Consider the following 52,769-nt stretch of genomic DNA (forward strand, 5'->3'; position numbering starts at 1 on the left):
TTCCACAATACTTGTTACTCCCGTAGTGGTATTAATTCAATGTGGATCATGCAAAATTCGAAAGATCTTTTGGAGACAATCAGTTCAAGACTATTATCTGAATATAATAGCATTAAAACCTATGATTTTTCAACACTGTATACATCTATTCCCCATACTCAGTTAAAATCCAGAATTAAAAAAAAAACATCCTACATCGTTGTTTTTCCAAAAACGATGGTACACCTAGATACAAATATATAGGTCTTGGTAGAGATTCCTCATACTTTGTAAGAGATAATTCCAAATCATCTTCAAATATACAGAGGAAGATGTTTACAAAATGCTGGAATTTTTAATCGACAACATATTTGTCCAGTGTGGTGGACGTGTTTTTCAACAAACTGTCGGCATTCCAATGGGAAAAAATTGTGGTCCTTTACTTGCTGACCTTTTCCTTCACTCCTATGAGACTGACTTTATAGCTGGTCTGATCCGGATAAAAGAATATCGTTTAGCTAGATCCTTTAACCTCAGTTTCCGCTATATAGATGACGTATTATCTATAATCAATCCTAATTTCGGAGATTTGATACATCGCATCTAGCCCAAAGAACTTGAGATAAAGGATACTACAGACACTGTTAAGTCAGTATCATATCTTGACCTACACTTAGAAATCAATGGTAAAGGAAAACTATTGACCACACTTTACGACAAACGTGATGACATTTCATTCAAAATTCAAACTTTCCTTTCATCTGTGGCAACATCCCTTCAGTACCTGCGTATGGAGTGTTCATATCACAACTCATACGTTATGCCAGAGCTTGCTGAGACTACGCGGACTTTTTGTATCGTGCAAGAACTCTTACAAATAGGTTTCTGGAACAGGGTTATGTTGCTACAATATTGAAATCATTACTATAGAAATTTCATGGTCGTCATCATGAACTCGTGGATCGTTATGGTGTATCCATCTGCACCATGAAAACTGATTTATTCAACGGGTCATAGTTCTCCTTTTCTCGTTTGAATGCTCCGGACTTGACTTGTTATGAGCAACTCGGCAGGTGTTTCTAGAAAAGCAGAGGACGCCTATCCTACCGGTGCACCTGGTCCATGCTCCCAGTTTTTAATTGAGTCCGATTTGCTCATTTGCTTTTGTTACTTTGTATGTATGATTTTAGTTGCTTTATATTCTTTGTTGTGTATGTCTGTTTTCCATGTCTGGTCTTTGTCTCTGGATTACATTATTTTGATTACCGCTATAACCTTGGTTCCCTTGATTACTCTCTCAATCTCTTTAAGATAGCAGGTTAAAACTGGTACTGCTAAAAAATCAATCGAACATAACAAAGCAAGATTTTGAACTTCAAGGTCAAGTTTTTCCATTTCAAGGTCTTTTAAAAGATAATCTTCATAATTTTTGATTTTACAAACATGCATTTTTCTCGTGACATTTACCTTTATTTTTATCACAAATATATTTTATATTTTTATAGGTACATACTGACTATATACTAATAGTAACATTTAGTAACATTATCAGACGGGTCGATTTATCTGTACAACAATGTTATATCATGATAACAGGCTTTAGACATCATTGTACGTGTTCACTTTTGCTCCCAGTTCGTTATTTAAATTAAAAGTTTAATTTGGCAATTAGAGAAAAGGTATCGTGCAATGTAAGACATGCGTGAAAATTACATTAACTATTTACCAAAACTATAAATAAATAGTAGGACATCAATGCGGGAAAATCCATAGGAAAGAGTAATCAAGGGAACCAAGGTTATAGCGGTAATCAAAAGAATGCAATCCAGGGACAAAGACCAGACATGGAAAACAGACATACACAACAAAGAACATAAAGTAACTAAAATCATACAAAGTAATACAAGCAAATGAGCAACTCGGACTCCACTAAAAACTGGGAGCATGGACCAGGTGCACCGGTAGGGTAAGCGTCCTCTACTTTTCTAGAAACTCCCATAAAGTTGCTCAAATAAAGTCAAGTCCGGGGTAGACAAACGAGGAAAGGAAAGCTATGACCCGTTGAATAAATCAGTTTTCATGGTGCAGATGGATACACCATAACGATCCACGAGTTCATGATGACGACCATAGAACTTCTGTAGTGATGACTTCAATATTGTAGCAATATAACCCAGAAAACACGTTTGGAGAATCATAATTTGTTAAATGTTTAAAGACTTTTGTTTCTGCAAGACAAGTATTCTCCACTTAAAACAGATAGCTAGATATGATTAATATGGGCATCTTCAATATTTATAGTACTTGTATCAGGTAAATATTCCATTCTATGGTACTTGTATATAGAGGATGGGACGTGGAAATTTTGAATAGGGAATGGGGAAATTAGAAATCAGTTAAACATATCTATACGACTGTATCAAATTATATCCTATTCAATCAAAATAATATTTAAATGTTGAAAAATAATTAAATAAATAAAAAGTAAAATAAACTAAAAACAAGAAATCAAAAACTAAATATATAAATTACTAGTTATTTGATAATGTAACAATTGCATGGAGAAACACACAATGGCAATGTATGAGGAATGGGAATTTTGTACGGGGAATTGGTATAGGGATGGGGACGATGGAGCTATGGAAGAATGGGGGATAGTGTTATGGTGTAAATGGGAGCTGTAGAATTTAAATACTTCAAGGAATATAGAATAGGGATAACTTAGCTAACCAAATAGCCAGAGAAAAACAAAACTTGAAATGTGTTATTTCATTTTGGCAACAGATCTTGCAATTTTTAATAAATTTCCTAAATTGGATAATTATTCTGATGTGGAGCCTAACGGAAAAATAAACAAATCGACAACAAAATGTTTTATTGTACAACATGTATAAAGTCGTATTATATCCACTTTCATTTTAACACCCGATTGCCCTGAATCACAAATGGTTTCAGAGGCGGATCCAGACATTTATAAAAGGGGGTTCCGAACTAGAAGCTTCTAAAATGAATGTAAAATTATTTTCTTTTTTTTTACCCAAATTTCGCACAAAATGTAAAAAATGTTCACATTTTTTTTCGCCAAAATATGGGGGGGGTGTCAATCCCCGGAATCCTTTTTTTCTGGGTCCACCGCTGTTTAATACAACTTATTTGAATTCAGACGTCTGATTCCACTTATTTTATGTACAACATAGTAGTCATAAATTTATGTTATTTGGCAAATACCTTAAATGCACTGAGATGTGCTCTCCAGGATGGCATGTTATATGGTATTTCTTATCATGAAACACAGTGACATCTGACTAAACCAAATTTCTTGAACAGCACGCTTCAGTTTATGCAGATGTTCACTTTAATAATTTAAGAAAATAAATTTGAAACTAGAATTCTAGAAATGAAGTTAATCATGTTTTGATTTCAAAAAACTTATTTCTCATTTTATGATAATAATAGTGGGGATACTAAGCAATCAACATCACTGTTAAAAGCATTTGTGCGAGGTTTCTCAACCAGGAGATTTCTCTGAATTCTCACATGGTGAAAGAATTCATTTTCAATGGTTCTCTAAATCCTCAAAAAGTGAAGGAACTCACTTGTTGTTACATGTAAATAGCATGTAAATGTATTTTCATGTGTTGTTTGGATTTCACTGGCATACTGATTTCATCAAAAGTTGTTTAAAAACATGTACTTTTTCGGAGGAATTCTAATTAATGGTTTAGGGACAGAAAAATGGACGCAGGAACGGCAGTAAAACCAGCACCCATTGAACATATTCCTCCTTTAGTATACTCATAAAATAGAGGCATTTTTTTCTTCTCTTAAGAAAATGCATCCAGACTTTGTTTTTCACCAGATTTAAAAAAAAATAATCCAAGACTTTAGTTCATAAATAGGCCATTTGAGCCAAAACATTTGACAGTGCTCAGAGATGACTAGATTAAATTTTATCTAAAAAATATCGAATTTAAACAAAAATAAGATTGCATTCAGTTTGACACAAAAAAAACTGATCTAATTACGTACATTATTTATATATAATAACGAAGCACTCAAAAATGCATCAAAAATAACAAAATCACAGAAAAATACACACAATTTCTTGACAAATTGTAATATAAACATAGATCGATTCTACACCATTATACAGTATTAGTTGATACCACGTGTTTGTGGTATTAATATTAATACTACTTGATTGGCGATATACGTTGTGTTGAAATTTACGTAATCATAAATATATCTTTAATAGTTCATGTGGATGGAGGGCTACATTATCGTATCTATTTCATCTTTAACTCTATGTCCTTATATAATCATATTAAATATTATGAAATTCCAACTTCTCCATGTAACTTTCTTGACCAGAAATACTGGTATTTTTTACTTTCTTTCAAAAAATACACTCATAAGCAATGGATGATTACTCTGTAAATTGCATTTGGCCGTACTTATATTTGCTTTTATCGAATATCAGACCTCAGCACCTCATAATTTATGTTTGTTTGTTTGTTTGGGTTTAACGTCCAAGCAGCAATATTTCAGCTATATTCAGACGATGAACATGAAATGGATGATTGCCACTGGAAATAGGGAGAGGTGGGTAGGGTCGGGCAATTTGACCTCCTGTGGCGGAGCCCTATGGTTCCTACTCCGGGAGAATACCACACGGTGCACAACTATGGTTTGCAGTCAGGTTTTCCGTATTATAGCCTGACAACCTCAGTATGTAACACGCCAGGGGTACCCCATTCCACCACCTGGGGCACACATCCCAGTTGCTCTGTGGGCAGAGCGCCTAGCCCCCGGCTAGGGTTCTGAGCACTATTTAGTCGCCTTTTACGACAAGCTTAGCGCTGCTGCAGGCCTATTCGTTTAACACATGGACCTGCACGGGGTCCTCATAATTTAAAAAACAAAATTCAAAATATATTCTTTAACCAATCGTAACGTCAATCAACGTCTTAAGATTTTATGACGTCGCAAACAGTGGAGAAAATACTTTCACTTATGTATGTTTTTTAAGTTTGTGGCCCATGGCATAGCACCTGGTATAGTACATGTAGGTAGGGTTCAGACAGTACCTTTTGAAACCCATACAATAATCTATGTATCTTAAACTACATCAGTTTATCAAGGATAATATCTTACTGTCAAATAAAACTAATATGATTGCATCTCTCCTTTTTAAAAGTGATATATCTACGAAATAAACAGAAACCAAAACCAAACCATAATATCACATAAACACACACAAATAGCAACGTAGTTTAAACAAAACCAAGTTGATAAATTGCACTAGCATATTTCTTATCAGCATTAAAACATGAAATGTATGCATGAGCTATAAAATTGCATAATTCGTGAATTTTCACACAGGCTAGAAACTATGAAATGTTTGTCTTGCGGATGTTCGCTGCTCTATTTGCGAATAAAAAGAATTTCTAAGGGTTGTGAAATGTTTTATCTTTCATACTAGAACAATATAAGAAGAAATATTTGACGGGTGAGTGTGCTGGTTTTTGAGATATAAGCAATCGAAATTTGGCCGGAAAATGATTTTTTTAATTTTCCATAGGTTTTGTGATAGTAGGTTTTATCTAGTAAAAACCATCAAACATTTGAAGGTGTGTTCAATGAAATTATGAACAGAAAAGTGGGGTAGCCAGGCAAAAAAGAATATTTAGGTTAAAAATTGGATAAAACTAAAAATAGGATTCCGAATATCTGACACAAATGGTTGAACACGAGCAGCGAACATCATCAACAAAACAATATAATGATTAAAATGACATAAATAGCAGAACTGACAATCTAGTATAAAATTCATATCACCCTGTATTGAATTTTGTCTTTTCGTCGACGAACATACTTTTCTAAAGGGCACAAAGAAAGTGAATTAAAGCCTAGAGAAGTTAGCCTAGAGATTAAGGACCACAATTCCTTAACTTTGGGGAAAATACTATTTGCACTACTCCTCAAATGCAATAATTCTACTATATATTATTTATTATCTTCATTTGGCCTTCAATTCTATTTATGCCCCCACCATTTCCAGTACTATGGATACACCTTGTTCGAAAAATCAACATAAAAATGGCATACATGATAAAAATCACTACATACCATAACTCGTGGAGCAACAATATTAATTATGTTCCAAAAAAACTAAACATACAAAAATCAAAGATACATGTAATACTAAACAGAAACTCTTGAAAAAATCTGTACTTAATTTACTTCAAAATGATACATCATCGCACGCATTATCCTAATGGTTGTAGCACCAAAATCACTTTAAAATGTATACCCATCTATTCTAAGTTACATACCAAATTTAAAATATATCCACCAATTAGGAACCTACATAACTGCGACGGAACTCGAACGGATAGATCATGTATTATTCTCAATGTATAACTAGAATATTTTACAGCAATCCAATTTTCTAAAAACAAAATCACTTACGACTGCCTAAATGTATACATAGCTTTATCTTATGTAGCTTAAAGTTAATGAGTATCCCAAGAATCACTATAGAATACAATTTTATTTAGCAAAAAATAGTTTATACATTAATAATATCAAATGTACAACAATTATCAGTTATCTGCTATGTATAAAATTGAAGATTTTTTTTTTTTACTTTTGATGACTTTTTTCAGAAGTTATTTTCCCATGGCAATATTTTCTTGAAGTGAATTTTCATGGTTATCAGATACATTCATTATAACAAATTCGTTTGAGGTAAAAAATTCGGATACCATCCCTGACTAAAAAGGATGAGAAGAATTTTTCAAGAATTTTTAAAAACTTCACTTCACAATCCGTAGAACTGGAACAGCAAGTAGATCTGCTTTTTATCTTTTAGTGAAATATAGTATTAAAATGCGCTTTGGAACAACTACCTTGAAAATACTATTTTATAATAAAAACATTACAGAACGCAATGCAGCCTTCTACATTGATCAAGACTTGCAAGCAATGAAGATACCTCTTTGCTCGAATGTCAAAAGTTTGAAATAAAAGGGTTTACCAAATCACAGTCTCCTGGACAGTTCAATCACTTATTTCTGTGCATAGAGACGACTACAGTACCAAACTTAAAACAAAACATTGGATGGATTCAACAGTTGCTACTTTTATCAAAATGACCCAAAAAAGCAAAGAAAAAAAAACTAATGGGGACATTTCTCGCATGCACATTACTAAACATGGTTTAAAACAAGTATTGTATGATATAACAATACTTTAGTAAATTACTGGCAAGAAAAATAAGGATTTTGTATTCGAGATACAAGGTCATACTAAAAAAATCAACATGAAATAATGCTCACTAATATATGTCGAAGGTAGCTGTTTAATATCATTGAATTGATTATGACAGTTAAGTGCACATTACTGAAGTCCAAACTGTACTGGAAGCCTGTATTGGATTCTTATATTTTCCTGTATTGTACACTAAAATGTATCATAACCTTTTAGTATTCAATAGGTAGATTACGGACTTATGAAACATTTTTAAATTAACAAGTTTTAATGTTATTTTCTCAATTTAACTCTAGGACTTCGACGCAAAAAACATCATAAAACTTTGCTATGGTAACTCACATGTAGTTAGATGTCACTGCTAGTTATGTACATGTAGTTCAGTAAATATATATTCCATTTGGAAAATTAAGAAAATTCCCTTCACTACAAAATGAAATTTACATTACAAAAAAAGGATATATAATCAAAGTGTATTCTCAAGCTGAAAAACAGCAGAGACTTGAACATGGAGCAAGGTCTCTCCCTTCTTATATACTTGCATTTCTCGGGACGCATTATCATTAAATTTGTAATTCCCTTTTCAGTATACTATCCTATAAAAATCTACATGGATAGAACATTAAAATGATGATGATAACTAACAATTATGATCAATATGATTAGAGTCTGAAGCAATGATAAATTAAACAAAGGTGGATTACTGGTATGGTATCCCAAATTGAAAATGTTTCTATTCAACCTTGTGCAATGTACAAACCTATTAAAAAAAAAGCTGACGTAAGGAGGTAGACCTAGGGTAAGGGACACAACTCTTAGAAATCATTGGAATGTTTCATTCAGCATTTTACATCAATCTCATGTAAGCATCAAAGTAACTGATTTCATTTTGTTATGTCTACCTCCTTCATGCATGATTAAAACAAAAGATACTTAAAAGACCTTTATGGACATATTTAAAATGTAATGAAGACGTATAGGTATATTTCAGCTATATCCATGAAACATGATGAACATGAAAATATGATTAAATGACAATGAGGACCACAAATTTTGATTGCCATATGGTTTTCGGTCAGGTTTTCCGTATTATAGCATGCAACATGTCAGGGGTACCCCATTCAACCGACAGCATGCCCTAGCCAGCAGTGCTACAGGCCTATTCTTTTGACACACGGATCATAAAACAATACAATCTTTATAACCAATAGCTGTTCCATGACTGCACCTTTCTGGCACTTAAGGTATGCCATTGTTATTCTTATAAAAACTGACAGAAAGTATCATCAGTCGATAATGTATTTTTTTTTAATTTGACCTCCACTAAACATGAAAATGAAAGAAATCATGTTTGGATCATGTTTATTAACAAAACAAGATAAAATGAATTGACAATTGTCTATGTTGTTTGATATGAAGTGCAGTTTGCAGACAAAGTGGAGATAATTATGTTATCAGATACACATAAAATAGGAGATAAACAAGTCACTCAAGAAAAACTAAATGTATGTTGGCAAGCTGTTTACTGACTTAGTGTAATTTGATTATGAAGGAACTAAATTCCAATATCTTAACTTGTAACAAATGTATGCATAGGGATGATTTTGGATGGGATTATGTGTTAAATGGCTAAATTAAACTATTAAAATATAGCTGGCCATACAAATCATAAATGAATTGGATGAGTCATAACTGCATAAATGATCTAAAATAACCTATTAAAAGAAAAGGTAGTAATCAAATTATTAAACTGATAAAAACTAGGCAGTAGTCAAAAGTCTGTATAACAAACGGCAAAAACCGGAAACCACTGCAATGGTCCTTACGTGGTACAGGCACTTTAAAATTAAAATCAGTGGTGAACACTACAGTTTAAGTAGTAGTTTTTGTAAGAATCGTGCACATTTAGTAACATGTGATATGCCACAAAAAAGGCTGCACATTATTTTTTGTTATAAAGTTGCTTTACAGGTCTATATGATGAAATGTATAATTATTCATTCTAATCTGTCTCTTCCTAGAAGTTAATTCACATTGAAAATCCAATAGTTTCTATTGTTTTTAAGTGTCATTTATGAGTTATACCCATTAAATTTAAATTCAACAGTGCATTCTATTTAATTTTTATTTCTTATGAAGATGGTTTCTATGAAAAGCCACATGTAATTTCATGTTTACTTAAGCACTTTTAACAAAATATCCAAAATAAAAACATGCAGGCTTTCCAACCATGAATCACATTTTGCATGATTCATATCTGGAGTGCTACTTAAGTGTTCCTCATCACCCTCTTTTCTCCTTCAGCAAGCAATGATTACTGGAAACCAATTCATTTTGGTGAATACTTATTTACACAATTAAATTGTCAATCCAATTTTGCAGTTGTTTGGTTTTGCTACTACCATTCTTTCACAAATATATTCTATCAAAAAGATACTTAATTACAGCAATTATTTTTCAGATTTTTCCTTGCTGGCCAAAATAACACAAAATAATTGCTTGCAATAATAAGTGCTTACAGTAAATTGGAATGCTGTTTACCAATGGAATCATGATCTCAGAAGATAACTGCATTTCACATACACTGTGGTATGTATAGCTGTCATCCTCTTATCGCCAGTACACATGTACCAATGTATCTAAATCTGTATTTGCACCTGAGTCTATTTATTGAATGGTCTTCGAATGTTCTATCTCTGTAGTATTATCAATGCATACACCTAGAACCTGACAAAAGTTGACTTTTAATGAAATCAACAGGCCAAATAAAAACCTATGTAAGTCAGAAATGAATCATATCATCCGTGTGCAATGCTGACACCCATTGTGCTGAGGTCAATACATCTGAAAATGGTATATAATTTTGAAAGATGAACCAGAGATCCATTGTTATCCTGAGGAATTGACTTTTTCCTTGATCATATATTAAAGCAAAAACCTGCTAAAAAAAGAGTGAGCGGAAAAACATGCACACCAACGAAAATTCTACTCTGTAAACAAGTAATTCTATGGTCTACATATTCATGATGTATCTTACATATGTACATGTAGACAAAAGAAAAGAACATGTGAAATTAATTTTTAACACTTCCAACTGCCAAGTAATTTAAAAGCTGTGAAATTTTATACCTGCAAAATATGTTCCCTTGAGAGATCTGCCAAAATTAGCAGCTGTGAAAATAGATACGTTTAAAGTATTATTTGAAGGGCATAAATTTAAAAATATATACCAAGTGGAGTTACACGTATATTGAATATTAAAAAGTAAAATTTTTCAAGATTCTTCCAAGATGCTGCTTCTTAAATATGTTTTTTGTACTCTATAATATATTCAGGGTATACCTGATCAAAAGTAAAAATCACATGAATTATGGGATTCTGTAAGTTATCAACACATGAATCATATAGCTCAAATGGATCACTGGGATTTCTAGGGGGAGGTCTGACAAAGGAACTGCTCCCAAGCGCAAAGTCACCAGGTAGGACGCGAACAACAAACATATGCTTTTGATCACCATAATCTGTATAGCTGTCTGCAGTCTTGGCATATTTAGCAAAGTAGCTACCTTTACCATATTTGGCTCCAACTTTCTTTCCGCTGAATCTGAAGTCAAAACCTTGGTGACTAATGGCATCAATAAATTGTTCATTTGTTCCATGGAACAGTTGTAATTCTGACATTTCTTCTACTTTCTTCTTTCTTTTCATTTTTTCTTTCTTGCTGTAAATTAAAGGCAACAAATATCATAAAAAGAACAGATCTGATTTTAAGAAACCAAAACAAAAAAAAGGAAGAATTGGCAAAGTACTATGAAAGCGAAAATAAGAATGGTAATAGTCAATCTAAATATGAACAAGAGGCTCACTGGAGCCTGAATCACTCACCTGATTACCCCGGATTTAACTTTTTGTGAGCAACTTAGCAGGTTTTCTGTAAAAGCAGAGGACGCATACCCTACCGGTGCACCTGGTCCATGCTCCCAGTTGTTACAGGAGTCTGAGTTGGTCATTTAATTATATTACTTTGTATGTATTTTTTGTCATTTTATGTACATCATTCTACTTATCTTAACCTAATAACAGACTAAAAGTGCATAAAAATCATTACAAAATGCAATCAACAATTTTTCCCCAAGTTTGCAACAATCATACATCTTTACACACTAGATTTTTTTTTAATTTAAAAAATCTGCTACTGTTTTATTACCAACAGACAAAGACTGGGAAAATGGTCAAAATGACACTTTCTGGGGCCATAATTCATATTTTACAAAAAACTGGACCATAAATAGAAACTGAAAAAGGCATAAAAAATATCAGTATATTTAATTTTGTCATCCTACAGGTTAAATCTGCCTCATAATATCTAGTTTATTCTCATTTTATTTTTTATGTATACTGAACATTTCATCAAATTACATTAATCATCGATCTGCTTTCGTTCTTTAAATGATAGGCAAAAACTAATAAAAATGTAAAAAATGACACTTCCATAACTCCAAGGAGTGTCCGCAAACTTTTTTCTGAAATTTGTGCGGAAGAAAGATATTGAAATACTGAACGTTTTATCACTTTACATTTATCATCAATCTGCTTTCCTTTTCCAAATGATAAACAAAAACTGCCAAAAAAAAGTTAAATCGGTAACAAAAGTATAAAAACTCTAAAATCAGTATATCGATTATCTTGAAATATTCATGATAGATCTCTTCGAACCAAGGAGCCTAGTATGTCTCTGACTTCATCCACCTGTTATGATTTTTGAGATGTAAACAGAACTATACGTTCTATTTTTAGTAACAGGGGCCATGTTTGTTTGGTGAGGAATAATAACACAATTTAGGGAGTAGAAGGATGATTGTCACTTACTTTTATCAAATTCTGTTCAGTGGTTTCAAAGGAGATTTTTAAAGAAAAGTTAACAACAGACAGCAGAAGACAACAACAACAATGGATGCCAAGTGATGACAGATCTCACATGGCCTTAGTGAGCTAAAGCAGACTTAATTTATATGTAGAAAAAAATTAACATAAAATCTGGTCAGCACTTATGTAGCTAATAGCATTTTACATGTAAATCAATATTTCAACTGGTGTTGTATAATAATAAAATCTCATTTATGCGAGTTTTTTTTTTTCAAATATTGAATTGTCAAAATCTAATCCCTAAAAAATTCACATCATGATAAAGTTCAGTACAATACTGTTGTTAAACAAGAGCAGTGCTCCAGGTCCCCTAATCGTGCAACAAAAGAGATATTTCATGGAATAAAAACAAAAGTTATGCCCAATAAACCAATTTCAGAAGAATGGACAGATAGAGGGACAGATGAAAGTCTATGACGGCTTTTAAAAGATATGCCCCAAAAATTTTATTACATTAAGTATGGTTGACCGCAACCTTTGATACACTAACCCCAAAACTGATAGGTGTCTTCCTTACCTCATAAACCTTTGCCTGTGTATGTTTGAGGAACAATTATGTCTATGAAATCAATTTTGGCCTAAAAATTATATTTAATTAAGTAAGTATGACCTTGACCTTTGACCTTCTTACCCAAAAATCAATAGGTCTCTTCCTTACCTCATAAGCATCAAAGTGTGTAAGTCTATGAAGGCATTCAAAAGTTATGCCCAGGAAACCAAATTTTCAGACGAAAAAATGGACAAATGGACGAAGGGAAAACCCTCTTATACTCCCCCAACTTTCACATAAGGCATGGAAAAAACCCTAAAAATTTATTGAAAAATAAACAAACTAAGGCATGCATTTTGAATTGCAGTCTTTCCGAAGGTTTGTCAGACCATAGGATATCACCAGTAAAAATGTGACAGGACCAGTAAAAAAATCCAGAATGCCAGACCGGAAGTGTGGAAAATTTCTGATATTAGTCATTCTTGATTCAGGTCAAAATGGACAGTAAAACTTGGTTTGGTACTGAAAATAGTGCAGGTCCGGGTGTTAAAAGAATAGGCCTGCAGCAGCTCTAAGCTTGTCGTATAAGGCGACTAAATAGTGCTCAGAAACCTAGCCGGGGGCTAGGCGCTCTGCCCACAGAGCAACTGGGATGTGTGCCTCAGGTGGTGGAATGGGGTACCCCTGGCGTGTTTCATGCTGGGGTTGTCAGGCTATAATACGGAAAACCTGACCGCAAACCATAGTGGTGCACCGTGTTGGGAAAGATGCCACGTTCCTCGCACGTTAAAGAACCCTGCTGTGGTATTCGATAGGAATAGGAACCTTTGCGCTCCGCCACAGGAGGCTAAATTGCCCGACCTTACCCATCTCCCCCTTTTTCCAGTGGTAATCAAAATTTGTCGACCCTATTATCCTTGTGACCCATCCTTTCTTTTTTTCATTTTATGTTCATTTTATCATCCATTTCATGTTCATTGTCTGAATATAGCTGAAATATTGCTGCTCGGACGTTAAACCCCAACAAACAAACAAACAAACTGAAAATAGTATATCATCATAGGACCAAATGTCCAGAAAAAAAAACTGAACCTTTGGAAAGACTGGAATTGCAGATCATTGGGCTTTTTTCCCTTCTCTATCTATACCTGACAAAATTCATCCAGAGTTCTCCATTCTCTATGCGTTTTATCTGCTTTATTACAGATGAAGTGGGCATAGTTTCATAAAACTTTTTCTTTAATGTTTTGTACTCACTACTGGAAGATGAGCAGGTCACCTAAAAAAAATTTTTAGAAAGTCAAGGTGCAGGCATTAATAAGAATCAAATCACTTGATCTTGTTACATCACTGGTTTCAACATGCCTGGCAGGTATCATCATAGGGATTAAAAATTTACTTTTTCAAATTTTCATTTGAAAAACAAATGAAAAAAGACATTTTTTTATTTGTTTTTCATGCTAACACGGAATTTATATAAATATAAAGAGTTAATTAATAACTGCTATACATTTTTCAGACTATGAAGAAGTAACGTGAATCATGTGGTGCACACAAAATTATTTTTTCAAATAAAAACAAACATTGAAAATGATTACAACTCAAACATGTCAAATAACAAGATATCCATATGTCCCCTGCTGCCATAAGAAAGTTGAAGAGTCCTATAACTCCTGTAAAATTTCTTAAATGAAAATGGCAGCGCAATATGATCAAAACTGCCAATACAATACAAAATACAAAAGTGCGCCAAGACGGAATCTAGCCATCCAATACGTGATTTAGCCGTCCAATACGGCTTTTACCCATCCACTACGTCATACTGGACTGGTTAAAATCCATATTTGCCTAGCGTATTGGACTAGTTAGTCAATAAAAGTATTATTAACTAACGTTCGAATATTGGCCTAAATATGATCAAAACTGCCAATACAATTAAAAATACTAAGCCGATATTGAAGACCTTATGCAACTGTATTATACTACAAACTGTGGCAAACAATGCGACAAAATTCAAACAAAATCCATGGAGCAGTATCCCAGAAGTTGTGTCCACTAAGTGTTCTTATAGTCATGATAGTGTAGCATGTACATGTTCCAATTCAACAAAGTCCAATAACTCCTGAAAATTTTGTCTAATCAAAATGGCAATGACTGGACACACAGACACCAGTATTTCTATGACCCTTCAGCATTGCAGCTGGAGACAGCAAGATTTTGTCACAGAGATAATAAACAAAATTTGTTATCATGCATTTTCAAACCATATTACAAGCAAAAATCTGGATATTTTGGTACCTTACAGACAAACATTTCAGTGGATTCAACATACCAGTATATAGTTTTTATGGTTTAGACTACTGAAAATATTTAAAATCCATTTGATAATAGATAAAAAGAAAGAGCTCATTATTTGCCGATCGCCTTAAATTCTGGGTTTAATGTCCTATATATCTGAAATGAAATGAAAAAAACAAAAAACAAATAAAAAAATAAATTGGAGTTCTACAACAACCAAAATTAATTAGTAAAAATCTAATGAAGTAATATTGTATGAAGACTGATTGACATCTGCTGTGAAAGTACTTTTGTTCGTGGGGTACATATTTTCATGGTTTTCGTGGGTCAAACCACGAAATTTTGTTCCCAACAAATGGTAGATTCCCATTGATGTGTCTACTGAAAATTTCAAAACCACAAATTCAAGAATCCAGGAACTTGTTTTTCTTCCCTGATCCACGAATATTGGTATCCATGAATTAAAGCATGTTGGCAGTATATACAATAATACATGGTTCTGTCAACAAAGTTTTAAAACTTTTGATATATTTATACCAATTGGAAATGATCACTGATTTCATCAGGTCTCTTCATGGTGCCAAAGGACCAATTTTTTGGAATATAAGACAGTGGGTTATTTTTTAGTGGTGCTGGTACAACCATAGAGGTCGCTGTTGTCTTGGCATTGCCAGTATCTGCTGATCTGTAAGGAAAAAAAAAAACACTGTCTGGTGATACAGTAACTGTGGTAAGGTAAACCTAAATTACTAACCAGATATTATCATTGAGTTTTATTGAGTGTTATTGCTTATCGTGTTGCTGGTATCTGTTAAATGTAGGGCAGGGGGAATTTTTGGTCTAATATTTTTTTTGGCCTGTCCCGAAGTCAGAAACCTCTAGCTTCTGTTAATTTTGTGTGGCTATTCTTATTTCAGAAATGACACAGGTGTAACCAGTAAGAGGACGAAGTGGAATATATTGATATTTTCTCATATAATAATGCCTTTTAAAGTTTTACATCAACTAGGATTCATTTTGTTTTCTTATATAATTGAACTTTACTAAACATTTCATTTTTTTGTTAAAGATACAAAACAATTAAAGATTTCACTCAATATAACCTAGTGTATTATATGTTACCTGTTTACTCCCCGTCATACTGAAATTAAACTCTCGGTGTTTCTAAGGTCAAAGGTTAAATTTGTATTGCCTTCATCCTCTCTATAAGTTGGGGGTATAGTGTAATGCCTATTCTGAACTAGCAAATTTGTCATTGGCCTTACCCTTTAGCCATGGCAACATGAATAATCCTTCTCAGAAGAATTAATTTTACAAATTATTTTTTTCTAATCATTCTCCAAATTTCCTTAATAATTCAAAATTAAATTTGTGTCTACATTTTGACAGGTCTAAATTCACCATAAATCAAATTTTGTTTAAATTTCCTTTGATCTTGCTATATGATAATTTTCAATCTCATGCCAATCAAATGTGAATGAAAATCATCATACAGCTCCACAACAAACTTGATGTCATTTAGCACTCCAGTGAAAAATAACCCGGAAAGGAAACTTTGCACTGCTTATAAAACTTACATATTTAGGTTAGGAAAACTGAAAATAAAAGAAAAACTAATACCTTACAAAACAGTGATGAACAGACAATTTAATATTTTTTCAACTCGCAGGATTTTCTCATGCTCATCTCGACTCACGGCAAAGCTGCTCAACAACATGAGCATGAGAAACTCCCTAACGTGGTAAAAATACTAAATAATCTAATAGTTTCAGGACTTCTAATAAGACATAATATGAAGTGAAGAAGATCACACAAAAATTTAGATGCTGTCCCAACTCTTGAAATTACAAACTCACCGTTTCTTTCTTCTCTCCACTTCAGCAGGGTCTATGAGAGTGGGTCTCCGACGGACTTTCCTTTCAGTCTTATGAACAATATTTTTCTGGAACATCCTCTGAAAGTCCATTATATACTCATGTCCCATTGTAGCAAATTTCATTTGCCCGATTGGGTTCTCTTGGTAGTTCTGTTCAAAGCTTTCACTATCCACCATAGCCTTATACCCAGTCTGGTTCTAGGGAAAAAAGGACACATTAACACAGAACAAATTGCACCATGGCAGAACTAGAGGAGGGTGCAGGGGGTAATACCCCCTTTTTATTGGAAAATTTGTCATTTTCATTTGTAAAATTGAAAGGAAAAAAAATGGAAAATACTGTACTAGCATCTCCCCTCCCATTTCTGAGTAATCCTGATTGGCACCCCTCCTTTTCAAAGTGTCAATCATCTATTTTAGTCTATACAAGCCCAATCTCCTCTGCAGACTAAGGCCTATAAAATAATAAGTCTGTTTCCTGTTACTCTACCTAATCTAGTTTTTTTTTATGCCTACCCAAAACATTTTATGGCCATTTCAGCTCAAGTGCTGTTTAAGTCTAGTTTGCTTCCCCAATAACTCTATGTAATGTGTTTTTGAAATATAAAATAAGTTTCCCTACCCTCCAACCCTATTTTTTTCTTGCTGGTGGCAGGAAACAAGACTATTAATTTTTTGGCCTTATAACAATTTCTTGATTGGCTATGTATGACCCTGCTGGCTTAAGGAGGTGGATCTAGGGTAAGGGACACAACTCATACAAACAATTGGAATGTTTGTAATCAGCATTTTACATTAATCTCATTTAATAACCAAAGTAACTTGAACTGACTTCATTCTCTTTCAAGTAAAAGCTTGATATGCTTTGGTGAAATGGAATATGATACAAACATATCACTGATTTCAAGAGTTAAAGGCTCTACTATCCACCAGGGTGTGAAAAAATACACAGGTCATGAGCAATACTCAGGGCTGTTCCATTGAAAGATAATAGGTACATGGGGAAGGCATCTTTTTCACCAGGGAAGCCACCCTTAGATGTTCTATTGATGTTTTGTTTTAAACTTTATACTTTGTCAAGAGACCTGAACAACTACCCAAATGCAAAAAATAAAAGTGCCTAAGGTCATTTTACATGACCACATGTGAGGGCATTTTTTTTTCTTTCTATTTTCCCAAAAAAGGGAAAAGAGTGCTTTCAAATTATAACTAATACATTGTTTACAAACAGAAACAAGCATTTTCAGATGTTGACACAGACAATAACAATACAGATGAGGACTAAGACAATGCCATACCATAACATGTTGTGGTTGGTGAGTAGTGCTTTTGTTTTTTCATTTGTATAGCCATAAAAAATGGGTAAGAAGGCACTCTACAAAGAAGTTATTTTTAGTTGGCATTACAATTACTGCAAATTAAAAATTTGTGCCATACTTGTATTATTGCCAATAATGTAACAGGGTTGTTATTACAATATTTCCAACACTCATTTTGGAATTTTAAACTATGAATGAAAAAGAATTCTTCTCAAATTCACAACACAAAAATCAAAATTTGGTCTAAATGACAAAATTGCCATAAAAATGCACATTATTTCTGAGTTTACATTTTTTGGGGGAGAGGGGCATTCAAAAAAGGATGAAGTATGCAAAAACATATAATCAGAGGTGTTCGAGGTTACATGCTTTGAAAATCAAGGTGGTTAAGTAGGCAGACAGGAGACCTTTTTTTTCATACAATATTAAGAGGTTGTCCATGTAAAAAACAGGCAGACCCTTAATTTTTTGCTTCAATATAATGTATATAATATATATATATATGTCAAATAGTATAAAGTTTTTTTGTAAATCAATGGATGGCTCAGAAAATAATTTAAAGTTCTTAACAATGTAACCAAATTTTGTTCAAATTAAAGAGTTATCTCCCTTTATTCAAAGAATATCAATGATTTCTATGTAATTTATTTTTCTTTAATTATTAAAGTTAATCAAAAACCAACTTTCATCTTTGAGAAAAAATACCTTTGTGGTATGAAAAAAGTGAAAAGTTTTGGAAATCCAAATTTGTCATGTGTCACCCTCTGCCAGGTTTTTACATGTACCCCCTCTTAAATTAATCTTGCAACTGAGAAAATCATTTGGTTTTAATTAAAGTAGCATTAAAGAATTCAGGTTGTAACAGGGTAGGTACAGAAACCTGAAACACACATTTTTTACATTGACCTAATATACCAGTTCTCCGTATAGAATCCAATCATTGGATTGGTCTTTCCAATACCACTTCCACTGAGTTGCTAAAGGTTGAAATTTCTGTACCGCTGACGATTCTGTTGTCAAACGTCGGATTTCTAATGTCCCCATTTTCTCCTTGGACTTAATATTCTTTAGTTCACCATTCATTTTCTCGAAGTCAGCTGCCAAAACAATTTCTACACTGTAAAATGTAAACAAAAAGAACAGATTTATAGAAGAATCGATCATACACCTGCATATTGTTAATTTGTTGCAGTAATACATTGTTTTTGTCAATTATTAAGTATCAGTCTTTGTAAAAATCATGCAAATTCTTTGATATTTGACACACCCAAACAAGAGGCTTCCAGGAGCCTGAATTGCTCACCTGGTTAAAGTTTGTCTTTCAAGGGAAATAAATTTAACAAGGAATCGTCCAACAATTTTGACCCAAGAAGACTATCATAAGAATCATTTTAGTGATTGAAAGTTTTTTTCTATCTATTATAGTTTTCAAGATATTGGCTGAAAACTGTCAAAAAAAAAAAATGTCATTTTTCATCTTTCAAGGGCAATAACTCTTACAAGGAGTTGCCTGACAATCCTTGAAGACTTTTGAAGGCCTTATAATAAGGGTCATTTTAGCAATTGAAATAATTTTGCTAAACCTAATGAAGATATATGCAAAAAACTACTGTCTGACCCCTATGTTCTATTTTCTATTAAAAAAAGTCAATTCTATGCAAGATACCTTTTATTTTTGTTAATAAGTTATTTTATAGGTCTATTAGAAATGTATACACTCCTTGAGACGTTAGGGTTTCTCACACGCACAATACCAAACCACACGCTAAACACTCACCAAACGCATGATAAACGTATGAATGTTTCAAGAAGTGTAATTATTCATTCCAATCTGTCTGCTCTTAGGAGATAATTCGCAATGGTTTCTACTGTATTTTAGTGTCCTTTACAGAGTTGATTCCCCTAATTTGAATTCCACGGTGCATTGTATATAATTCATATCTCTTATGAAAGTCTACATGTTAATTTCTGTTTACTTAAGCATTTTGAACAAAATATAAAAAATAAAAATATGTAGGTTTTTCAACCACATATCATGGTTTGCATGATTCTTAGCTTGAGTGTCATTTATGTATTTGCCTGGTATTAACCATAATATTTTTAGAATTGATGGATTTGTTTTATTGTATTAAAATTTACTTTTTAGTACTTTTTATCCATTTCTAAGTTTTTTTCATCTGTATTGAAAAAAGGAGTACAAGACCTGCAAAGAAACTTTTGAAGCATACTTGAAATAATGAAAGATGAAAATCTGATAAAAATTAGAGTTTCCAAATCATTATCACTATACCTAAATTCAACATAGCATTTATCAGATTTTACATCACAATAATTCAGCTCAATCTCAAAATTGGCTGAATGTCGAAAGTCTGTCCATGCATCATCTGCCGTGTCGCCTTGTTTCTTAAACTGCCACTGGTACATGGAATCCTTATGATGTCTCCGACAACTCTTGCCAAAGCCACACCTCCCTCGTAGATGATAGATACAAATCTCTGAAGCCATCAACTGGGAAGTTGGGTCAATATTGTCTGTTCTACTATACAAGGTAAGGGTTTCAAAGTCAGCTCGTAAGTTAGGATTTGATTTGTGCCTACAATGACAAGAAAACGAGGAGATTTAGAACCAAAACATATAATGAGAATAGGTATGGTGAGTATGTCAAAGTGACAACAACCTCACTGGGATGACAATGTAGCCCAAGGCCAGCCATTGGTCTCCAACAAACGAAGAGGAAACCCTCACACCACAGGGCAGGCTGCAGCTGGCCTCAAAACTCATCATACACAGGTGCAGCAAAAGAGTACATGATATGAAACGAGAGAGACAAATAATAATTGGATCTAAATCGAAGTCCATGAAGTCATGGATCTCAATTCAGTATTCTGGAAATGGTCACTAATCATACTTTATTGTTATCTACTTATCAAGACATGGTACATAATACAGCAAAAAGCAAACAAAAAATAAATAGCCTCCATATCAGGCTTAATGATCAATCTACTCTGTTGATCCTATACTTTATTATCCTCTAAATGATACATATAAAGCCTTTATTTATTTCTTAACCACCTCCCCTTATCAGAAATCTACCCCTTGCCGCCATGTTTTGCTTCCCTCATGATTATTCTAGATCTACAATCATGAACCCACCTTGCCATACCTCCACAATAATGATAATTCTACTCACTTGTTGCAATTACTATATTCCCATCTCTTTTCAAAAATTGACCCCATTTTTGCATTCCACTCGCTATACAGGGATAAAAATAATGCTGGGACTTTAAATATCATACACAGGGGCAGTTAAATCATCATTACCAGGGTCAAATTTTTGCTTTGACATTCTAACCACTGGGCGAATCTCATTATGATATGACACTGGTATATGACTGGTGAATATAAAAATTAAGGATCAAACACCTGTACATGAGCAAGATAGGGAAATCTCAGACAACCCAGAGTAAGTTTTAATTATTCTTTACCAAAGCTCGACCAATGGTTTCTGAGATTTCTCAATCTTGCACAAGAAAAACTGGTGTTAGATTCTTTTTTCTCACTTCAAGCCTGTTTTCAAGTAAATGTTGGAACTGAAAATACCTCCACTGATACATCACGGTTATGACCAGTGTAAGTCACTTCAAAACAGATCCTAGATATTTATAAACAAGAGGCTCCCAGGAGCCTGAATTGCTCACCTGGTTCAAGTTTGTATTCCAAGGATAATAAATTTAACAAGGAGTTGTCTAACAATTTTGACTCAAGAAGACTTTGGTAGGACTATCATAAGGATCATTTCAGTGATAGAAAGTGTCTTTCTTTTATAGTTTTATAGATATTGGCTGAAAACTGTAAAAAAAAACCTGTCATTTTTTATCTTTCAAGGGCAATAACTCTTACAGGAGTCACCTGACAACTTTGATCCCTTAACACTTTTGAAGGCCTTATAATAAGGGTCATTTCAGCTATAGAAATAATTTTGCTAAACCTAACAATTTTGGAGATACTTGTGAAAAACTATTGTCTGACCCCTTTGTTCTATTTTTAGTAACAGCAGCCATGTTTTTCAACAGATCAAAAATCCCCATATCAGTTCTATGCAAGATAACCCAAGGAACATTCATACCAAGTTTGGTTCCAATTGGTCAGGTGGTGTCAAGATTTTTGAAAGAAATAACATTCAAAATAGCAAAAGAAAAACGTCAAAAAAGGGCAATAACTCCAACATGGCTTAATATATCAAAATGAAAATTTGACCACAGATAGACATTTTCATGCTGAATACTTTTAACAACGTGTCAGAATTTGGCTAAACTTAATGGTTTTGGAGATGCCAATAACTACTGTCTGACCCCTATGATCTATTTTTAGTAATGGCAGCCATGTTTTTCAACAGATCAAAAATCCCCATAACAGTTCTATGCAGGATACCCCAAGGAACATTCATACCAAGTTTGGTTTCAATTGGTCAAGTGGTGTCACAGGAGAAGAGTTTTGAAAAATTGTTAATGACGATGACAACGACGACGAGGATGGACGCAAAGTGATGGCAATAGCTCACATGGTCTTTGGCCAGGTGAGCTAAAAAGCTGCATGAAATAATCAATATTCTCAATATTCTTGATAAAATTGTCAATTCAAATGAATTTTTCAACATATATTGGAGAGATCGTTCACTAACTTCTAATTAAATTGTGCACATTTTTATGGGAAACCGCACACGTTCTGTCTTACGGAAATCTTGCACAGCTAAAAATAGAAATTTTCTTTTCTCTTTACAGAGAAAGCTACATTATGAGGTGTACAAAAAATATGAACAAGATTTTAAGATACTTTTTATTTTACAATAATCTCAATTTTATTTTGTTTTAAACAAAAACTTGTAACTGTGTGTAATGATGTTTTGGGGCCAGCTGCAGCCTGCCCTATGGTATGAGGGTTTCCTCATTGTTCTTTGAAGGCCAATGGGTTGTTTTGGGTTGACATTTTCTTCCTTGTGGGGATGTTGTCTCTTTAAAATCTACATCATACATATTCTTGTTATATTATGTCCCTCTTGGTCACATTCAGTGGAAAACATAATAGCATTTCCAAATGACTGTATCATTAAGAATAGAACAATGTGACATCATCAGTTTAAAGAAAGGAAAAAATATGAAGATATTGTGGTGGTAAATGTTTTCATTGGTACGTCTAAAAAAAAAGACATAGAGTATATAGACTATACCGATGTCTACAGGGGGGTATGCAGGTTTCCAGGTTGAAAGGGGGGGTAATATTCCAGGTTAATATTCTATTAACAGAATAAAATGTCTAGTGAAGCAAGGAAAACATATTTCAGATGTAGAATTTGTAAAAGATCAGGAATTTTTCTTCCAAATAAAGTTATGGGTAGGAGGGGGTTGATGGGTGGTCACCCCTGAATTTCCACCTCATTTTACCTTTTCATGTTGTTAAATCTTGATGTAGTTTGGCGGTGACTAGGTGAAAATGATTGAACACTCCCAGAATCACTACCATCACCTTGGTATACACCACAACTCTGAAGATCTGCTAGAACTTCTTTAGGGCTTCTTCTGGTGCTGATTCCATATCTCTCTAATAATGCTAGTAAATATAAAAATCATATTCATAAAAAAATTCTTCATGGTATGCAACTTAATACAACCACAGAAGTTGAACAATACATATACATATAAATGTTGAATACAAGTAAAAAAAAGGATATATTTGCTTTTACCAATTACTGGCCTTGTTATATAATCAAGTGAAAATATTGGCTTAACCACTGAAATGTCTTTCTGAAATATCTTGATTTTATAAGATTACATAACCCAAACAACAACAAAAATTGATCAGCAGTTACATTAATATAAAATGCCAAAATGACATCACAACTTATTGTGAATTTCAACTATACTGGAATAAGCTAGGAGGTTTGACGGTAGTTTTTTTAGTAGGAAATAATTTGCTCAAATAATAATGCTTTGACAAACTAGATATTTAGTGAAAAAGTAATCAAGGGAACCAAGGTTATAGCGGTAATCAAAAAAAATATAATCCAGTGACAAAGACCAGACATACATTATAAAGAACATAGAGTAACTAAAATCATACATAAAAAGTAACAAAAGCAAATGAGCAACTCGGACTCCACTAAAAACTGGGAGCATGGACCAGGTGCATCGGCAAGGTAAGTGAAAAGTTGTTTTGATACTATAGAAGTTCACATATGCAAAGTGGCAAATATTTCATGATTCTAAATATGTCATGAAATTAAGTGATGATCTCCAGTTTGGTTTAGTTTACACATTTTATGTGCATTTTGCACATCAGTTTTCATGTAAGGCATGCATTGGCTATAAAATAAGAGGTGAACACTTAGGGTGTATACAATAACGATTCTGTGTGAATTTCATAAAATTTCATTCAGTGGTAAAGGAGGAGTAATGGATGACATTGTATTCTATAACATTCTATAACAATCTATAACATTCTACAACATTCTATAACATTCCACAACATTCTATAATATTCTACAACATTCTATAACATTGTATAATATAACAGAAGATAGTAAGTACAGGCAGAAGGATGTAAGTAAAAGTCCATGGACCCATCAGCACAATTGTTTGATGGATTAATGGCAAATAATTGAATCATCGCTGAAGAATTGATAATTGGTCAATGAATTGGAGATGGTTTTGTTATGTACATATATACAATGTAATACTGTATAGGGGTACTTTTCACGGGGAGCTTATTTTGGCACATTTTAGCAGTCTGACTAAAAACACCATTTAAATATAATATTAGGTCTAGACCTAAGTACTTAGTGTATCCAATTAGTATCCGCCAAAATAAGAAATGCCAAAATTTTCCCTTTATCTTTTGGCCTCAAAATTGACAACTTTTACACCTCCAAAAATTCTGCCATATGGTATGACCTTTTGTGTAACTATCAGAATTTTAATCGGAGCAAATCAAGTAAGGTGCCATATTAAATTTACTTTTACCTTAAAATACTTAATCAATATTTTGTATTTTATTCAAAATATTAAATTTTAAAGACAAGAACATTAATTAATGTCTGAATTTATATCATTTAGTAAATTTGTGTAGAAATGGAAAACCAAAACAAACCAATTCATAAAATATATTGACCGATCACCAGTCACATGATGTAAAACTGAAGCAACCACCACTTTAATGGATGGGTTTGACAGATGGATGACTGATCGGACTGATCACTGATCAGTGATTGATGAACGATCACAGTAAATATAGCTGCATGGATCTGTTCAGGTATTGTACAGATGGAAGGATTCAGGAATTTAAAAAGAATTAAGTTGATAAAATAAGTAAAATAGATTAATCTAGTATCTATTGTACAGTGTTGATTTCATGTTTCAATTGGCATACATGTATTTCCCTGATCAGCTAATACATGAATAAACAAAATGCTTGGGGACTCCCAGCAACAACATTATCTTTGATAAGTATACATGTTAGTGTGGTTAAAAAGTATAGCAAAAATGTACATGCATGCATGTACACAAAACACAGCCCAGCAGTATTTGTATCTGTTCAAGAAGATGATACAGGAAAAAATTTGAATGTACTTTTAGGTTACAGACCACCAATTCAACCAATGAGCATTTGGAACGTACGCAAAAATAGTCCTACGCAGAAATTACCCCTGTTCCTCATAGTGCTGTGAAAAAAGTTCTCATCTTATTTAAAAAATTTAAACAGTTTCTGAAAGGAAAAACATTTCTGTACATTTTATAGGTGCATTTTGCTTCTTGTGATGTGAAGCCTAATCTCCATAATGATTTTTAAATATACCCCTATCTTGTGAAAACACTGGGATTTCCCATGCTATTTATAGACCCTTCACTTCTGATGACCAGTACTGCACTGCAAGTCTGCTAACCCCACATGCCATTCTGAGGATTGTGAGCTGACATATGTAGAATCATGCTGATATACAGTCCTCTGCAGGTTAAAGTTAAGGTAAAGTCCAGAGAAGCCATTGAATATTGTGAAATTAGCATAGAAGCCTATGGAAAGTGGAATTAGTGGTTTTTAGCCTTTTATTCAATACATGTATTAACATTAAATTATACATGTATATTAACAAAGTACATCAATGAACATCTAACTTGGTCAAAATTATATGTAAGTGACATGAAGTTGCCTACTTTGCTTACAACATATACCCCATTTATATAAAGCCACACACAACATTTGAAACCCATGGGCGTAGGTATGGTTGGTACTGCTCCGACTGTACCAATAATTCTGACTGGTACCATATGCTATACCAATAATTTTCACATTTTCACGGTAACACCTTGTGTCCCTATATCAAAAACCAGAAAGTTTTGCTTTCTATGCCTATGTAAATCATCCATTCATTGGCAGTTGAGATGATTACGGTGTGAATATGGATGGATAGACAGACAAGGTGATTAGATTACATGTACATACATGTTAGACTACATGCACCCCCATTTGGTGAATGGGGGTATGGTTACAAATACCAATTTACAAAGAACAATTCATTTAAATTGCAAATGCTATTATTTTCTTTTCCATCATTCTTTCAATGCTTTTAGGAACATCCATAGGTAATTTGATAAATGTACTCTACAATGTGTTATGAACTAACCTTTGACCTGTTGGTCCAATAGGTCATGACGTCTTCGACAACCCTTGTTAAATTTGCAGGTTCCACTCACATAAAATTTACAAAGATGTATAAATGGGCAAGGATGGGCAGTTCCTTCTTTGGAACAACCTTTTCCAACATTGTAGAATTTACATATCTGTGGCATTGTTATGGGACAGCGACTCTTAATATGTCTGAAAATATTTCGCAATTCTTCAACACGAAGATCATCAAGATAGTGTTGACGAAGGAGAGCTTTGTTGTGGGCAGTTGTTAGATCATGCCCAAATGCGCAGTGTTTGCCCCTTCTTTCTATCTGACAAGAGTTTGAAAGTAGATAGAATTTACAAATGTGGAGTTTATCACATATTGGAGCACCGCGACACATGCTTCTCCCAGAACAATGTATGGGACAAAGTTCCAATTTTGTAAAAGCTGTGATGAAACTGTTCTTTCCATCTGTTTCAATATCAAAATTGTCCTGGTAAATCTGAAGCAAAGAAAGAAGTTTTGTTTGAAATTTCCTGCCTAGTTGCTCTTCCACATTGGCTTGTAAATTTTGGTCGGTCTCAACATTTCCAGGAGAAGAAGACAAAAACTTCACACACTGTTTTATGATCAGTGTATCTAACTGATCTTCTGTTGGAGGCTGATACTGAAGTTGGACTGGTGGAATGTAGTAAGCCATTGTTTTCTTTTCATGACAAATTATGCCACTGTGGTTACAGGGTCCATCATCAGTAAAATTTATCGTACTCTTAATGTTTCCACAGCAAGATCTGTAAAATAAATCTACATATGTATTTGTAAGTCAGCACTATTAGATGACTTGGGAGTGTTCAAGAGGATGGAATCCCCTTCACTTGAAAAATGTTTTTCAATTACATGCATTTTGTGGATTAAAAATGACCACCCTCCCACTTTTCTGTAAGCCATCATCATCTTTTCACAATCTCTGGATCCAATCAAGAACTATACATTGTATTTCTGATCAAACTGATTCTACATAATTTTATATCACCCATATTGTTGTTACAAAGTTGAAACTTAAACATAGTATGCTACCTATACTAAGATAATATCAATGCATAAATTCAAAATAACACCTAATGTCATTACTGGTGAATATCACTCAGTGGTAAGGCCAAACAAAAAAGATATGTGTGGTTCCAATCACTTTCCCGACCCTAATTCTTACTGCCAACCCTGGACCCTGGACAAGTTTTTGCAGAAATGAAAATTATTTAACTAATTAATGAAAACGACAAATACAATTAGTAGAGAACTACCGACATTCTGACCCATTTTTTCTCTATGAGGTGACCTGAATTACACATATTTTTTATTTGGGCTCAGGAGTATCTCTAGAGAGTGATGTGCCACTTATCGCATTCCAGCTGAAAATATCATATTAAAGCAGAATTTTTAACAAAACATGTTAAAGAATGACTTACTGAAATAATGAATACCGGTACATGAATCATTAGAATGCCTCCCTCCATAATGCTTTGAATGTTGATTGAATACTTGAAATCACTTAAGCAGGCCCTTCTTTACAAATTCACCAATGAATTCACCACTGCAGACTCAAAAGTGTTAATCCCTATCACAGAGCTATCACAGAGCTATCACAGACCTATCACAGACCTATCACAGAGCTATCACAGACCTATCACAGACCTATCACAGAATTTAATTTTCAAATTTTTTTTTCTAGGGATTGTTTTTTAAATGATTGACACTTTAGATTAAGCCAATAATACAATCTAGTGGAAATGGCATAATGATAGCAATTGTTTTTTCACAGTTCTATAACATGATGAAATAAATTGTTTTGTTTGATCTCACTTCTTGGTTAATGTTGAATAAATGAATTTGATTATTTATTTCTCATATGGGCAAGGTGGTTTATTTTCCATAAAAACGCTTGGTACTGCAATATCATCAATATGGATCTTTCTGCAGTCCACAATTCAAATAATTCCAAACTAAATAAGGCTTGATAAAGGTACAAACCCTAATTTTGACATTAATATTTAAGAAATTAAATTATAAAGAATTGTTTTTTTTTATTTTTGACTGTTATGCTCACACAACCAACTTTAGAGCAGTTTATGCTTGTTCATAAACTTCATAACTATCAGCTGTTCCAAACTTTGTTATTTTGCTTAACCTGGTCAGAAATTAAAAATAATACTTAAATGACTGAACTAAGTCAAAAGTTACTCCTCTGGGAATACTATCAGGGGTTCTCAAAGGGCATCAACATCAATAATTGGTGTTATTAAATTAATTGTTTCGTATTTGTAAGATTTTTAATCAGGCAAAATGGGGAGAATCAGAAACATGCATGTCAAAAATCCACCAACAGACAATATAATTTCAGTCAAAAATGATATCTTTATTTGAAAGGACCATTACTTGATCTCTGCTGATGACTGGATTTGCTCAGAAGTTATTCAACAAAATGTTAGAAAAATGAGGTTTTTGAAAGAGTTATCTGCCCTAGCAATGTTCATGAACAGTGCATTTCAATGAAATAATATTAAATTCAATTACCCAAAATGATATGGTAAATCTTGTATTTTCTCACTGAATCTGAAGGTGCAAACAGTCAAATTAAACTTTCAAAATGGTGGTTTTTTTCACACCATGTTTCTACATTATACATGTCAGAATAAGGAGAAATATTAAAAAAATGGATTTTGTCTTCAATGTTATTAAGACTACATTTTTCATAAATTCTACTTTCAAACAGAGTGAAAGGGTTGAAAGTGGCAGGGATGCCATCAACCACCAAAATTGGACATCTTCTACCTCATTTTGATGGCTACTATATTTTCAAAAATGGGTGACTGAAAAATTTTCAACAGCCAACATACATGTACCTTCTACTTTTTCTATTCTTACCTGCTACTTAAAATACTACCGACATCCCCGAGTGGCAGATCCAGAAAAAAAAATTGGGGTAGTCAACTGTCAGTATGCTTGATTTTCAATTGATCCCGAGTCAGTCGGTGTGTTTATCATCAACATGTTAAAGAGTCATCTCTAATATAACCTTTTGAATGCAAATTTCGATTTCAATATAAAACTTCACATCAGGATTAAACTACTTTTTTTCTTAATTTTTGCATTTTACTTGTTAAAAGTAGTAACTGCATTATGGCATTTTTAGTAAGTTTCCATCACACCAAGAAAAGTGAGTGCCTTCAATTCTTTCTTCCAAAAGACGAGGTACATTAAGGGATGGTTTTGGCCCCCTACTAAGCGAAATTTCTAAACATGGTAACAGAATGCTATCAATCTGCATTTTGTTAAGTTTAATGTAGGACAACAACATTACCAGAATTCTTTTCGGTTGGTTCTTGTTAAAAAAAGACAAGTTGAACAAGGTAAAAAACCTCAAGTCTTTGCAAAAATAGCTCAAATTTGGTGCAAAATTTATCTAATTTGTGAGGCCTGTGCAAATGTAGACCCACCTAATCTTCAGCAATTCTGATGAAATAGACAAAAATGCTTCAGAATATCAAAATTTTACATGAGTCTACATTTTGTGTACATTGGCATAGATACTTTCATTTTATATGGAACCATGGGTAATTTACTTCCTGGTTTTGTAAATTTAAGAAAACCAGCTATTTTGACCATTGATCATGACTTAAATGTGTAGTACTGATAAGTTATAAATATAGACAATTCAACTATAGATTTACCACCATTGTTCAGCAAGTAAAAGTTTGCTCAGAATCAATCATCAATTTTCAGGGAAATAAGGGGACCAATTTCACTTGTAAATGTACCTCAACTTTGTGTTTTTGTTTTGTTTTGTTTTTTGTTTTTGTGGGGGGGGGGGGGTTCTTGTGTCATTTTCCAAAAAATGCTTTGTAATCTGGTCATGTGTACAGACCATATGCAATTTTGAGTGGTTTGATGACAAAATAGCTGTAATTTATCGTCTGAACAAAAGAAGAAAATGTAAATGTATATTTTAAGGAGGTAGATATTTGAGGCCAACATATCCTTCTAATAAAGTACACTGAGATGATCTCTAGGTAACCCATATTAAGGAACAGGAAATCCAATTATTTATTCTATTATAATAGAATATTATAACATTTATAATTTCTATTGTTTATGGTTTGGAATGAAATACTTCTTTAGAAGTATGGATTTTTAAAGTCTACTATAGAAATTCCTGGTAGAAATTGCATGGTTTTCCACGTAGAAGTTGATATTCCCAGTAGAAGTTGATATTCTAGGTAGAAGTTGATATTCCCAGTAGAAGTTGGTATTCCTAGTAGAAGTTGGTATTCTAGGTAGAAGTTGTTATTCCCAGTAGAAGTTGATATACCCAGTAGAAGTTGGTATTCTAGGTAGAAGTTGGTATTTCTGTCCATCATGGAGTTGTTGTTTGCAAGCATAAGTACCAAAACCATATTCGGCATGAATCAGCAGTGGTTGTAAAGATGGTTTCATTTTTTTAAAAGTGATTCTTTGAACATATTAGCTTGCTTGATTTCTGCTAAATCTAACAAAACTGACTTTTTTGGGGCTCAAATACTATGATGACATCATGCTATAACTATTTAATGACCTAGATGTTAGGGTCAGGTCAACTGCTTGATATTCTACTAAAATACTATCACAGCATCCTGCTTTGACTTGCATTTGGAAACTTGATGACCTAAAAGTAATTATCGAAAGGTTGGGGTCAGGTCAACTGCTTGATATTCTACTAAAATACTATCATGGCATCCTCCTATATTTATTTGATGACCTTAAAGTAATTGTTTAGAGGTTGGAGTTAGGTCAACTGCTTGATATTCTACAAAAATACTATCACAGCATCCTGCTTTAACTTGCATTTGGAAACTTGATGACCTAAAAGTAATTGTCAAGAGGTTGGGGTCAGGTCAACAGCTTGATATTCTTCTAAAATACTATCACAGCATCCTGCTTTAACTTGCATTTGGAACCTTGATGGCCTAAAAGTGATCGTCAAGAGGTTGTTTTGACAGTTAAATACCAGGTAAACTGCTTAACTATCCCTAAACCACAGTTTAGACACATCTGGATGTAGCAATCCAATCAACTATTACTATGAAAAGATTAATTGATTAATTGCCTCTGTACTTGGAGTAAATGACACCTTGAGTAAAATCAGGTTCAGCAAGTTGGTTAGAAGGAAATATGTTGGCCTCATAGGTCTACCTTCTAAGCAATACTGCTCTTACAGTAATATTTTCTTAATTTGATCAGATAATCGATTACAGGTGTTTTGTCATCGAACTAATTTAGTAATTATCACACATGGTTCATGCACACGACCAGATTAGAAGGCATTTCTCAGAACCCTCCCCCCCCCCCCCCAAAAAAAAAACAACAAACAAGAATGCTACGCGTAGCCATATGTCCCCCGCCGCTGTAGAAAGAGTTGAATTACAAATGTTTGACACTTGTATAAATAGCAGATTCAAAACTTATGTGCTTTCATAAGTCCATGTGGCGATTCAAGGTGAATGTATCTTAATGAATCAAATTAAGTTAGGTTAAGAAAACTTCGTACAACAACAAAAAATCCGCAAAAAAAGAATAAGATTCGTACAATGTTCTAGGATTCCTATTTCCTGAAATCCTGTTACCCTGGGCAAGTGAAATTTGGGTCAGGGAAAGTTAGGTACTTAGTTACACTTATGCATGGCAAGTTGAAAACTTCATCTGCTGTAAGAATTTGTTTTGTTAGGAAAGCAGTCATTGACTGTGGGAAAGTTGATTTTATATGGATTTTTCTCGAGAAAAACTCAGTTTCTAAAAAATCCTAGAACACTGCACGTAGATGAAAAAATAAAGCAATTCACGTTCATTTGAAACCACTCCCAAATTATTTTTCGAATTCGCCAATGACTTGTTCCTGATAACTTGATTCTTTAGTCCTTATTAAAACAATAACTGATTTTTACCTGTATTTAAAATCTGGAATGTCAATGTATATATATATATATATATTACATGGAAAATGGAAAACAACCCGGAAAGCTGAAAGCAAAAGTAGAATGACAGTACATTAAGTCGTCACTTTATAAGATCGGTACCTTGTAAATTCGACACAAGAATATATTTAATATGGGACCGTTCTAGTGTCTACAGGAAAGGGACTGGATGTTTTTTTCATGATTGGTAAGCATGGGATAGTGTCTCATAAACTTTTTTCAACAATGTCCATGTGAAAAGAAAGGATATATGATTTCATAGGCTTTATAGAAGTTTCAACAATAAGAACTATGGTATAATCCGTCAAGAAAATTGATTAAATGTGTGTTTTCCATGCACTTGCTATACAAATTATCTCCCTTGGATCGAGGCAGAAAATTTGAAAATAGCCATGCAATATAAACTTCAATAATGTTTCTTTTTGAATTTGTACATGTAGACCCAAATTCCTTACAAGTAACAAGGACAGAAAATTTAACATGTTCAGTGAAGGACACATAAACCACCTTAATCATAAATGTTATTACTTCTAAAGACATTGTAGAATGAACAGTTTTATATCATATACAAACTGAATGTAGAAAAAAAGGAATGCAAAATTTTATATTGGTGGAAATTAAACAAATACAGTATCATATACCACCAAAATAAACGATTGGAATATTCACTCACAACGAACTTGAACCATGAAATGTCTTGGGTAGCCACAACTTTATTCATGTTTTATTTATTTATTTTTTTTTTTTTTTTTGCTTTTGTTTTGTTTTTGTTTTTAAGTATGTAATGGATAAGTCCAGTCATGTGAAGCAAGTGAGTGACATTGAAATTCGTATAACCAACCGTCCGTGCGAGACCTTAGAGGATAGTCAAGGACGTTAAAACCCCCGGTTGAAATTTGTCACTTTCGCTTATGGAACACCGAGCAGTATTTAAAGTAGTTTTTGCTTAAACTATTGAACGGATAAGATCATGGATTTGAATGAGTTTACATATATATATTTGGCTTTATAATGTTATTACTTCTAAAGACATTGTAGAATGAACAGTTTTATATCATATACAAACTGAATGTAGAAAAAAAGGAATGCAAAATTTTATATTGGTGGAAATTAAACAAATACAGTATCATATACCACCAAAATAAACGATTGGAATATTCACTCACAACAAACTTGAACCATGAAATGTCTTGGGTAGCCACAACTTTATTCATGTTTTATTTATTTATTTTTTTTTGCTTTTGTTTTGTTTTTGTTTTTAAGTATGTAATGGATAAGTCCAGTCATGTGAAGCAAGTGAGTGACATTGAAATTCGTATAACCAACAGTCCGTGCGAGACCTTAGAGGATAGTTAAGGACGTTAAAACCCCCGGTTGAAATTTGTCACTTTCGCTTATGGAACACCGAGCAGTATTTAAAGTAGTTTTTGCTTAAACTATTGAACGGATAAGATCATGGATTTGAATGAGTTTACATATATATATTTGGCTTTATAAATTTAGTTGTAATGTAAGTTGGTTGGGACTTAAACTTAGGACGACAACGGGACATACACTGCTGCATGGTTTGTGACGACTTCATTACTGACTACTGCAGCGAGCGGTACTGGTCACACCATTCCATGTAGTAGTTGATGACAATATGAAGGGTTGTTGAATTGTTGCAAGGGTTTGCGGCGACCACAAGACACTACTGCAGTGCAACTTGCTGATCTTATCATTGCCTATTGTAATAGTTGTTGATATTGTGACAAGTCATATAGGGTTATAGTGTTGGTACAACGGTTTGCGACATGCGACCTACTGGGCGCTGAATGAGACTCTTGTGGTTTTGTACTAAAAATTCAATTTTGTACAGACAAAAGTGAATTTTGTTCAATAAAAATGAATTCAGATTTATAACATATTACAAATTTTCAATTTTGTCTCTCAAAAGGCAATTCTGTGTCAAGACATTTTTCAGTAAGATTATGTAAAACAACTCTTTAATTGCGTATTCTGGATCAGATGTAGGCGATGTACTGGAACAACTTTTCGTGGCAGAAAGCTATAGAAATAATGTCATTACTGCTATTGATCAGTTGCCTTCAACATTGATACAGATCTTGTACTTCTTGGGATAAATTATGTTAATGAAAAAATACAAAAACACTGGTTACAAATGCATATCTACACATTGTATGGATTGACGAGTATCTTTCGTTGGACTCATAAGATTATAATGGCGTAGATTATATTTTGTTATCCCAGAAAGATGTTTGGAAACCTGAAATGGCTTTGAAAAATTGAAACAGATTGAAGACAACTCCATTTTGTCCAATGTGAGATATGATGAATTGGAATCGTAGGCACTATCGGAGATTTTCGAAATGTAAAGAAATATGATGTCACATACTTTCCATTCGATGAACGGAAGTGTGAGCTCAATTTTGAATTCTGGAATTCAAAAATATACTTTTATTCCAACAGGGCTAACGTTATCCTTGATGATTTTAAAGAGAATAAATCGTGGCAGGTGACGGATACCTCATTAGAAATAGTAGATTCAGGAAATAATACATAATCCAATTGAAAAGGAACCATTCGTATTCGTATTCGTTTTATCTGACAGTACCAATTGTCCTTAAGCATTCTGACTATTTTTCACGTTGCTTTACCAACCAGAAGTGGTGAGAAAATTGGATACATCTTGATGATTGCTTTCACTATCTTTTTGAGCCTAAGACATCAGTCGCTTTGCTAGGACACTTCATAATGTTTGAAGTATTCTTAAGCGACACTTTGGTGTCTCTAACTGCCTTGCAATTAAGATGCATTATAGAACCAGCCCCGTTACTAAAATGATTATTCGAATCATGACATTCCCTTGTATTAACAAACCGTGTAATCGAAAAAAAATTATTGATTCAGTAAATGAATACTCTGTTGAAACAATACAAAATATAGAATGGCAAGATGTGGTTTCTAAGGTTGACAGAACTTTATTTTTCTTCTTGCTTTTCATTCAGTGTAATTTGTTTACGAGGTAGTCGTACGATTGAAAAATCATCGGTTGGCGATTTTTTAAATTACTTAAATACCAGTCCACATAAAATTCAGACACAACCAATAGTAAAGTGATTCATGGTAAAGAAAAAAAAACACCGAAGAAACAATGTTTTTTTCCTCAATCTAAATATGCTAATAAGTATATTTTTCAGTTGTCTTATCCATACATTTAGATCTGTACTTTTGAGAAAATCATACATTTATCTCCCACTAAAATCAACCAAATCGAACAAAATCAAGAACGGTAACTCTTGCAAAGTGCTAATTTCATGTACAATCTACTAGTATATACATTTTATATCAAAAGCGCAAAACACAAATGAAAAACTATGACTGATAATGTGGTCTGTAACTGATTCTGAATGAGATATAAAAGTGAATCCGGTAGGTTTTTGACTTGCATGAATCACCTCCTGTCTGATTTTTATAGAGACTGCTACTTAACACTTTCTATTGTATACTAGAAATGCCATGTCTCGAGATTCTGTTTAGTGGTACTTAAAACCTATTGTCACTATGGTATTCACCATCGTTTTTAGTAGTCATACTTTTCTGACCACGAAGTACACATCATATATTATTTACTGAAATTTGCCTTAACCTAAAATTCTAAACCCATGCACAAAACACTGCGGGTTTGTTCCTTGTATTAAGATTCCGCTGCAATAATTAAGATCCTTTGACATACTCTGTTTGAACTTATTGGTGCTGGTTTTGGCTTCCTATTCCGATAGTTTTTTTTTGGTTTTATGAACTTCTTGTTTACAATGCACTTTTGTTAAATTTCCTCCGTTTTTGTTAGTAAAACTTTAAACATCGTAATGAAATTTGCATTATTTATATGCCTTGTAGTTTTTTATTTAGACCAAATAAAACTAGTATTTAGCAAATTGCGTGGTTGTGAATGGCAATGCATTATAATGTTGAATATTGGTAGAAAAATGCTGTAGGCTATAGGAGGGAAAATGCTGAAGGCTATTGTTAGAAAAATGTGGGCTATTGGAAGGAAAATGCTGTAGGCTATTGGTAGAAAAATGTTGTTGGCTATTGGAAGGAAAATGCTGAAGGCTATTGTTAGAAAAATGTGGGCTATTGGAAGGAAAATGTGGGCTATTGGTAGGAAAATGCTGTAGGCTATTGGTAGAAAAATGCTGAAAGCTATTGGTAAGAAAATGCTGAAAGCTATTGGTAAGAAAATGCTGAAAGCTATTGGTAGGAAAATGCTTTTGGCTATTGGTAGAAAAATGCTGAAAGCTGTTGGTAGGAAAATGCTGTTGGCTATTGGTAGAAATATGCTGAAAGCTATTGGTAGGAAAATGCTGAAAGCTATTGGTAGGAAAATGCTGTAGGCTATTGGTAGAAAAATGCTGAAAGCTATTGGTAAGAAAATGCTGAAAGCTATTGGTAGGAAAATGCTTTTGGCTATTGGTAGAAAAATGCTGAAAGCTGTTGGTAGGAAAATGCTGTTGGCTATTGGTAGAAATATGCTGAAAGCTATTGGTAGGAAAATGCTGAAAGCTATTGGTAGGAAAATGCTTTTGGCTATTGGTAGGAAAATGCTGAAGGTTATTGGTAGAAAAATGCTGTAGACTATTGGTAGGAAAATGTGAAGGTTATTGGTAGAAAAATACTGAAAGCTATCGGTAGGAAAATGATGAAGGCTATTGTTAGAAAACTGCTGTAAGCTATTGGGAGGAAAATGCTGAAGGCTATTGGTAGGAAAATATCACAGGATATGTGATTCATGGTATAGAAAAATCACTAACAAACTTTGCTTTTTGGTCTTCATATTCCCTGTTTTAACGCAGCATTAGGTCTTTCTATATTCAGATACGTATGTTTGTCAAGATACAACAATATCCTCAATGGTTTAATGAATTTTCTATTTTCTGTTATAACTAAACTTATGATAACTGGTCTGTTTCTATCATCGTTTTAAGAATAAGCGGATGTGAATCTTTACTCTATGAATAACCACTTCATATTGTTTTGAATTGAAAACTAAATGTAATAAACAGTCATTCTGAGTGTTTCTGTGTTGTTCATTTCAAGTTTGGGTACAACTATCAACAAATTATTCAAAGCTAATACAATATGCATTTTACAATATGGTGTCTAAGGAACTTGCCACATATTAAAATAATTTAGTAAACATTATACACAAGGTAAAATATACAAAGATATACATGCTATTCCTTGTAGTTTTATAGGTCATATTTATCGTCTGAACAAAAGAAGAAAATGTAAATGTATATTTTAAGGAGGTAGATATTTGAGGCCAACATATCCTTCTAATAAAGTACACTGAGATGATCTCTAGGTAACCCATATTAAGGAACAGGAAATCCAATTATTTATTCTATTATAATAGAATATTATAACATTTATAATTTCTATTGTTTATGGTTTGGAATGAAATACTTCTTTAGAAGTATGGATTTTTAAAGTCTACTATAGAAATTCCTGGTAGAAATTGCATGGTTTTCCACGTAGAAGTTGATATTCCCAGTAGAAGTTGATATTCTAGGTAGAAGTTGATATTCCCAGTAGAAGTTGGTATTCCTAGTAGAAGTTGGTATTCTAGGTAGAAGTTGTTATTCCCAGTAGAAGTTGATATACCCAGTAGAAGTTGGTATTCTAGGTAGAAGTTGGTATTTCTGTCCATCATGGAGTTGTTGTTTGCAAGCATAAGTACCAAAACCATATTCGGCATGAATCAGCAGTGGTTGTAAAGATGGTTTCATTTTTTTAAAAGTGATTCTTTGAACATATTAGCTTGCTTGATTTCTGCTAAATCTAACAAAACTGACTTTTTTGGGGCTCAAATACTATGATGACATCATGCTATAACTATTTAATGACCTAGATGTTAGGGTCAGGTCAACTGCTTGATATTCTACTAAAATACTATCACAGCATCCTGCTTTGACTTGCATTTGGAAACTTGATGACCTAAAAGTAATTATCGAAAGGTTGGGGTCAGGTCAACTGCTTGATATTCTACTAAAATACTATCATGGCATCCTCCTATATTTATTTGATGACCTTAAAGTAATTGTTTAGAGGTTGGAGTTAGGTCAACTGCTTGATATTCTACAAAAATACTATCACAGCATCCTGCTTTAACTTGCATTTGGAAACTTGATGACCTAAAAGTAATTGTCAAGAGGTTGGGGTCAGGTCAACAGCTTGATATTCTTCTAAAATACTATCACAGCATCCTGCTTTAACTTGCATTTGGAACCTTGATGGCCTAAAAGTGATCGTCAAGAGGTTGTTTTGACAGTTAAATACCAGGTAAACTGCTTAACTATCCCTAAACCACAGTTTAGACACATCTGGATGTAGCAATCCAATCAAGTATTACTATGAAAAGATTAATTGATTAATTGCCTCTGTACTTGGAGTAAATGACACCTTGAGTAAAATCAGGTTCAGCAAGTTGGTTAGAAGGAAATATGTTGGCCTCATAGGTCTACCTTCTAAGCAATACTGCTCTTACAGTAATATTTTCTTAATTTGATCAGATAATCGATTACAGGTGTTTTGTCATCGAACTAATTTAGTAATTATCACACATGGTTCATGCACACGACCAGATTAGAAGGCATTTCTCAGAACCCTCCCCCCAAAAAAAAAAAAAAACAACAAACAAGAATGCTACGCGTAGCCATATGTCCCCCGCCGCTGTAGAAAGAGTTGAATTACAAATGTTTGACACTTGTATAAATAGCAGATTCAAAACTTATGTGCTTTCATAAGTCCATGTGGCGATTCAAGGTGAATGTATCTTAATGAATCAAATTAAGTTAGGTTAAGAAAACTTCGTACAACAACAAAAAATCCGCAAAAAAAGAATAAGATTCGTACAATGTTCTAGGATTCCTATTTCCTGAAATCCTGTTACCCGGGGCAAGTGAAATTTGGGTCAGGGAAAGTTAGGTACTTAGTTACACTTATGCATGGCAAGTTGAAAACTTCATCTGCTGTAAGGATTTGTTTTGTTAGGAAAGCAGTCATTGACTGTGGGAAAGTTGATTTTATATGGATTTTTCTCGAGAAAAACTCAGTTTCTAAAAAATCCTAGAACACTGCACGTAGATGAAAAAATAAAGCAATTCACGTTCATTTGAAACCACTCCCAAATTATTTTTCGAATTCGCCAATGACTTGTTCCTGATAACTTGATTCTTTAGTCCTTATTAAAACAATAACTGATTTTTACCTGTATTTAAAATCTGGAATGTCAATGTATATATATATATATATATTACATGGAAAATGGAAAACAACCCGGAAAGCTGAAAGCAAAAGTAGAATGACAGTACATTAAGTCGTCACTTTATAAGATCGGTACCTTGTAAATTCGACACAAGAATATATTTAATATGGGACCGTTCTAGTGTCTACAGGAAAGGGACTGGATGTTTTTTTCATGATTGGTAAGCATGGGATAGTGTCTCATAAACTTTTTTCAACAATGTCCATGTGAAAAGAAAGGATATATGATTTCATAGGCTTTATAGAAGTTTCAACAATAAGAACTATGGTATAATCCGTCAAGAAAATTGATTAAATGTGTGTTTTCCATGCACTTGCTATACAAATTATCTCCCTTGGATCGAGGCAGAAAATTTGAAAATAGCCATGCAATATAAACTTCAATAATGTTTCATTTTGAATTTGTACATGTAGACCCAAATTCCTTACAAGTAACAAGGACAGAAAATTTAACATGTTCAGTGAAGGACACATAAACCACCTTAGTCATAAATGTTATTACTTCTAAAGACATTGTAGAATGAACAGTTTTATATCATATACAAACTGAATGTAGAAAAAAAGGAATGCAAAATTTTATATTGGTGGAAATTAAACAAATACAGTATCATATACCACCAAAATAAACGATTGGAATATTCACTCACAACGAACTTGAACCATGAAATGTCTTGGGTAGCCACAACTTTATTCATGTTTTATTTATTTATTTTTTTTTTTTGCTTTTGTTTTGTTTTTGTTTTTAAGTATGTAATGGATAAGTCCAGTCATGTGAAGCAAGTGAGTGACATTGAAATTCGTATAACCAACCGTCCGTGCGAGACCTTAGAGGATAGTCAAGGACGTTAAAACCCCCGGTTGAAATTTGTCACTTTCGCTTATGGAACACCGAGCAGTATTTAAAGTAGTTTTTGCTTAAACTATTGAACGGATAAGATCATGGATTTGAATGAGTTTACATATATATATTTGGCTTTATAATGTTATTACTTCTAAAGACATTGTAGAATGAACAGTTTTATATCATATACAAACTGAATGTAGAAAAAAAGGAATGCAAAATTTTATATTGGTGGAAATTAAACAAATACAGTATCATATACCACCAAAATAAACGATTGGAATATTCACTCACAACAAACTTGAACCATGAAATGTCTTGGGTAGCCACAACTTTATTCATGTTTTATTTATTTATTTTTTTTTGCTTTTGTTTTGTTTTTGTTTTTAAGTATGTAATGGATAAGTCCAGTCATGTGAAGCAAGTGAGTGACATTGAAATTCGTATAACCAACCGTCCGTGCGAGACCTTAGAGGATAGTTAAGGACGTTAAAACCCCCTCGGTTGAAATTTGTCACTTTCGCTTATGGAACACCGAGCAGTATTTAAAGTAGTTTTTGCTTAAACTATTGAACGGATAAGATCATGGATTTGAATGAGTTTACATATATATATTTGGCTTTATAAATTTAGTTGTAATGTAAGTTGGTTGGGACTTAAACTTAGGACGACAACGGGACATACACTGCTGCATGGTTTGTGACGACTTCATTACTGACTACTGCAGCGAGCGGTACTGGTCACACCATTCCATGTAGTAGTTGATGACAATATGAAGGGTTGTTGAATTGTTGCAAGGGTTTGCGGCGACCACAAGACACTACTGCAGTGCAACTTGCTGATCTTATCATTGCCTATTGTAATAGTTGTTGATATTGTGACAAGTCATATAGGGTTATAGTGTTGGTACAACGGTTTGCGACATGCGACCTACTGGGCGCTGAATGAGACTCTTGTGGTTTTGTACTAAAAATTCAATTTTGTACAGACAAAAGTGAATTTTGTTCAATAAAAATGAATTCAGATTTATAACATATTACAAATTTTCAATTTTGTCTCTCAAAAGGCAATTCTGTGTCAAGACATTTTTCAGTAAGATTATGTAAAACAACTCTTTAATTGCGTATTCTGGATCAGATGTAGGCGATGTACTGGAACAACTTTTCGTGGCAGAAAGCTATAGAAATAATGTCATTACTGCTATTGATCAGTTGCCTTCAACATTGATACAGATCTTGTACTTCTTGGGATAAATTATGTTAATGAAAAAATACAAAAACACTGGTTACAAATGCATATCTACACATTGTATGGATTGACGAGTATCTTTCGTTGGATTCATAAGATTATAATGGCGTAGATTATATTTTGTTATCCCAGAAAGATGTTTGGAAACCTGAAATGGCTTTGAAAAATTGAAACAGATTGAAGACAACTCCATTTTGTCCAATGTGAGATATGATGAATTGGAATCGTAGGCACTATCGGAGATTTTCGAAATGTAAAGAAATATGATGTCACATACTTTCCATTCGATGAACGGAAGTGTGAGCTCAATTTTGAATTCTGGAATTCAAAAATATACTTTTATTCCAACAGGGCTAACGTTATCCTTGATGATTTTAAAGAGAATAAATCGTGGCAGGTGACAGATACCTCATTAGAAATAGTAGATTCAGGAAATAATATAAAATCCAATTGAAAAGGAACCATTCGTATTCGTATTCGTTTTATCTGACAGTACCAATTGTCCTTAAGCATTCTGACTATTTTTCACGTTGCTTTACCAACCAGAAGTGGTGAGAAAATTGGATACATCTTGATGATTGCTTTCACTATCTTTTTGAGCCTAAGACATCAGTCGCTTTGCTAGGACACTTCATAATGTTTGAAGTATTCTTAAGCGACACTTTGGTGTCTCTAACTGCCTTGCAATTAAGATGCATTATAGAACCAGCCCCGTTACTAAAATGATTATTCGAATCATGACATTCCCTTGTATTAACAAACCGTGTAATCGAAAAAAAATTATTGATTCAGTAAATGAATACTCTGTTGAAACAATACAAAATATAGAATGGCAAGATGTGGTTTCTAAGGTTGACAGAACTTTATTTTTCTTCTTGCTTTTCATTCAGTGTAATTTGTTTACGAGGTAGTCGTACGATTGAAAAATCATCGGTTGGCGATTTTTTAAATTACTTAAATACCAGTCCACATAAAATTCAGACACAACCAATAGTAAAGTGATTCATGGTAAAGAAAAAAAAACACCGAAGAAACAATGTTTTTTTCCTCAATCTAAATATGCTAATAAGTATATTTTTCAGTTGTCTTATCCATACATTTAGATCTGTACTTTTGAGAAAATCATACATTTATCTCCCACTAAAATCAACCAAATCGAACAAAATCAAGAACGGTAACTCTTGCAAAGTGCTAATTTCATGTACAATCTACTAGTATATACATTTTATATCAAAAGCGCAAAACACAAATGAAAAACTATGACTGATAATGTGGTCTGTAACTGATTCTGAATGAGATATAAAAGTGAATCCGGTAGGTTTTTGACTTGCATGAATCACCTCCTGTCTGATTTTTATAAAGACTGCTACTTAACACTTTCTATTGTATACTAGAAATGCCATGTCTCGAGATTCTGTTTAGTGGTACTTAAAACCTATTGTCACTATGGTATTCACCATCGTTTTTAGTAGTCATACTTTTCTGACCACGAAGTACACATCATATATTATTTACTGAAATTTGCCTTAACCTAAAATTCTAAACCCATGCACAAAACACTGCGGGTTTGTTCCTTGTATTAAGATTCCGCTGCAATAATTAAGATCCTTTGACATACTCTGTTTGAACTTATTGGTGCTGGTTTTGGCTTCCTATTCCGATAGTTTTTTTTTGGTTTTATGAACTTCTTGTTTACAATGCACTTTTGTTAAATTTCCTCCGTTTTTGTTAGTAAAACTTTAAACATCGTAATGAAATTTGCATTATTTATATGCCTTGTAGTTTTTTATTTAGACCAAACAAAACTAGTATTTAGCAAATTGCGTGGTTGTGAATGGCAATGCATTATAATGTTGAATATTGGTAGAAAAATGCTGTAGGCTATAGGAGGGAAAATGCTGAAGGCTATTGTTAGAAAAATGTGGGCTATTGGAAGGAAAATGCTGTAGGCTATTGGTAGAAAAATGTTGTTGGCTATTGGAAGGAAAATGCTGAAGGCTATTGTTAGAAAAATGTGGGCTATTGGAAGGAAAATGTGGGCTATTGGTAGGAAAATGCTGTAGGCTATTGGTAGAAAAATGCTGAAAGCTATTGGTAAGAAAATGCTGAAAGCTATTGGTAAGAAAATGCTGAAAGCTATTGGTAGGAAAATGCTTTTGGCTATTGGTAGAAAAATGCTGAAAGCTGTTGGTAGGAAAATGCTGTTGGCTATTGGTAGAAATATGCTGAAAGCTATTGGTAGGAAAATGCTGAAAGCTATTGGTAGGAAAATGCTGTAGGCTATTGGTAGAAAAATGCTGAAAGCTATTGGTAAGAAAATGCTGAAAGCTATTGGTAAGAAAATGCTGAAAGCTATTGGTAGGAAAATGCTTTTGGCTATTGGTAGAAAAATGCTGAAAGCTGTTGGTAGGAAAATGCTGTTGGCTATTGGTAGAAATATGCTGAAAGCTATTGGTAGGAAAATGCTGAAAGCTATTGGTAGGAAAATGCTTTTGGCTATTGGTAGGAAAATGCTGAAGGTTATTGGTAGAAAAATGCTGTAGACTATTGGTAGGAAAATGTGAAGGTTATTGGTAGAAAAATACTGAAAGCTATCGGTAGGAAAATGATGAAGGCTATTGTTAGAAAACTGCTGTAAGCTATTGGGAGGAAAATGCTGAAGGCTATTGGTAGGAAAATATCACAGGATATGTGATTCATGGTATAGAAAAATCACTAACAAACTTTGCTTTTTGGTCTTCATATTCCCTGTTTTAACGCAGCATTAGGTCTTTCTATATTCAGATACGTATGTTTGTCAAGATACAACAATATCCTCAATGGTTTAATGAATTTTCTATTTTCTGTTATAACTAAACTTATGATAACTGGTCTGTTTCTATCATCGTTTTAAGAATAAGCGGATGTGAATCTTTACTCTATGAATAACCACTTCATATTGTTTTGAATTGAAAACTAAATGTAATAAACAGTCATTCTGAGTGTTTCTGTGTTGTTCATTTCAAGTTTGGGTACAACTATCAACAAATTATTCAAAGCTAATACAATATGCATTTTACAATATGGTGTCTAAGGAACTTGCCACATATTAAAATAATTTAGTAAACATTATACACAAGGTAAAATATACAAAGATATACATGCTATTCCTTGTAGTTTTATAGGTCATATTTATCGTCTGAACAAAAGAAGAAAATGTAAATGTATATTTTAAGGAGGTAGATATTTGAGGCCAACATATCCTTCTAATAAAGTACACTGAGATGATCTCTAGGTAACCCATATTAAGGAACAGGAAATCCAATTATTTATTCTATTATAATAGAATATTATAACATTTATAATTTCTATTGTTTATGGTTTGGAATGAAATACTTCTTTAGAAGTATGGATTTTTAAAGTCTACTATAGAAATTCCTGGTAGAAATTGCATGGTTTTCCACGTAGAAGTTGATATTCCCAGTAGAAGTTGATATTCTAGGTAGAAGTTGATATTCTAGGTAGAAGTTGATATTCCCAGTAGAAGTTGGTATTCCTAGTAGAAGTTGGTATTCTAGGTAGAAGTTGTTATTCCCAGTAGAAGTTGATATACCCAGTAGAAGTTGGTATTCTAGGTAGAAGTTGGTATTTCTGTCCATCATGGAGTTGTTGTTTGCAAGCATAAGTACCAAAACCATATTCGGCATGAATCAGCAGTGGTTGTAAAGATGGTTTCATTTTTTTAAAAGTGATTCTTTGAACATATTAGCTTGCTTGATTTCTGCTAAATCTAACAAAACTGACTTTTTTGGGGCTCAAATACTATGATGACATCATGCTATAACTATTTAATGACCTAGATGTTAGGGTCAGGTCAACTGCTTGATATTCTACTAAAATACTATCACAGCATCCTGCTTTGACTTGCATTTGGAAACTTGATGACCTAAAAGTAATTATCGAAAGGTTGGGGTCAGGTCAACTGCTTGATATTCTACTAAAATACTATCATGGCATCCTCCTATATTTATTTGATGACCTTAAAGTAATTGTTTAGAGGTTGGAGTTAGGTCAACTGCTTGATATTCTACAAAAATACTATCACAGCATCCTGCTTTAACTTGCATTTGGAAACTTGATGACCTAAAAGTAATTGTCAAGAGGTTGGGGTCAGGTCAACAGCTTGATATTCTTCTAAAATACTATCACAGCATCCTGCTTTAACTTGCATTTGGAACCTTGATGGCCTAAAAGTGATCGTCAAGAGGTTGTTTTGACAGTTAAATACCAGGTAAACTGCTTAACTATCCCTAAACCACAGTTTAGACACATCTGGATGTAGCAATCCAATCAAGTATTACTATGAAAAGATTAATTGATTAATTGCCTCTGTACTTGGAGTAAATGACACCTTGAGTAAAATCAGGTTCAGCAAGTTGGTTAGAAGGAAATATGTTGGCCTCATAGGTCTACCTTCTAAGCAATACTGCTCTTACAGTAATATTTTCTTAATTTGATCAGATAATCGATTACAGGTGTTTTGTCATCGAACTAATTTAGTAATTATCACACATGGTTCATGCACACGACCAGATTAGAAGGCATTTCTCAGAACCCTCCCCCCCCAAAAAAAAAAAAAACAACAAACAAGAATGCTACGCGTAGCCATATGTCCCCCGCCGCTGTAGAAAGAGTTGAATTACAAATGTTTGACACTTGTATAAATAGCAGATTCAAAACTTATGTGCTTTCATAAGTCCATGTGGCGATTCAAGGTGAATCAAATTAAGTTAGGTTAAGAAAACTTCGTACAACAACAAAAAATCCGCAAAAAAAGAATAAGATTCGTACAATGTTCTAGGATTCCTATTTCCTGAAATCCTGTTACCCGGGGCAAGTGAAATTTGGGTCAGGGAAAGTTAGGTACTTAGTTACACTTATGCATGGCAAGTTGAAAACTTCATCTGCTGTAAGGATTTGTTTTGTTAGGAAAGCAGTCATTGACTGTGGGAAAGTTGATTTTATATGGATTTTTCTCGAGAAAAACTCAGTTTCTAAAAACTCCTAGAACACTGCACGTAGATGAAAAAATAAAGCAATTCACGTTCATTTGAAACCACTCCCAAATTATTTTTCGAATTCGCCAATGACTTGTTCCTGATAACTTGATTCTTTAGTCCTTATTAAAACAATAACTGATTTTTACCTGTATTTAAAATCTGGAATGTCAATGTATATATATATATATATATTACATGGAAAATGGAAAACAACCCGGAAAGCTGAAAGCAAAAGTAGAATGACAGTACATTAAGTCGTCACTTTATAAGATCGGTACCTTGTAAATTCGACACAAGAATATATTTAATATGGGACCGTTCTAGTGTCTACAGGAAAGGGACTGGATGTTTTTTTCATGATTGGTAAGCATGGGATAGTGTCTCATAAACTTTTTTCAACAATGTCCATGTGAAAAGAAAGGATATATGATTTCATAGGCTTTATAGAAGTTTCAACAATAAGAACTATGGTATAATCCGTCAAGAAAATTGATTAAATGTGTGTTTTCCATGCACTTGCTATACAAATTATCTCCCTTGGATCGAGGCAGAAAATTTGAAAATAGCCATGCAATATAAACTTCAATAATGTTTCTTTTTGAATTTGTACATGTAGACCCAAATTCCTTACAAGTAACAAGGACAGAAAATTTAACATGTTCAGTGAAGGACACATAAACCACCTTAATCATAAATGTTATTACTTCTAAAGACATTGTAGAATGAACAGTTTTATATCATATACAAACTGAATGTAGAAAAAAAGGAATGCAAAATTTTATATTGGTGGAAATTAAACAAATACAGTATCATATACCACCAAAATAAACGATTGGAATATTCACTCACAACGAACTTGAACCATGAAATGTCTTGGGTAGCCACAACTTTATTCATGTTTTATTTATTTATTTTTTTTTTTTGCTTTTGTTTTGTTTTTGTTTTTAAGTATGTAATGGATAAGTCCAGTCATGTGAAGCAAGTGAGTGACATTGAAATTCGTATAACCAACCGTCCGTGCGAGACCTTAGAGGATAGTCAAGGACGTTAAAACCCCCGGTTGAAATTTGTCACTTTCGCTTATGGAACACCGAGCAGTATTTAAAGTAGTTTTTGCTTAAACTATTGAACGGATAAGATCATGGATTTGAATGAGTTTACATATATATATTTGGCTTTATAATGTTATTACTTCTAAAGACATTGTAGAATGAACAGTTTTATATCATATACAAACTGAATGTAGAAAAAAAGGAATGCAAAATTTTATATTGGTGGAAATTAAACAAATACAGTATCATATACCACCAAAATAAACGATTGGAATATTCACTCACAACAAACTTGAACCATGAAATGTCTTGGGTAGCCACAACTTTATTCATGTTTTATTTATTTATTTTTTTTTGCTTTTGTTTTGTTTTTGTTTTTAAGTATGTAATGGATAAGTCCAGTCATGTGAAGCAAGTGAGTGACATTGAAATTCGTATAACCAACAGTCCGTGCGAGACCTTAGAGGATAGTTAAGGACGTTAAAACCCCCTCGGTTGAAATTTGTCACTTTCGCTTATGGAACACCGAGCAGTATTTAAAGTAGTTTTTGCTTAAACTATTGAACGGATAAGATCATGGATTTGAATGAGTTTACATATATATATTTGGCTTTATAAATTTAGTTGTAATGTAAGTTGGTTGGGACTTAAACTTAGGACGACAACGGGACATACACTGCTGCATGGTTTGTGACGACTTCATTACTGACTACTGCAGCGAGCGGTACTGGTCACACCATTCCATGTAGTAGTTGATGACAATATGAAGGGTTGTTGAATTGTTGCAAGGGTTTGCGGCGACCACAAGACACTACTGCAGTGCAACTTGCTGATCTTATCATTGCCTATTGTAATAGTTGTTGATATTGTGACAAGTCATATAGGGTTATAGTGTTGGTACAACGGTTTGCGACATGCGACCTACTGGGCGCTGAATGAGACTCTTGTGGTTTTGTACTAAAAATTCAATTTTGTACAGACAAAAGTGAATTTTGTTCAATAAAAATGAATTCAGATTTATAACATATTACAAATTTTCAATTTTGTCTCTCAAAAGGCAATTCTGTGTCAAGACATTTTTCAGTAAGATTATGTAAAACAACTCTTTAATTGCGTATTCTGGATCAGATGTAGGCGATGTACTGGAACAACTTTTCGTGGCAGAAAGCTATAGAAATAATGTCATTACTGCTATTGATCAGTTGCCTTCAACATTGATACAGATCTTGTACTTCTTGGGATAAATTATGTTAATGAAAAAATACAAAAACACTGGTTACAAATGAATATCTACACATTGTATGGATTGACGAGTATCTTTCGTTGGACTCATAAGATTATAATGGCGTAGATTATATTTTGTTATCCCAGAAAGATGTTTGGAAACCTGAAATGGCTTTGAAAAATTGAAACAGATTGAAGACAACTCCATTTTGTCCAATGTGAGATATGATGAATTGGAATCGTAGGCACTATCGGAGATTTTCGAAATGTAAAGAAATATGATGTCACATACTTTCCATTCGATGAACGGAAGTGTGAGCTCAATTTTGAATTCTGGAATTCAAAAATATACTTTTATTCCAACAGGGCTAACGTTATCCTTGATGATTTTAAAGAGAATAAATCGTGGCAGGTGACGGATACCTCATTAGAAATAGTAGATTCAGGAAATAATATAAAATCCAATTGAAAAGGAACCATTCGTATTCGTATTCGTTTTATCTGACAGTACCAATTGTCCTTAAGCATTCTGACTATTTTTCACGTTGCTTTACCAACCAGAAGTGGTGAGAAAATTGGATACATCTTGATGATTGCTTTCACTATCTTTTTGAGCCTAAGACATCAGTCGCTTTGCTAGGACACTTCATAATGTTTGAAGTATTCTTAAGCGACACTTTGGTGTCTCTAACTGCCTTGCAATTAAGATGCATTATAGAACCAGCCCCGTTACTAAAATGATTATTCGAATCATGACATTCCCTTGTATTAACAAACCGTGTAATCGAAAAAAAATTATTGATTCAGTAAATGAATACTCTGTTGAAACAATACAAAATATAGAATGGCAAGATGTGGTTTCTAAGGTTGACAGAACTTTATTTTTCTTCTTGCTTTTCATTCAGTGTAATTTGTTTACGAGGTAGTCGTACGATTGAAAAATCATCGGTTGGCGATTTTTTAAATTACTTAAATACCAGTCCACATAAAATTCAGACACAACCAATAGTAAAGTGATTCATGGTAAAGAAAAAAAAACACCGAAGAAACAATGTTTTTTTCCTCAATCTAAATATGCTAATAAGTATATTTTTCAGTTGTCTTATCCATACATTTAGATCTGTACTTTTGAGAAAATCATACATTTATCTCCCACTAAAATCAACCAAATCGAACAAAATCAAGAACGGTAACTCTTGCAAAGTGCTAATTTCATGTACAATCTACTAGTATATACATTTTATATCAAAAGCGCAAAACACAAATGAAAAACTATGACTGATAATGTGGTCTGTAACTGATTCTGAATGAGATATAAAAGTGAATCCGGTAGGTTTTTGACTTGCATGAATCACCTCCTGTCTGATTTTTATAAAGACTGCTACTTAACACTTTCTATTGTATACTAGAAATGCCATGTCTCGAGATTCTGTTTAGTGGTACTTAAAACCTATTGTCACTATGGTATTCACCATCGTTTTTAGTAGTCATACTTTTCTGACCACGAAGTACACATCATATATTATTTACTGAAATTTGCCTTAACCTAAAATTCTAAACCCATGCACAAAACACTGCGGGTTTGTTCCTTGTATTAAGATTCCGCTGCAATAATTAAGATCCTTTGACATACTCTGTTTGAACTTATTGGTGCTGGTTTTGGCTTCCTATTCCGATAGTTTTTTTTTGGTTTTATGAACTTCTTGTTTACAATGCACTTTTGTTAAATTTCCTCCGTTTTTGTTAGTAAAACTTTAAACATCGTAATGAAATTTGCATTATTTATATGCCTTGTAGTTTTTTATTTAGACCAAACAAAACTAGTATTTAGCAAATTGCGTGGTTGTGAATGGCAATGCATTATAATGTTGAATATTGGTAGAAAAATGCTGTAGGCTATAGGAGGGAAAATGCTGAAGGCTATTGTTAGAAAAATGTGGGCTATTGGAAGGAAAATGCTGTAGGCTATTGGTAGAAAAATGTTGTTGGCTATTGGAAGGAAAATGCTGAAGGCTATTGTTAGAAAAATGTGGGCTATTGGAAGGAAAATGTGGGCTATTGGTAGGAAAATGCTGTAGGCTATTGGTAGAAAAATGCTGAAAGCTATTGGTAAGAAAATGCTGAAAGCTATTGGTAAGAAAATGCTGAAAGCTATTGGTAGGAAAATGCTTTTGGCTATTGGTAGAAAAATGCTGAAAGCTGTTGGTAGGAAAATGCTGTTGGCTATTGGTAGAAATATGCTGAAAGCTATTGGTAGGAAAATGCTGAAAGCTATTGGTAGGAAAATGCTGTAGGCTATTGGTAGAAAAATGCTGAAAGCTATTGGTAAGAAAATGCTGAAAGCTATTGGTAGGAAAATGCTTTTGGCTATTGGTAGAAAAATGCTGAAAGCTGTTGGTAGGAAAATGCTGTTGGCTATTGGTAGAAATATGCTGAAAGCTATTGGTAGGAAAATGCTGAAAGCTATTGGTAGGAAAATGCTTTTGGCTATTGGTAGGAAAATGCTGAAGGTTATTGGTAGAAAAATGCTGTAGACTATTGGTAGGAAAATGTGAAGGTTATTGGTAGAAAAATACTGAAAGCTATCGGTAGGAAAATGATGAAGGCTATTGTTAGAAAACTGCTGTAAGCTATTGGGAGGAAAATGCTGAAGGCTATTGGTAGGAAAATATCACAGGATATGTGATTCATGGTATAGAAAAATCACTAACAAACTTTGCTTTTTGGTCTTCATATTCCCTGTTTTAACGCAGCATTAGGTCTTTCTATATTCAGATACGTATGTTTGTCAAGATACAACAATATCCTCAATGGTTTAATGAATTTTCTATTTTCTGTTATAACTAAACTTATGATAACTGGTCTGTTTCTATCATCGTTTTAAGAATAAGCGGATGTGAATCTTTACTCTATGAATAACCACTTCATATTGTTTTGAATTGAAAACTAAATGTAATAAACAGTCATTCTGAGTGTTTCTGTGTTGTTCATTTCAAGTTTGGGTACAACTATCAACAAATTATTCAAAGCTAATACAATATGCATTTTACAATATGGTGTCTAAGGAACTTGCCACATATTAAAATAATTTAGTAAACATTATACACAAGGTAAAATATACAAAGATATACATGCTATTCCTTGTAGTTTTATAGGTCATATTCTTTGAAACTTAACCAGGTTGTCAGGAAACCATATCCCTTGTATAT

At 33.3% G+C, this 52,769-nt stretch overlaps 1 protein-coding gene across 3 annotated transcripts; it reads right to left on the bottom strand.

Annotated features, from left to right (window-relative positions):
- Window positions 1-2,839: 2,839 nt before the first annotated feature.
- On the bottom strand, window positions 2,840-35,273 carry LOC148602153 (protein mono-ADP-ribosyltransferase PARP12-like). Of its 3 annotated transcripts, none has more exons than XM_088554699.1 (10): window positions 32,798-35,273; window positions 26,835-27,613; window positions 23,602-23,767; window positions 20,451-20,753; window positions 19,076-19,277; window positions 16,822-17,039; window positions 15,503-15,650; window positions 13,816-13,946; window positions 10,594-10,972; window positions 2,840-9,978 (listed from the first exon to the last, which is right to left on the bottom strand). In XM_088554699.1, the coding sequence occupies exons 2-10, from the start codon at window positions 27,520-27,522 to the stop codon at window positions 9,919-9,921; spliced, it is 2,295 nt and encodes a 764-aa protein (XP_088410825.1). In that variant the 5' UTR covers window positions 27,523-27,613; window positions 32,798-35,273; the 3' UTR covers window positions 2,840-9,918. The 3 variants fall into 3 exon arrangements, with proteins under 3 accessions (XP_088410825.1, XP_088410826.1, XP_088410824.1); XM_088554700.1 differs by lacking the exon at window positions 32,798-35,273 and adding an exon at window positions 29,745-29,768; XM_088554698.1 differs by lacking the exon at window positions 32,798-35,273 and adding an exon at window positions 28,289-28,438.
- Window positions 35,274-52,769: the final 17,496 nt, after the last annotated feature.

The sequence above is a fragment of the Perna viridis genome, chromosome 12 (assembly GCF_037379345.1).
Source record: "Perna viridis isolate PV_CMFRI_1.1 ecotype Kerala chromosome 12, ASM3737934v1, whole genome shotgun sequence".
Classification (NCBI taxonomy): domain Eukaryota; kingdom Metazoa; phylum Mollusca; class Bivalvia; order Mytilida; family Mytilidae; genus Perna; species Perna viridis.

What these genes read in the sequence shown, in the direction of transcription:
- LOC148602153 (XM_088554698.1), bottom strand. Translation starts at nt 28,311, where the DNA reads ATGTACCGGTATTCATTATTTCA. An exon ending in ATTGGACCAACAGGTCAAAG is followed by an intron (nt 23,768 to 26,834) that starts GTTAGTTCATAA and finishes TATATTTACTAG; the next exon opens with CATTATTAGAGAGATATGGA. An exon ending in GTGGAGAGAAGAAAGAAACG is followed by an intron (nt 15,651 to 16,821) that starts GTGAGTTTGTAA and finishes TTTTCCTTACAG; the next exon opens with ATCAGCAGATACTGGCAATG.